At 41.3% G+C, this 71,017-nt stretch overlaps 4 protein-coding genes, 1 long non-coding RNA gene and 1 other non-coding gene across 12 annotated transcripts; 5 read left to right on the top strand and 1 right to left on the bottom strand.

Annotated features, from left to right (window-relative positions):
- The first annotated feature begins 1,241 nt into the window (after positions 1–1,241).
- Positions 1,242–7,797, top strand: vamp5 (vesicle-associated membrane protein 5). Of its 2 annotated transcripts, none has more exons than XM_034296201.1 (3): positions 1,242–1,418; positions 5,386–5,529; positions 6,294–7,797. In XM_034296201.1, the coding sequence occupies exons 1-3, from the start codon at positions 1,356–1,358 to the stop codon at positions 6,498–6,500; spliced, it is 414 nt and encodes a 137-aa protein (XP_034152092.1). In that variant the 5' UTR covers positions 1,242–1,355; the 3' UTR covers positions 6,501–7,797. The 2 variants fall into 2 exon arrangements, with proteins under 2 accessions (XP_034152092.1, XP_010901020.1); XM_010902718.5 differs by lacking the exon at positions 1,242–1,418 and adding an exon at positions 2,488–2,746.
- Positions 7,798–19,468: 11,671 nt separating this feature from the next.
- Positions 19,469–21,933, top strand: rnf181 (ring finger protein 181). 3 transcript variants are annotated; one of them, XM_010902722.1, is made up of 6 exons: positions 19,469–19,568; positions 19,832–19,934; positions 20,010–20,143; positions 20,400–20,515; positions 20,655–20,729; positions 21,121–21,933. In XM_010902722.1, exons 2-6 carry the CDS (start codon positions 19,849–19,851, stop codon positions 21,178–21,180), a joined length of 471 nt encoding a protein of 156 aa, XP_010901024.1. In that variant the 5' UTR covers positions 19,469–19,568; positions 19,832–19,848; the 3' UTR covers positions 21,181–21,933. The 3 variants fall into 3 exon arrangements, with proteins under 3 accessions (XP_010901024.1, XP_019907931.1, XP_034152356.1); XM_020052372.1 differs by having other exon boundaries at positions 20,655–20,815; positions 21,121–21,202; XM_034296465.1 differs by lacking the exon at positions 19,469–19,568 and having other exon boundaries at positions 20,060–20,143; positions 20,655–20,815; positions 21,121–21,202.
- A 3,805-nt stretch (positions 21,934–25,738) lies between these two features.
- On the bottom strand, positions 25,739–32,284 carry tmem150aa (transmembrane protein 150Aa). Of its 3 annotated transcripts, none has more exons than XM_010902720.3 (8): positions 32,151–32,284; positions 30,370–30,636; positions 30,216–30,263; positions 29,978–30,064; positions 29,287–29,354; positions 28,344–28,471; positions 27,105–27,282; positions 25,739–26,547 (listed from the first exon to the last, which is right to left on the bottom strand). In XM_010902720.3, exons 2-8 carry the CDS (start codon positions 30,432–30,434, stop codon positions 26,225–26,227), a joined length of 897 nt encoding a protein of 298 aa, XP_010901022.1. In that variant the 5' UTR covers positions 30,435–30,636; positions 32,151–32,284; the 3' UTR covers positions 25,739–26,224. The 3 variants fall into 3 exon arrangements, with proteins under 3 accessions (XP_010901022.1, XP_010901021.1, XP_010901023.1); XM_010902719.3 differs by having other exon boundaries at positions 30,370–30,632; XM_010902721.2 differs by having other exon boundaries at positions 30,370–30,489.
- Positions 32,285–36,449: 4,165 nt separating this feature from the next.
- On the top strand, positions 36,450–36,520 carry trnag-ccc. The gene has a single exon. It is a non-coding gene; the product is annotated as a tRNA-Gly (tRNA).
- A 382-nt stretch (positions 36,521–36,902) lies between these two features.
- On the top strand, positions 36,903–47,363 carry LOC105029393 (nucleolysin TIA-1). Of its 2 annotated transcripts, XM_010902723.5 has the most exons (12): positions 36,903–37,164; positions 37,998–38,094; positions 38,221–38,319; positions 40,848–40,902; positions 41,121–41,208; positions 41,373–41,448; positions 43,133–43,241; positions 43,431–43,526; positions 43,759–43,843; positions 43,941–44,082; positions 44,177–44,331; positions 46,082–47,363. In XM_010902723.5, the coding sequence occupies exons 1-12, from the start codon at positions 37,127–37,129 to the stop codon at positions 46,218–46,220; spliced, it is 1,179 nt and encodes a 392-aa protein (XP_010901025.1). In that variant the 5' UTR covers positions 36,903–37,126; the 3' UTR covers positions 46,221–47,363. The 2 variants fall into 2 exon arrangements, with proteins under 2 accessions (XP_010901025.1, XP_019907920.1); XM_020052361.3 differs by lacking the exon at positions 36,903–37,164 and having other exon boundaries at positions 38,221–38,314.
- Positions 47,364–52,171: 4,808 nt separating this feature from the next.
- Positions 52,172–53,518, top strand: LOC109616487. The gene is made up of 3 exons (XR_002197620.2): positions 52,172–52,291; positions 53,148–53,257; positions 53,450–53,518. It is a non-coding gene; the product is annotated as an uncharacterized LOC109616487 (long non-coding RNA).
- The last annotated feature ends 17,499 nt before the right edge of the window (positions 53,519–71,017 follow it).

The raw sequence follows: 71,017 nt of genomic DNA, 5'->3' as shown, positions 1-71,017 counted from the left end.
AGTAATCAGGGTACTGTTGGCTAGCACATGGAGGTCTGTGTGACCCTCCAAGGATATGCCTCCCCAGACCATCACTGACCCACCGCCAAACCAGTCATGTTGGATGATGTAGCAAGCAGTATAATGTTCACCATGGCGTCTCTAGACTCATTCACGTCTGTCACATGTGCTCAGTGTGAATCTGCTCTCATCTGTGAAGAGAACAGGGAAACAATGGCGGACCTGCTTAATATGGTGATCTTTGGCAAATGCCAATCAAACTGCATGGTGCAGGGTTGTGAGCACAGGTCCCACTAGAGGACGTCGGGCCCTCATGCCACCCTCATGGAGTCGGTTTCTGACAAATTGGTCAGAAACATGCACACCAGTAGCCCACTGGAGGTAATTTTGTTGTCACTTTCATTTGTACCAAAACAGGTGACATTGAATCACAATCGCTTATGTTTCCTAACTTAGCAGATTGATATCCCAGAAGTTTAATTAACTTGATGTTCTACTGTGATGATTACACGTTCCCTTAATTTTTTTGTGCAGTGTATTTTAATTTCCAGTGGACCTAAACAGTGTTCGCGCTATGCACTTTTATTTGCAATGAATAAATCTTAATTGCATCTGTAAATGTCCATCCATGTGTGGGATCTCACAGCACAGCTCTTACTAATTAGAACGGGTGAGGTTGCTTGGATCTGATCTACAATGTCATCACAATTTCTCAAGAGTACTGTATAATGGAGCACAGCCATTGGAAATCTGATGTTACGATGTTTCACAACAGCATATTTTGAATGAATAAACTAAGAGTCCATTTATAGGAAATTGTAGCCAGGCATTCTGTCTGGATTCTGATTGAAGGTCATGTGGTTGAGAGTGCACCATTCTCATTCCTCAATATTACACAATGATAGAGGGGGAGGGCAGACTGGACTCAATATGTCCTTTGTGTTAGTGTGGAGCGGACCTAGACATGGCTCATTGTTAACCAGGCCTGAGTGAGTCTGGTTAGCACCCCGCAACCTGACACAGCCTCACATGGTGGCTGTCATCTGCCCCCATTCAAAAAAGAACTGTCCACAAGGCAGTTTGGGTTATTGCCAGGTGGGCCAGTCCATCCTTAACCCAATTGAGCAGTCTAAATAATGTGTTTTGTGCAGAAGGATCATTAGTTGTTAAATAATGGGGGCCTCAAGGGGAAAAATTGGGCCGGGTTCTAGCAGATTTGTTTTGTCCCAGTTCATCCCTGCCCCCATCAGGGCCACAACATTGGGCATCCCAAAAAATCTAGCTGATTTTTTTTCATTGTGATCTAATTAAGCCGAGGCAGCTAAGCAACCAGGGTTACCGCTTACCTGTTAATCATGTTTATCTTAAAGTCAGTGCTGAAAGATGGTTGCGATACAGAGAGAATCCTGCCTTCCCAGGTAACTTATTTACAATTTCTTTATACGGTTAATGGAAATGTATGAGAACTTAATGGGGCTATTGGTTAGTTAGAACACAGAAGATTTTGTTTGACTTTACAATACATTACAAACTTAACAAGCATTCAGTACAGTGCTCTCTGACAAAAAGTGTGGTTTTAATTCACATGGGTCAAACAGTCTGGTTCTGGTTTAATTTCACAAAACCGTGACGGGAATGTTCGATATGCTGAAATAATAAGAGATGTGAATTCAGCCAAGGGGTCAAATTACACAGACTGGGCATTCCCTAGGAAAGGCAATGAGTTTGAGTTTGGTTTACTTCCTCTTTCAGGTAATTCACTTTCAGTTTCTTTATATTTGTGCCGTTGTGGTTTGTTTTCTGTTACCCTGCTCCTCCCTTCCTCTGTCTCAGAAGTCCCATTAGAAAGTTTCATATTAGGATTGTTGTCACAAGTGTAATACACGTTTCCATCAACAGGAGCACTTCAAGTGTTATGTCTTATAGATTTAGTGTTACATAGTAAGTACCTCAAAGATCAAACTCATCAGGTGGGCTCAGTTAAAACAGAATTGGAATACAATATTAACACAAAAAGCTTGATGCTAGAAGAACAATTCAGGGGGTTGCCTATACACCATGTTTTCAGACCCACAGAATACTGACCATTATTGACAATGAACAGACAAGGGCCCTATTGTTGGATTTTTGGAGCCTGGTGAACTGAGCCAAATGTAAAATATCAATCATCTAATTTTGTGCAGTTATTGTTTGAATCAACTATACTAAAACTTTCTGATTCTAATATGTTGGATGCTAGATCAAAAGGTTGAAATTGTCATATATTCTAGCTGTTATATGGCCAAAATGAAATAAAAAGGAAATGACAAAAGAAATGTGCATATATAATAACACTCTTATCAATAGCCTTTGTGTGAATTTTAAATGGTGGGAATGATTTTAGTGTTTTTCCTATCATATCTGTAGTCTGATCAAAAGCATTTAAATAGATTCACATTTGTGGCTGCGACGTCACGGTGTCTGTTCTGTTGACTTCCAGATTAGGGGTGGGTGTCACCCGATACGACAAGTAGACTTTAGTAAAAGTGAGAGTGCGAAGCAGAACGCATAGCCTAAAGAATATCAACTAAAAGAACGTAAGCAACGAACATCCAACTTCAAATGAGAGAAAGTGAAAATAAAATATTGTGACATCTGAGAATCTTCTTGGATTAACACAAACAAGTTTATACCACGATCACGTCTCAATGCATTGGATTCTGTGACCGTTTCAGACCGGAATAGAGATAGTGACATGAGAGCAATGGTAAGTTTAATTTAATTCCAGCAAAAAACAAGTAATAGTAAATCATATATTTATATGTTAATCATTTCAAATTTTGCGTCTGATCCTCTTAAATATAGACCGGAAAGTTTATTTTGCCACTGACAGTTTAGCATTCGGCTACAGGATAGCATGACATTTAATTCTGTTATAAATTTACTTCTCCATAATCATTGTACAGGCCTTTATGTTTAGTTTTGCACATTTTAAATGAGAGATAATACGCAATTAAATGTATTATCTGTGTAATATGTATGTATTTTTCGCACAACTATTCTCGCCCGAAACGTTCTTGCAATATCCTTTACAAACTTTGGGGTTGCCCCTTTTAAATGATTCAAGGAAATGTTCAAGGTATTTTAAACTATATGTAAAACCTACCCGCTCAAAAACCTACCCCAGATTAATCAGATTATTTTCATTTAAATAACCTCGTCCTGAATCTGTTAGGCACATCGTATTTGGGCAGAAGTGTCTACAAACAAGATGATCACTTAAACGAACGTTGAACTTTGCATATTGTTATATGCTACTTAGTCTTATCAACATCTGCAATGTCCATCAGCAGACTAAATCTTGTCCTTGGGGTGGAAACGTTATAAGCATCTTGTGGTTTTGTGATGGTGTCGGAGCAAAATGCCAGGTGCTCTCGTTAAGGCTTGAGGGAGGAAAGGAGGGAAGGAAGGAAGGGGCAGCAGTTCCTGTGCTTAGAGTGTCGCCAGTGGATTTTTAAACAGACTATTGTTCAGCTATTAAGACAACTCGGGGGCGAAAGAAAACCGTGCCATGCATAGGCCTATCCTCAAAGTTAATGCTTTAATCCAATTGAACTAAAGCAATACATATGTCAATTCACTAAATGACAGCTGTAATAATGAATAGCCTACTGAAAAATGTATTACAATTCAGATTGTATAACTTGTGATGCAGGCTAATTAATCGCCTCTCCTAACTTGTCATTGGGAAGGCATTGACCAATGTTCTGACGTAATATCACGTTCACCTGTGAGTATGGAAGGGTGTCAAATAAATTCAGCTACAGCGAAAAATTAAATCAGAATAGCTGATTAGGCTTGGCTACTTGTAATTTTCAGTCTTTTTGTTCCCTGTTGACATTAGAGCACTAGCAACCTTGAGTCCTGAAATGCCAGCCTGGTCTCAGGGGACTACGCCCTTCTAAGGGTTTTTTTCCTAGCCACTGAAATTCAACACTACTGTTGTTTGCTCCTTGGGGGTTAAGGCCGGATGTTTTGTAAAAGCACTCTGTGACAGATGTAAAAAGAGCTTTATAAATACATTTGATTGATTGATATGCAGACTATTTTACCTAAATCTTTGACAGACGAGTTCGTAACATTTACTACGTTAGGTAAAGTAACGTTAGAGTAATAATCCCAAAAAATAAACGGTAGGCCGTGTTTTGAACCCGGGTCCTTCGCAGACAGGTGCTCTACGCACTGCTCCAAACAGGACTTTTCTGTTTAAGGTGACAAGTAGTGGTGTTACAACATATGTTACAAGTGATTTTCTTTCTAATCCTAACCCAAATCTTAAAGGGAAACCTTTTTTCAGATTATCTAGCCAATCCTGGACTGTGGAGACATTATTGGAATTAATACAGTTAAGTTAGATAAGTTAGCCTCTCCTGGCTATAATGAAAATAAACGGGCAACGGATTTAGCGTGCAAAATTATATGATACATTCGGTTTTCCAAAATGGGAAGGACACAGTGTATTGATTTCGGTCTCTGTATGTTCTCCTGTAAAAATTGGGCCAAAATGAACCCTAGCCCTTAACCCCAGTGCTGTGATACCTAACCTTAACCCAAACCTTAACCTTAGCCCCATTGCTGTGATACCTAATGCTGACCTAACTGTAATGTTAAAATGTACCACTTCTGTGTTTTGTGCCAATTTGTAATGAATGATACATTTGTCAGGCATTGGTATCATATCATACTTTTTAATAGGGTTCAAAATTATAAATTTTTAATAGCTTTTGTAACATGTGTTACATTTTAGCCAATTCGTAATGTATTATATGTTGTGGTAGCGTGTTGTAATGTAACCTAACGTAACATTAGATATCATACGAAATCAGGTGCCATGGATTTACGTAAAATAGTCTGCGTAGTCCCCTGAGACCAGGTTGAGACCAGACTCACATTCCCTATGGGTAATTAAAGATCACGGACAGTTGGGACAGTATACATCAAGCTTTGTTCTAACTATTATTTATAGCAATACACCAAAACTACGGTATTGCGATTTGAGGGCCTCGGATATGATCTCGGAAATGTATTTAAAAATGTATACATACATTTATCTTTATTCAAAATACATTTCAGGTATCAAAATGTATTTCAACTTTTAATCTGTAATGTATTTAAAAATGTATAAATACATTTAACTTTATTCAAAATTCTTTTCAGCTATCAAAATATATTTCAGCTTTTATTCCGAAATGTATTTGAAAATGTATAAATACTTTTCAGTCTTGTCCAAATGTATTTCATGTCAAATACCGGTATATTGCGACACCCCTAGTTCAGAAATGCCTTTATTCAAATGAACTATTAATCAAATATACACAAAATCACAACATTTTGTTGTGTGCACAGGAGAATGGGAAGAACCGCCTGCAGCAGACCCAGGAGGAGGTAGAAGAGGTGAAGGTCATCATGCTTGAAAACCTCAACAAGGCTGATGAGAGGTCAGGCAGACTGGGAGAACTGGAGAACAGGGCCGATCAACTTCTAGAAAAGGTAATTGTTTGAAGTTTTTGGTTGTACCCAAATGGCACCTCATCCTCTGTAGTCTACTTTTGACTAGAGCACATATATTTCTGGTCAAAAGTAGTGGTCTATCTTGAATACAGGGAAAACTGACTTTTTGGGATGTCCCTGCAGTCAACTGCCCAGTGAGTCCTCAGAGAAATATGTGGATGTTGCAATGTAAGGACTTGGTTGGGAAGTGAGGTGGAGACGCTGTGACCTGGTTGGTTGACCCCAGGATGGACCAGGAAGGACATTCACCCTGTGGCATGTCCTGGACACCCTTCTTTATATACCAAGGGAGAACAGTGGGTTTCAATCATATTACAACAATAGGAAATACCTTTCTAAAAATATAATCGTAAACCACAATCAGGATGTAAATTGTACACCCCCCCCCACAACTCCACCTAAAGTATATTCATAGACACCAATATGACATGACATTCCTGGCTGTTCCCTGGACTCTTGGAACCATGGAACATGGTTTCCAAGAGCCTTTTGTGCTTATTATCTCTCTGAAAGGGAACTTGGATGATACCAACATGATAACATTCAATTAAAGACAACAGAGCTTTGGTCAGCCACAGTTCACTATAGGGAACAGGTGGCCATGTGCTACACAGCCATATTCTCTGAAGGCTGACTGGGTAACTCCCCACTTCTTCAAACTCTGACAGGTATACTTTGGAAAGAGTGTTGTTATTGGCATCATATAAAAATGTGATTAAAATGTGATTTTTCTTTGACTTCAGAGCAAGGCTTTCTCAAAGTCTGCTGGAAAAGTGAAACAACAGCGGTGCTGGGAACACATGAAGATCAAAGTGTTGCTGGTGGTTGTCGGGGTCGTCGTCATTGCAGCCATCTTCATTGGGATTATTGCCAGTGTAGCACATGGATCTGGCAACTCAAGCTCAGGCAGTCAAACTTCAAATTCAACTGGCCTCAATAAACCTCAATAAACTGTCCCCGTCATCAACACAAAGGACATTAGGAAATAAAAATTAATGACTGAGATTATTTCCTCCCAGGAAATAAGGAGTAAATCTGAGGTGAATAGATGAAACTACAGGTTTTAGAGTCTGGTTCAAAAGTTCTGTTTTGCAATCTGTGATACTTTAGGGTCTTTGCTCCAGTGACACAGGGCTTATTTACATTAGGATGCCCTTTCCTGAGACATATCAAAGAAGTCTTGAGACGCTACATTATGTTATTGTAACATTTAAATATTGATAGCTCAAGACACCACCAAGGTAGCGTGTGCCAAATTTTTGATCGATCCCTCCAGAGGTTTGTAAGTGTGAAGACAATTGTGTCGGAACTGTATCGTGTTTCTGTGCTGTGCGCACACATATTGTTCAGTTTTCCCGCGTTTTGCCCAAAACCTGCATAGTACATCTCGAACATGCCAGTGTAAATTCAAACGCTATGGAAATTATTATGCAATCTAAGATAAGTCTATCTAGTATTATATTATTTCTCTGGTAATGTAAACAAGCCCTCAATAGGTAAGGTTCATTGTGTTACCTTTTGAAAGTTTAATTTCTGTTATGACCCCCCCCCCCCCCCCCCCCCCCCCAAAAAGGCATTTAAACAATTATTTATATTTTTTGCAAGACAAAAACAATAGCTAGAACTGAATGAAATCTTCATGAAAGACATAAGGGTATGCATAGTTGATCTCTGCCTTCCTTCTCTGAAATGGATTGAAATTGTTAGCCTAAGTGCGTGCTCCAAGCCACATTCATCTCATTGGACAGTGTAAGCAAATGGACCAACTTCTTTTCCTGTGATGCAAACTCAAACAATTTCCTTAAAAATGTTATAGGGAAAGCAGTGCTTCTTTCGGTGTTTACATAGTTTGGCGCTGAAACCTCCTGTCGAGTATCAAGTAATGATAATGAAGTTAGCTAGCTAGAACAATAAGTAACCTAACAAAATGACGTTATGCATCTTTAAAATTGTCCAGTGCATTAATCGATAATTTTTGCACTGCATATAGGCCAATGCATTTTCCCTTCTATTTAGTACTGTTGAATGAAAATGTTGTATGTAAAACTTAGCCAAAGACCCTCCACATTGTTTAAGTGGAGGGTCAATGCATGTTGGCGCTATGGAGTTCAAGTCGTTTTCAGTCTGTACCCCCTTGATTTGCATCTCTCCCTCTTCACCTCCTTCCTATTCAGAATATCTCTTTCTCTAGAAATTGTTTAACAATATACTGTTACCATCATGCCCTTTTAAATGTAATTTTAACAATTAGTGATTGCCTTTTATTGACTGTGATAAGCATTCATTGTAATTAGATTGTACTAGATGTTATACTGAATCAAGCAATTTTGTAGGTAGTAACTGGAACAAAAAAGGAAATCCCTGCCAGCAATCACTCCACCAACCTAGCCAGTGCTGGGAGAGTAAGTACCCCCCTAATGGGACTCTGTCGCGGTAGCTGTGGCATAGGTTTGAAACTAAATGGTTTATGTTTATGTCAAAGTCTTTTTAGTTTATGAAACAGACCACATTGAGATTTTACTGGTTCACATTGTAGTAAACATATCATTTTATGTATCAACATCGCATCAATTCAGGCGATTTATCTCAATATGGATATTTTTTGTCCATACAGTCCAACTCTACTCTGTGTGTAGATTGTTTAATGAAATGGTACCATTGCTAACTCAGCTGCTTCCGGTTTCACTATTGACTTCAACTGGCCCTGCTTGTTCAGGCTCACTAGTTTCACATACATACTGAGATGTTCTTCTGCCTCATCCTAGGATTTGGTATTTTGATATTTTGTCAACTAATGTAAAACATTGGGCCTTTGGAATATATTTATAATTACTTGTTTTGTTACTTTGGCTGAACGGGGTCAAAGGGGTTTGTGTTACAAACATTGTGCTACAATTTCTCAAACCCACCAGCCATAATGTGACAAGACAGGCAAGGGAACTGAGATCTGGGAGGAGGCTGCCCTAAGAAGGGGTTAAGGCACACAGTGATGCTGCCCATTTGCCCCCATTATTTTCATTATTTTGTTATTTCCATTCTCAAAAGAAAATATAAGCACATGTAGGCCTACATCATTTTGTATTTAAAAAAGGTTGTATGTTTGAGGCTGGTTAGATTTTTGTGCTCAGTGCAGTGTGTATGTTGATGTGTCATTCATTAACCTGGAGGTAAGCAATGTGTCATTTAAAATGGTGCTGAAAAATAACATCATGTCTTCACTTTTGGGAGGTTTGCCCTTTTGGTGCCCTCTATTTGTTACACAATTAGATGTTCTTATATTTTAGCTACTGCTGTTTCGGACATAGGTAAAACTGTATTACACAACTCATTGTGAAATAAAAACAAATTGGTCAAAAGAACAAACAGTGTTTTCTGAATGTTAAAATACATCAATTGCAGTATTGGAAAAAGGGAATGTATTACATATTTTTAATATATAGTAAAGCAAGCAATTTTTTTTTTATTACTACACACCTGTGTAGAGTTACAGTTAAAGGGGCAGTAGGCCATAATTTATTCTCCAAGTGGAATTTAGAATGAATTGCACCCACAGCTGTTTGGATTCGAACCAACTTCCCCTTATAGACACTTGCTTTCACTTTTGGTCATCCAGCTTAAAAAAACTAAACAAATAAATCCTTCACACCGCCCTGGTTTCAACTGAGCACTTTTTCTTCAACATGACCAACAAAGGAAAGCGCAATATTTGACTGTCAAACTGGCGTATTCTATAATGGCCGCAGCTGCTAAGATACAACTGTTGTGGACACTCATGCTAATTTCCTCTATCCCTATTTTTTCTGTCCCACTCACATATGAGGATCAATCCCAAAATATCGATACTACAGATGTCTCGTCTTCAAAAATAAGCCTACTACGTCTCGTTTTTGAAGATTCTAGCATCAATGGGATAGATACCAGTTTTCGTTCCTCTCTTTTAGGTTGTACCCATTTCATCGGAGTAGAACGGTGCAAACAAGGTTCTGTTGTCTTGAGCACATCTTAAGTGGTTCTCCAGCTCCCCTGCAGTTGCTTGTGACTATGCATTCAAACAACAAACATAGGCGCCACAACGCACACACCCTGACTAACAGTGCCAACCGCCAATATGGACTGCATTCGTTGCATGCATGCATGCATGCAATGAACGAACAAGTAGCATTGTGTGGAGATATTTTATAGCTGTAAATTAAAACATCACAAACTGCGAGGTATGTAAGAAGGTTGTTTGGTACTGTGGCAAGACCACTAATTTGTTTAAACACATTGGGATAGAGAACTCTGAGCTGCAACAGAGAAGAAGGGAGGGAAATACCTCAGATTGACCCCCGACACAAAGACAGAGTTCACTGGCAGTGTTTTCAGAGAGGCAAGGAATATAAAGGTATTTATTGTAGTGAAATGTATATATTAGTCAAATCAGATCTTCAGCATTGGTTAATGTTACATTAATGTTACATACATTAATTACTAACTGTAATTGGTCACCGTAAGCTGTTACTTTATCAGATTTAACTGATTGAATATAGACTATATTCAGATATTCAAATAATATATTCAGCCAATTCTGAGCAGTCAATTTTTATGACATGCGGCATCATGTGACATCACACGACATCAACACAGTTGCATTAAGTAACATAAAAAGCAAAAAATAGAAAACAAATATATATATATACATTCACCTAAAGGATTATTAGGAACACCATACTAATACTGTGTTTGACCCCCTTTCGCCTTCAGAACTCCCTTAATTCTACATGGCATTGATTCAACAAGGTGCTGAAAGCATTCTCTAGAAATGTTGGCCCATATTGATAGGATAGCATCTTGCAGTTGATGGAGATTTGTGGGATGCACATCCCGAAGATGCTCTATTGGGTTGAGATCTGGTGACTGTGGGGGCCATTTCAGTACAATGAACTCATTGTCATGTTCAAGAAACCAATTTGAAATGATTCGAGCTTTGTGACATGGTGCATTATCCTGCTGGAAGTAGCCATCAGAGGATGGGTACATGGGGGTCATAAAGGGATGGACATGGTCAGAAACAATGAAGTGCATGCCCTGCGTGCCCTGCTGCTCCGGTAACGTCTTCCAGACCCCAGCAGTGTGAGCAGACCATAGCCTGGGTGACTGTAGTCTTTTATGATGTTCCGTGCTTTCCTCAGGCATCGTGTGTGGTAGATGGCTTGCATGGAGGGTGGATGGCAATCGATGATGTGGTCTGCTGACTTCACTACTCTCTGGAGGGACTTGCAATCAGCAGCGGAGCAGTTGCCGTACCAGGCAGTAATGCAGCCTGAAAGGATGCTCCCAATGGTGCACCTGTAAAAGTTGGTGAGAGGTTTTGCAGATATGCCAAACTTCTTGAGTCTTCTCAGGAAGTATAGGCGTTTATGGGCCGTTCCTACTGCCAAGTCCGGACCAGGTGAGGTCAGACAGTTTGAATGTTATCATTGGATTGAATGGGCATTATCAGTAGTTATCAGCCTCATAGATATGGTTCAGAAGGGGCCTGCTAGCCTACTGGTAGGCTCAGAAGGCTGTTATCATCCATTCGCATGGTTAATTTAGTATTTAGATAATTTAGTATTGACAAAATCATCACAGATTAAAGGCTCTCATTTTAATGGTCTTACCTGTAGACTTACCCTAACCCTAACCTTAAGCCATTTTAATGGTCTTACCTGTAGCAGCGACCTGAATTCGTCTGGGATTGGATCTGGAGTCTTCTCGTGTATTTATCCGTGATTTACCAAGCGAATGGATGATAACAGCCTTCTGAGACTACCAGTAGGCGTAGCAGGCCCCTTCTGACCCATATCTATGAGGCTGATAACCACTGATAACACCCATTCAATCCAATGATAACATTTGAACCTTGTGGTGAGGTCATCTTTGATGAATACACTGAGGAACTTGAAGTCGGAGACTCTCTCCACTTCAGCTCCATCAATGTGTATGGGGGCATGACCACCCTCTGCCGCTTCCTGAAGTCCATGATCGTCTCCTTAGTCTTGCAGACGTTGAGACAGGGGTTATTGTCCTGGCACCATGTTGTCAGTTCCCCTACCTCCTCTCTGTAAGCGGTCTCATTGCTGTTGGAGATGACACCCAGGATGGTGGGCATCATTGCTGTTTCTCCCTTTATAGTCTGTGATGTGTCGCAGTCTACACCACATGTGTCTCGGGTCACAGCCTGCGTCTCGGGTCCAACTCCCTGTAGTCTCTTTTTGCATCTCTGATGGCCATTCGTAGGTCATATCTGGACCTCCTCAAAGCCTCCAAGTCCCTTGAACTATAGGCAGATGACCGTACTCCGAGCTTAGCAAAGACATAACCATTAACTTGGAGATATATGCTGAGATACAGTCTGTGTATTCATCAATGTCCCCATTGGCTGCAACACAGAACACCTGTCAGTCTGTTGTTTCAAAGCAGTCCCGGAGAGTGGTAATAGATTCATCATTCCAGGGTTGAACTGGGGGAGGGGTTTGTAGCTGTTCCATATTTGTGAATAACAATGGTCAAGAGTCTGATCCCCTCAGGTAGGAAGGTTAAACTTTCCTCATATTTGCCCTATTAAAGTCGCCAACAACAATAAAATCTCCATCAGGGTGAGCAACCTCTAGTCCATGAATTACTCTGTATAGGTCCTCCAGTGTGCACATGTTTTACCCACCTGCGAGGATACTTATTTCACTCAATCAATTTATAAAACTTCTGACATGCGTTTCTCTGGATTTTGTTGTTGTTATTCTGTCTCTCACTGTTCAAATAAACCCATTAAAATTATAGACTGATAATTTCTTTGTCAGTGGGCAAACGTACAAAATCAGCAGGAGATCAAATATTTTTTTCACTTACTGTATGTAGACTGCTGTGATTATAATGGAGCTGAATTTCCGCGGAACGGCTGTACTTTTATAGTGATGAGCTCCAGGTCTGTTGAACAGTGGGTTGAAAGAACTGCAATATCTGAACCCCAGCGAGTTTACCATAATGCAGACCCCTCCGCCTTTACATTTACCTGATTGGGAAGTTCTGTCCTGCCGGTAAATGGAAAAACCAGCTGGGGTAATGGACGCGTCAGGCACCAATGAGTCTAGCCAGGTCTCAACATACTCTAGCACACTGCTCTCCCCTACATGAAAGTACATTAGCTGCTTTTAATAATAAAAAGTATCAGTATCAATACTGGCGATTCTGGCCCTGTATTCATTGTTATTGGATTGAACACATTTTTTGCAGTATTGCACACCCCTAGTACCTAACATCTTTCAGGCTGTGGCGAGGAGAAACAATATGGGACAGACCATTTGAGAAAGAGAGGGGGGTTTGTTCTCCAACATAAATAATGTATTAGAAGGCATGATTTAATTAGAGTATTATTTTGAGTAACACACTCAGCTGTGAAATGTTATTTCAGTTTGAATTTTCACAGGGCTCTATACCTTTTGGGACTATAGGCAGCTACCCACCCTGCCTTATGGTAGCGATCACTACTGGTGGTGTGTAGTTAAAAAGCTAATTGTGTAAAGCCAAACAAAATCTGCTATTTCTTCAGAGAAATTGGAAGCTGTCGTATAGTTTTGATGTTAGTGAACCGAATATAGTGTGTGCATCTGTGCATGTTATTGCACTTGAATTAGACAACATGATTTTTAAGCATAACTGCGGGAAGAAGGGATGCTGGGAGTTCTGTTGCTCCCTTTGACACAGCCTCAGCACTCCTGACGAGATGCTGGCAGTCTATTTGTCAGTTAACAACCCGTGAGTCATTTAGAGAAGCCCCTGACAGCCGTGTGCAATTCGGGGAGGGGTAGCCTACTTGGTCTTTTCGGCCAATGGGCATGCCTCATCCGCCTGTGATCGAGATTGATGTGCGTCAATATGGCCGACACGCATTTCCAGTGTGTTTGATTACAATTATATTCCACCATGTGATCAAACATTATCGGCACCTCAGGCTCAAAAGATATTGCTGCTGCACCATCACTGAATCTCAAATAGCATATCTATGCTATATAATAGGCTATGCCCCAAACCCATTACGCTGGATGGTCTACTATTTTTAAAGTATACGACCCGATCAGGGTTGCTGGATTTCATTGACAGTATGCTGACAAAACACCCGCGAATCCACAAAAATATAGCTCAAACGTAATTTTTACAATACAATCTGTATATCGACCCGCCCAAGCCCATTTCTCCCCACACACTGTCATTAAAAATAGCCCAATTGTTCAGGGAACATCCCCATCTGGCAACACTGATTCCAATGCAACAGTCTTCTCACCTGGAAAAAGTCAATTATCGTGACCCATATTAATAGTTATTGCATCAGTGTCATTCAGTAATTTAAGAAAAAGGAACGTTGTTGTGCTATGAAATGTAGCACATTAGCTAGGTTACCATTGTTAGTTATTTAGGCACAATTCAATATGTGCAATGGTATCTAGCTAGCTACCTTTGTTTTTAAATTTTTTATTGATAATAAACATAATACAATAAATAAACAAAACAAGAAAAAAATAAGTAAGTTAAATAAAATTGCCAGGGGAAGCAAAATAAAGATACAGAAAGAAAGTACAGAATAAAACAAAGGAAAGCAAGGGGGCTTATACTAATTCAATTTCACTTTCAAGGTCAATTACATTTGGTTTGGTGTTAGTGAATTTACATTTGTGAATATAAAACTTCAATAAATAAAATCAATAAATAATTCTCTTCTACATCACATTCAACATTAGTAAAACAAAAAATCACATTCCTATACAGTAGTTCAAAACCAGAATAAACATTGTCAATTACAAATCTACTGAAACCTTTCCACAGTTTCTTGGAGTAAGTACAGTACCAAAATACATGAGATATAGATTTGTTTTTGAGATCACAGAAAGTATACATAGTGTTAATATCATTTTTAAACTTTACCAGAAAATATTTAACAGGGTAATATCAATGCAAATTTTTGAAGGACATTTCTCGGACTATTCACCAACATATACTGGTGTGAAAGAGTCCACACCTTCTTCCAACATATATTCATGACATTAGCATTCCAGAAACTATATACAGTCGGTACCGCTAACAATTCCTTTAGAAATAATGAGCAAATATTTTTATTGATTTTGGACAATGCATTACTAAAAAAAAATTTTTTTTAGTAATACATTGCAGATACTGCAGACTCAAAAGAAAATAACAAGCTGAACATGTGAGTATATTTAAAAAGCATAATAACTACTGAAGGGATAGCATCAAAGACGATCGCAAATTGCTTAGGATTTACTGGAATGTTATAGCATTGAAGAAATTCATTATAACTGAACAATAAACTATTCTCCTTGAATAACTGTCCCATCAAAATAATGTAATATCTAAACCAGTATTTTTATACAAAATGTCCTTATCATTCCAAATAAAATATTTACTTGGCAAACAATTATGCTTGTACAGTGAGGAGAACAAGTATTTGATACACTGCCGATTTTGCTGGTTTTCCAACTTACAAAGCATGTAGTCTGTCATTTTTATCATAGGTACGCTTCAACTGTGAGTGATGGAATCTAAAACAAAAATCCAGAAAATCACATTGTATGATTTTTAAGTAATGAATTTGCATTTTATTGCTTGACATAAGTAAAAAGCAGAAAAGCAGAACTCAATATTTGGTACAGAAACCTTTGTTTGCATTTACAGAGATCATACGTTTCCTGTAGTTCTTGACCAGGTTTGCACACACTGCAGCAAGGGATTTTGGCCCACTCCTCCATACAAACCTTCTCCAGATCCTTAAGGTTTGGGGCTGTTGCTGGGCAATACAGACTTTCAGCTCCCTCCAAAGATTTTCTATTGGGTTCAGGTCTGGAGACTGGTTAGGCCACTCCAGGACCTTGAGATGCTTCTTACGGAGCCACTCCTTAGTTGCCCTTTCTGTGTGTTTCGGGTCGTTGTCATGCTGGAAGACCCAGCCACGACCCATCTTCAATGCTCTTACTGAGGGAAGGAGGTTGTTGGCCAAGATCTCGCGATACATGGCCCCATTCATCCTCCCCTCAATACATTGCAGTAGTACTGTCCACTTTTCAGAAAAGCATCCTCAAAGAATGATGTTTCCACCTCCATGCTTCATGGTTGGGATGGTGTTCTTGGGGTTGTACTCATCCTTCTTCCTCCAAACACGGCGAGTGGAGTGTAGACCAAAAAGCTCTATTTTTGTCTCATCCGACCACATGACCGCCTCCCATTCCTCCTCTGGATCATCCAGATGGTCATTGGCAAACTTCAGATGGGCCTGGACATGCGCTGGCTTGAGCAGGGGGACCTTGCTTGTGCAGCAGGATTTTAATCCTGTTACTAATCCTGTTACTAATGGTTTTCTTTGAGACTGTGGTCCCAGCTCTCTTCAGGTCATTGACCAGGTCCTGCCGTGTAGTTCTGGGCTGATCCCTCACCTTCCTCATGATCATTGATGCCCCACGAGGTGAGATCTTGCATGGAGGGAGATTGACCGTCATCTTGAACGTCTTCCATTTTCTAATAATTCCGCCAACAGTTGTTGCCTTCTCACCAAGCCGCTTGCCTATTGTCCTGTAGCCCATCCCAGCCTTGTGCAGGTCTACAATTTTATCCCTGATGTCCTTACACAGCTTTCTGGTCTTGGCCATTGTGGAGAGGTTGGAGTCTGTTTGATTGAGTGTGTGAACAGGTGTCTTTTATACAGGTTAATGAGTTCAAACAGACGCAGTTAATACAGGTAATGAGTGGAAAACAGGAGGGCTTCTTAAAGAAAAACTAACAGGTCTGTGAGAGCCGGAATTCTTACTTGTTGGTAGATGATCAAATACTTATGTCATGCAATAAAATGCAACTTAATTATTTAAAAATCATACAATGTGATTTTCTGGATTTTTGTTTTAAATTCCCTCCCTCACAGTTGAAAAGCACCTATGATAAAAATGACAGACCTCTACATGCTTTGTAAGTAGGAAAACCTGCAAAATCGTCAGTGTATCAAATATTTGTTCTCCCCACTGTATATCAAGGGCCAAGTAAGAACTACCTGTTTATGAAAATTTGATAAGGCAGCAGGAATTGTATCTATCTATAGTTGCATAAAAGTAAGAACTTAAGACCCCCTATGTGTGAAAAGACATGCTGTTCCAAATTTAATCAGGGTTTTTTAGATAGTGCTTGATCCAATTAATCTTTAAAGTGTTGTTTAAGGTATTGAAATCTAGGAAATTAAGTCCGCCTTTTTCAATTCTATTCATCACAGTCAACTTCTTAACATAATGGCTCTTAGTTTTCTATAGAATGTTAAATATCATTTTGTCAATGTTTTTAATCGTCCTTTGGTCTACGTAAGGAAATGGCAGCATAAGTAAGTCTAGAAATACTCTCTGCTTTGTATAACAAGGTTCTGCCCCTCAACAATAAGTCCCTCAAGAGCCATTGATTAAGTTTTTTCTGAGTTTTCTCTATAATAGGAATGATATTCAAAGATTCTCTTGTTTTCTGATCCTTGGTTACAGAAATACGCAAGTACGTAACGTGTCTTTAATAGGGATAATACCAGTTGAGGATAAGTCCGACCTCTTCACTGCCATAAGTTCACATTTATTAACATTCAGACAAAGACCAGGTGCCTTAGAAAATGCCCTGATAACCATACAAAAGCTTTTGTCTTTTAGGAAAAGCATAGTGTCATCTGCTAATTGACAAATAATAATTTCTCACTCTGAGATTACAATTCCCTTTAAATTACTTACTCTAATGTGACAAGTCAGAAGCTGGGTTGTGAGAAGGAACATGTAAGGCGATATTGGGCAGCCTTGGTGAGGTTCCATACTTTAACCTTATCAAACTACTTCCTTTGCATACAATGTCTTAATAGTTCTACAAAAAAAACTCCCTAAAACTAAATTTCTCAAGTGCATTAAATATAAACTCATGTTCCACTGTATCAAAAGCCTTATAAAAGTGTGTTGTTAGAGATGTGTCTATTTCACATAAACCCAGATTGTATTTCATCTATAATTTTTTCCAAAGTAGATTCTAACCTAGCTTTTTTAGCTTTTAAGCAGCTTGTAATCACCATTCAAAAGACTAATTGGACGCCAATTTTCTATGAGCAATACATCTTTTCTGGGTTTGGGAATGAGTGTGATTAACTTTCACAAGCAATACTTTTTACGAAAATCTCTGATAAAAATGTAACTAATTGATCACCAAAAGATTTATAGAATTCTGAAATAAGTCCATCCACCCCAGGAAATTTGTAATTTTAAGGCAATCAAATGAACATTCAATATCCTCTAAATTTAAAGGACTATTACAGAACTTTTTGTCAGCCAAGTCAATTTGTGTAACAGAATCAAGGGAGTGTAAAAAGAAGTCTGCCCTTTCTTTTCAGTAACATACATTTTTAACATAGATTTTTATAAAAATTGGCAAAAAGGAAGCTATCGCTTTTGAATAATCAGTTATAGTATCATTATTTTTTAAGTGATGGATAGTATTAATCTTGGAGTGAAATTGTTCTAACCTAAAGAAATATGCAGAATTCTGTTCACCTTGTTCAATCCATATTTTCCTGGATCTAATAAAGGCACCCTCAGCTTTACGCTTATAAATACGTTTCAGTTTATATTAGGACTCATATAGGGTTTCTTTGTCTTCTAAAGAGAGGATATCAGAACTTTTTAAAGAGAGAGAAGTAATAGTAGAGATGACCCTTTCTTCTTCCAAGCGTACCACTGTACTTCCTAAAATATTTTACTACTTCAAATTTCATTAGCTCCCAATTAACACCAAATGTATTTTCTGACTGAGCCTTAGTTCAGTAATCCAAAATTAGTTTCTTAACAACTAGCTTATTTTTTAAGATAGACCTGTTAAGTTTCCAATATGAAAGATTTAAGTTACAGTGACGGGTTTGAAAAAAAGAGACTTTGTGGTCTGTTAAAGGAGTTGCCGAAATACTGATATTTATATTTATCTTCCAGATTTTGTGAAACCAAACAATAATCAATTCTAGATTGTTTTGATCTAGTAGTATTAGACCAAGTGTATGCTCTATCAGATGGGAATTTCTTTCTTCAGATATCAATCAAATCAAAGTCTTGCATGAGGAGTCGTAAATTATCACCAAGTTTACCCTGTTGCATGGGGGGCAATCTATCAATACAGTTATCCAGAGCATCATTAAGGTATCCTCCTATCAAAATATGGGCTCTGGGAAACTTTGATTTCCAGTCACTAATGATTCTTTCAATCAAATCAAGTAATCAAGTATTTTTCAATTACCTGGCAAATATAGTGCCCTTCTGTACCACTTTCAGTGTATAAAATATGCCCTGTAAAGTTATGTTGTAGAATACAAACGCCAGGTTGGTTTTGCACTGCCTAGCAAACAAAAACAAAGCTTTACGCTTCACATTGGCCCTCAATCCCCTGACATTAAGAGAACAATTTGAAAAACACTACCTTTGTTCAAGGTTTGCTTTGGCAGAGATGCAATTTTGATTATGTCCCAATACTGACGTACTAGCTTGCTAAACAAGTCATTTTTGAAAGAGATTTTTGTATTTATGTACACCTGAAATTTGTTTAAAACAATCAAGCCCTGAAACTTACTGCTGCCAAGGAATCGTACAACCTGATCAAAGATATGTAGAATACCTCATATGCTCTTTTGATAGTGCTTTTGTTTTAGCAATTTTATCCCCCCCATTTGTATATTTTGTGCCTAGTTATGTGAAAGCTTATCTGTAGAGTTTGAATGACGTTTATGTCTGTACATTTTGGAACGTTTGTAAAATAAATAAATAACAGAAAATAAGAAATAGCTTACTACATAATAAACAAGGAGGCTGGGCTTTAAAAGGGACATACGTCATCTGAGGGTGTATCGTCATAGCCGGTAGAATGACAGTGCCTGTGTAACCGGAAGCTAGCTGCCAAGCTGGATGCTGCTTAGTTCAGGGTATGAAAAAAACACAGGAAATGTAAGTTATCTGTTCTCTAACTTTACATTTGATTTCTTGGTATACTAACAATTATTTCTAATCGAGAATTTGCTTAAAACTGCTCGATCAGAGGTTGAGCCAATGGTTTCCTTTAAAGCTAACTTGCTACATATTGTCGAAACAAATTGACAAAGCTTGTGATTTGAGTTTTATTTTGCTCAGTCATATAGTCATGTTATTAGCTGCTTTATGGGTAACGAGCAGTTTAAGTGAAATGGTTTCACTGTTGTTGATCCACACAGACTTTTAAACTGTGAAGATGGCTTCCTATTTTGATGAACACGACTGTGAACCAACGAATCCCGAAGAACAGTACCGTCAGAATGCACTACTCGAACTGGCTCGGTGAGAACCAAAAAGCTAAGGACACAGTCCAATCTGTATATTGTGTTAGTACTGAAGTGTTTATCTATTATTTAGGTCTCTGATGCAGGGTCTGGACATTGATTCAGGAGCGTTTGACCTTTCAGACTGGGACCAGCGGCTTCCTCCCCCAGCTGCTAAAACAGCAGTCCAAACCCTACCTGTGGTTATTATAGCCCCAGAACAAGTAGGTGAGTACTGCTTCCCTTATATAAACATGTCTTCTCTAAGGAATTAACTGTGAAAAATATTAAGGGATTATATGCAACTAGCTACAGTACCTCCATAAAATGGACAGCAAGAGTTGTATGTGGTAACCCATTTGAGTTAAATTATTTGATTGTATTCACCAGTATTTAAGTGTTTCACCAACGTAATTGTGTGTATTCTACTTTCTGAGGATGTTTTGGAGTCTGTAATTGAACCCTCTCTCTGCCCATTTTCTAGACAAAGGGCTGAAGTGCCCTGTGTGTCTGCTGGAGTTTGAGGAGCAGGAGACAGTGCGGGAGATGCCCTGCAAACACCTCTTTCACTCTGGTTGCATCCTGCCCTGGTTAGGGAAGGTATGGGCCTAGCCAATGAATCGACTAACACAAATCAATACCACACATGTTGTTTTTATATTGTGTACTATTTAACTGAGCACATTGCAATATATAGCCCTTCAAGTGTCCCTCTAACCCATCCTGTCTAACATTACAGACCAATTCTTGTCCGTTATGCCGCCTTGAGTTACCCACTGACAATCCAGAGTATGAGGATTTTAAGAAGGACAAGGTGGGTGAGGAACTTGGTCTTCAGTTGGGGCATCAAAATCCAAATTATCGTATGAAAATTACTTCTACTTAATTTCTCTTTTAGAGGTAAGACTTTATGCGTTCCAGGTGGTGTCTTGTGCAGCAGCCTGTGGCCTACACATTGAACTGTACACTAAAAAGGAAGGTTATTGGGACATCCTTCAGTGGTTCTTCAGATTGAAACTGTTGGGGAACCGATATTTAATCTTTACAGGGAACCCTTAATATGTTTTTTCAAATAACTTTTTGAATAACCTTCTTGCATTTATCTTTTGAGGTGGTAAAGGACTCCTCAAGTGACTAACAAGGAATAGGTATTTGGTCACAGATGGTCGGCATCTGCCTGTTACTAAAAAAGGTATTTGTTACAGGAGAGGAGAAAACAGCGGGAACACAGACTGGAAGATCTACATGGAGCCATGTACACATAACGGCTCAGAGCACACATCTTATTGACTATTTCACATTTCTTGTTGTGTTGCAATAGAATTGAGAATTGATCACAGCTGAGATGATATTGTTTTATGTTTTATTGTGGGTATTGTAAATACATCGGTTTTAAATACAAAATTGTAAAAAGACCTGTTTTGTGATACAAATACATTATGGATAGTCACTTATACAATTAAAGGAATATTGAGGCAGTTTAGTCAGTGTTCTACATTCCCTGCCTTATGTTTATGGTATCTCTTCATCTGCCCCAATATGGAAACTGAATTGAGTGGAATACTGTTGTTCAGGCCTTATATTCATTAAGACATATGCAATCTGTTTGTACATTTTAATATTAACTCATGTTTAATTTACCACACCTACCAGAATGGTCGAGAACTCAGCACAGACAAAGTCCCATGGGTGATTGCAAATCATGTCTAGCATTCATTTGTTGGTATGGCTGGCATTACTGAGTAGTGTTTTGTTTGTTAGGGGCTGTTTGTCAGACAAGTTAAGCCTAGTCTGTGGCAAAAAAATTCCAATGGAGACTTTCTATTGACCTGGATTTTTAGTCAACATCTATCAGTGCAGGCCTGGGACCAGTCCATGTAGAAATAGAAATGTTAGGGTTTTGGGGTAAAACATCAGGGTAAAGAGCAATTTGAAACAAAGCTGCAGTGACAGAAATACAAAATCAGAAAGCAGTCATATTTTTTCATAATGCAATAAAGAGCTGTGAGTCAACTTAATGCAATATTGATTACAATTATTGTTTCAGGGCTGATTACTGCCAAGCTAACAGATTTAATAGGATGCAGCTCAGTCTGTCTGGTCAGTTATGTCAAAACAAATCAACAGCTTGCATAGTAAAATCATCTATCAAATTTTTGCACAAAAATAAACAATACAAATAGGATTAGCATATAATTCATTCATTTTATTTAATATTTTAATACAAATCTGACAAAAGATCATGGCTAAATCATAGATAAATCATACACATTTACAGGAATAATTAATAATAGTAAAAAGAAATATTCTCTGTAATGCTTTCTTTGATTTTGGAGGGGTTAATTGACTTCCATCCATTATACAGGGGAATTGAATAAAATGCCCATTTTACATAGTTTACAAATATAAAACGGCTATTACATCTTTCAAGACATTTGATCTGCATTGCTATTATTCAGAATTCAAGACATCTATCATCTGCTGAAGGAATTGGTATTCTCTCACACAAAACACACAAAGAGAACATGTAAAAAAGTCCATACTTTTCAAGAAATAAAAAACAATCATAAGTACAGAAATGTGATTTAATCATGTTTTGGCCTTTTCCACTGTAAAAGATACACAAATGTTAAAAAATAATAGCCTAGTTCCAATGCTGTCTAGGTACATTTTCGTCAAAGCTGCCGGTTGAACTCTTAACCTTGATATGAAAACTGAATTACAGTCATCAGAGAAAGTTTCTGGAAATTAAATATTTAAATACTTTTTGGCAGGTACAGGTGAGGGGGTAAAATGTCAAAATATCAGCGTAAACATACAGAGGAGCAGAAAAATGTTAGTGTCAGAAACTCTTCTGTGGAGCCTGGCTGTTATGTAGCAACAGAGCCAAACCATTAAATTCCTGTCTAGATTCCTAGCTCTTTTTGGCAAGAGGAATATGAAATATCTAAACATCTGCTCTGCTTATGTCTTGGAAAAACATGAAATCCACTCGCAATCACAGAGGTAGCTGACATAAAGAAAACTAGAAAATACAGTTTAAACATTCTAAAGAGAAACCACTCAGTGATTGTATTGTACATCTGAAAATTAACCAGGAACCCAACAGCCATAAAGAAAAGACTAATTGATATCATAGATTCCTAACGTTAAGTGCCTACAGGGGTAACCTCAGTGATTTCAAAGCCCATTTCAGCATGTTATTGAGGCCCCCCAAGCTCCCAAAATCAATGACCTGCTAGTTTCTTTTATCACAGAAAATATTTTTTCCATGAAAAAAAGATTTAAAAATACTTTATTACAGGCTGTAGTCGTTTTCAAAACACGTGGGTTACAAATCAGTCAGTGGGGGCCCCTGAAGAGCTTGAGGCCATTCAAATTGAAACTCAAATATAGTAGGGTTAGTTCCTGGGGCCTACTACAGAAGCATGGCCTACAAACTGCTGACTTGCATTTGATAACTCCATTTGGAGAAATCATTGGCCTCAAGATGGCGCTGGTGGGTTAAAAAAAATGATTTTTTCACTTGACACTATGTAACCTGGGGCATTATTGGTTGCTAGTCATAAAATGTTGTTTTTCCTTTCTAAACCAGTTAATTACATTTATAGATGTTTGGCAATGATCGACAATTTCATAAATCATTCACTGGTCTACATACCATCATACATCTATTTCAGTAACAATTTTGCACAACATTGCCCAGACAGTACATGCATCCAGCATCTCAACTCTGAACAATGAATATCCTTATGCATTTCTACATTAGAAGTATGACCAAAAATGACAACATAAAATCTTTTGACACATCAGTCTGTCGTCATTATCAAGTTAACAGCAAAGGTCTTTACAGGCATCCTCTTTAGTCCATACCATTGATTATACATCTGGGCTTATATTCATTAACATCTCAGAGCAGGAGAGCTGATGTAGAATCCCTTTTACATCAACTGCATTTTTTTCCATTTACAATGCTTCCTGAGGGCACAGCCAGACTGAGACCGTGATTTTATACATTCTAACTGGGTTTCCATGCCTAATCACTGAGTCTGGCCATGGCCTGAGGAGCTTCATACGTTGGTGGACAGCAGAAACAGAGACACGTCTTTATCCAGAACATTTTATCAAATTAAAATTAAGCAGCATGTGCATGGACCAATTAGAAATAAGCAGCCTTCTGAAGAAAAGGCTCCGGTCAAACTGGGAAATTGATTTAAGGACTAAACATTTACTTTTCTCCAGAGAAAAAGTTTAAAAAAAAAAAATGAACTTACAAAAATGCTATACATTTAGCATAGGTTTTTGTACATAACTGACCAAAATGCACCCTTTCTAATTTGCTTTCTGTTCTCAATGACCCATTGTGGCTGCCACCTTACTACATTTTTTTATTTAATGTTTGAACAGATCATTGTGATAAAAGGCAGAACTTAAGTTACATGGACAAGGGGCACTAAAAAGCAATCCCTATCTGAGATGTCTTTTCTATACAAGCTGTGCTCTCAACACATACAGCATCTTCCCTGGCGCATTACTAACAGGCTTGAAGAGAAGTCTTTTGCAGCAGACTCTATTGCCCTCAGTATTCAAATAAGGCTTCCAAGGAACCAGCCTGGAATCCAAAAAATAGATGCACCTAGTGGATTAGTTAGTCACATTTGCACCTTTATAAATGGATTGTTGCCTACAGGTTAACCTGTTAATAACCATACATTCCATTATTTGTACTATGACAGATCAGAAACAGAGCAATGTGTTAAAAACAAGTCCTCAGACAACCTTGCTAAAAGGCAGCACTCCGACCGCTCTGGAGTGTACTTTGCTTTGGCAGATGAAATAGCCATTATTGCACCAAAAAAGATGGTAAACAATAAGGTGACCTCATACAAAAAACATAATAAGCCATTCAACAAGCGGGTAACAGTTGAGGTACATTTTGTGGCAAAATGAAGAGGAAATATAAAACAAGTCAAGTAAGAGTGAGACACAGATGTTGCCACAGTAACAGGTGTTTTTTTTGTCTTGAATGTTCTTGAAGCAGATTTGTCAGCAAGGCAGATATCAAATGGTTCTCAATGTTGAGGACAGATTTTATATTTCTAACACGTTGCATGCTTTAAGACATTTTGATCAGGGTTTATGCTTTTCCCTAACCTAAGCCCTAATTCTTCACCTAATCCGTAGCCATATAAAATGCTTTCAAATCCAGAGTTGGAACATAAGCTTCAGCATTGAGTTGACCAATGATCCTTTCTGCCTTGACAAAAAAGGCCAACAAGTGAAAAGCCCGACAGGTTTGTGAGTCTTCCCAGCTCACATTATATTAGCTGGTAAGATGTATATAGCAATCTTTCTAGGGAATAACTAATGTAATGGCTAATAATACAGAGATATCTTTTTAAACCATAACAAAACATAAAGCCATTCATGTCGCTTGCCCTCTTGAGGCAGCGATTCAAGACATTGGGCAGATATTGTGCACAAAATGAGTGAATTTTCTTATCAAATAAGGTTGCCGATTTCACTAATCATTTTAAACTTAATTTATACTCAATAAAAAGGCGTGTGCGTACAACCTGTCATGTAATTAACGGTAGACTATTGTTCCACTTCTCAAACATTCAATATTCTCTACTACGATGCTTCAACATTGGCAGAGTATACACAGAAGAAACGACTCAAACCAAGTCTGATCAACCCAACAACAGTCTACTGTGTCATTCATAGTGTGGCATGCAGTTGAATGGCATGAGGACCAGGCTGAATGAGCCACACCACCCGTCGTTGCCATGTTGAGGAAGTCTGTGGAAAATCTGGAAAAAAAGCAACACTGTGTTGCCATAAAAAGAAAATCTTCCTTTATTGGTCTGCCATCCCAATGTGACAAGGATCAACACTGCCAAAAGCTTCAGTTGCCGGTCGTACAACACTGACCCTCGAGAAAGAAGCTATCATGGTGTCAGTGTACAGGGATGCCCGTAGGCCAGCAGCCATCTTGGAAACATTCCCAGCACCACCGCTCACATCCTGCCACATATTTTTCCTTCCTGTAAATCGTTTCTTCCTGCTGCTGAAGCACAGGAAATTAGACCGTAGTGGAGAAACGGACGGCTTATTACAACATAAAAACCCTATACAGCAATACCAACCCGGTAACCCGATGACCCGGTGTCACTCATATCTTGTGATTTCCAATGCCTTGTCTTTCCTCCTCCCCCGGCTGGCCAGTACTATCCTTCGCCCTGACATCTGCTGCCTGTGTGGTGATTCCCCTCTGCAGCAGCAAGGTGACCTGTGACCCCTGCAGAGCTACAACATGGCTATGCTCTCTGGGGTGCAGTTGAGATGGGTGGATGTGCTGCTTCCTCCAGGGGATTTCAGGCCCTTGGCTCCCATGCCCCCTCCTATGCTGCCCCCCATGGACAGTGCCATGGCCCCGGCCCCACCGCCCATCATAACCCCTGAGTGGTGGTGGGTCTGCTGCAGGCCGACCATCATGGTTTCATTGGTGACCGTGCCAAACTCATAGGTGAAGGTGCCATAATAGACCAGGATGTCCACTGTGAAGACCCACTCGCAGATGGCCGCCGCATGCTGGAGAACAAAGCTCTCATGGATAAAGAAGATACCGCCTGGGGAAAATGGAGTTAAGGACATGCAACAACGGAGGAAGAAGAGCCAAATCAACACATCTATGGTTAATCCCAAATGGCCCTCTCTTCCTTTTATAGTGTACTGCTACAAAGGGAATGGGAGGCATCCAAGATGCAATATATGCTATGGTCAATAATGAACAGGAGACAGTTCATATAGTTCAGTATTGTTGCTGGAATAATTAAAGCAGAGATACTTTGATCCTGTATGATTTTTAATCCATGAATTGCTCATTATATGCCTGAGCCTACCATGCTGATAGTTGGGGGGGGGAGCATTTCAAAATATTCAGCACTTGCAGGAAAACAATCAGCACTCTGAAGATTTTATACTACAGATAGTCATTCATCATTTCCTGAATTATGGTCACAATGCAACACGCTTTATAGTTGGAAAGCACTGGCCAAAACAGTTTGAGACTGATGACTTCACACTGATGATGTCATCTCTCACATAACTGATCAGTAATTGATTACATATTTCCCAGCCCCTCAACCTCTTAATTCCACCAATCCCTGCGAGTCAGGAAGGATACTGAGGACCAGTGAGATAAGGGCTCCGCCGGCCAGGGCCACACGGACGTGTGCCATCCAGTAATCAAGGGCGGTGACGGCCAACCGGTAGGTGAGTACACACTGCAGGCACACGAAGAGCAGACCGGCGGGGAAGGTCACGCCAGCGCCAACGTAGTGGAGAGACTTAGCATGGTCAACCTGTCCAAGGTGGGGAACACTTACTTATTTAATGGAAAACATACATTTAACAACAACAAAAAAGTCACTATGAATTCAAATTGTCGACAGTCCCTTTGAACCTCCACAAATGAGAAGGCCATTCAAATCCGGCCCCACCATTTGTTTTTAAACTATGGAGACATGCTAGAATACACAGGGAATCAGTACAAATATTCTAAGATATAGCCACCACTTAATAATAAATACGGTAAAGAGGTTAAGATAGCTCGTTGGGGAAAGATGCTGTGGGGGAAACGTGAACCTCTCCATTGACCCCCAGCAAAATCAGACAACATTTAGGCTACTGCTCATATATGTATCTGACACTTTGTTGAGGTAATAGTATGAGTATGATGCTTGTATGGAAATCAACCCCAACAGACAGCTTCGGATAGTTTTGAGTGAGGAACCACAGTGCAGATCACTGCACCTCCCCCCCCCCCCCCTTTCCAAAAAAGTTGAAAAGGAAAGCTTTGAGTGAGGAACAGAAGCGTTCAATTTGAAGTGGTCTCTTAATTTTAACCCCTCTGTTCCTCACTTAAAACCTTCCCTTTTGACTTTTTTGGAAAGGAAAGGAAAAGGTGCTGTGGTCTCTTCATTTATTCTGGAGCTGCATGTTCATGTCAGTCAACACTGCATTACAGCTAAAAAAATACTTTACTACACCACTGATTTCTTTACACTAACAATGCTACAAGCTGATTCAAATTCTGTGTAGCCGTTTCCATTCAATTCTGAAAGGGACTCTTTTCTAAAGGTTAAGCAGCAAAAACAACCAAACATATCCAAATATGGCTTATGTAATTCCACTGCGGGCCTGCTTTAATAAAGACATCACCAAGGATTTCTATAAACTTTGTTAGATCAGAGGTTTTGACAGTGCGCCGGAGGCAGCGCCCCCTCAGCATTCTACAGAGTTCCAATAACCTCTTAACCGCATCTACAGTTGCTCCAAACAACAGTGTCCTGTAGCATTGCATTTGGGACTCCATAGGCAGGTCTCCATAGAAAGGGAGTTGTGTGTGGAAGAGAAGAGTCACCTGGAAGTTTCCCACCATGACCAGTCCTATAGCGTTGGTGCAGCCAGACACCAGGGCGCTGGTGTTAATCCAACAACCGTGGCTGTGCTCAATCACCTGGGCATAGCGTAAAAGGCACACCATCACCACTGAAGAGACCAGAAGAGAGATAGACACACAGAGGGAGACAGGGACAAATAGAAGGGATAAAGTGATGGGGACAAACCCCAAAAAGTAAAGAAAGGAGCACAGGGAAATGGAGGCAGAGGAGTGATTGGTGGAAAATAAGACAGAAAAGGAAGTCATTGAAGAAGGTCATGGATTAAGGGGGGGGGGGGGGGGGGGGCATATCCATTAATAATTGCAGAGCCTATTCAAAGCCCTTCACAAGTGGTGCTGACTAGTGGCTAACATAGAAAATGCACAGCAGCATGCAGAGAAAATGCACACAAGATCAGCTATTAAGGAAATTCTGTGCACATTTTACTTTTGTTTTAGTTCAAATGAACTCTGCACCCTACTGACTACTGTGCAGATAAGGTTTGGTGAAGACATGATTGAGAGACCTACAGATAGAATATCTTTTATAGGTATTTTCAGATCATTAACACCATTAATAAACAAACAAATTGTTTTACAAACCATTAGGAATCTAGCTGCAAAACTTCATGGTTAAACCTAGAGCACTCAGAGCTTAAAGGGATAGTTCAACCAAATAACAAAAGTACATATTGCTTTCTCTACCCTGAAAGCAGTCTATGGACATAACCTTTGCAGTATTTCCAAATACATTTGCGTCAAAACTCCAATTCAACCAACTAGCCATTTTTCACAAATCCCATTCAAGTCACATTACCAATATTATATTTTTATTCAGACATTCTGTCCATTTTTGACTACTGCCCTTATGTGCCCTATATAGGGAACAGGGTGTCATATGTGATGAGGAAGAGGATGTACTCACCCATGAAGGCTCCGACATTCCCAATCAAACTGAACAGGCAGCTCTCAGGGGGGAAGGATCCACACTTACTATAGGAGACCGAAGAGGGAGGCAAGGGGAAGAAACTAGAGATCACATCAAACAAATGAGGAACCTACTCACTGGCCTTCATTTATGTAGTGGAACTGCCTAGGCCCATCCTGCATATGTCCATCAGCCAGGATTCAAATGTTATGAAAAGGAAAGCAAACCACTGGTCTGGTTACAGGGATATGTCTTTACAGACGAATGCATAATTCAGTCATTTTTTATTAATAAACCTCACAGTCTACCATTCCATCTTTGTATTTTGAGGTGCTGTTTTTTTGAGAGAATCTATTGTTAAACCTCAGTTAACTTTACAGGCTTCCTACCGGAGAGTATCGCTAAAGCACAATGAGATCAGGAAATCATGGCTAATGATGCCTCCCTGCTACCCAGGTTATGCCAATTTGCATTGGATCAGATGGATGGGAGGCAAAAAATAATTTAGAATAAAACAAATACTAGGCAAAAACTAGGCAATTTTCAGAACAATTTGATGTGATTAAAATCCTTTTTTATTTTTTTTCCTCACAAAAACATCCCTCTAAATACAAAAAAAAAATGTATTCCAACAAATGTTGACCAAAAACTGAGACAGATAGAAATCCATTAGAAATGAATTAGAGACCTGATGAGGGGGATGTCCTGTAAGGTGCAGCAAGTCTTTGGGAAACCTGGTCTTGCCATCTCCTCTGTACATGTCAAATTGTAGGTCCTGTACAAACGACAAAAAGGTTAACTCTTTTCTTCAGTCAGATGACAGTAGTAACAAGTCAATGTGGGTAGGCAATAGGCTGAATCCAATGTGAGTCTTTATTACTGGCACAATGTTTTAATCAAAATCATTCTGAAGCATATTCACTCACCAGTTCTCCACTGGACAGACATGATGATTCATCACCGCCATGGCATAGCTGTGGGGGGGAAACCATTATCATGAAACAGCCTAAATGATGAACGTTTCTCTCAGTCACTTTCCGATACACTCCTGGTAATTCAGCCAAATGTTTGATAACTTACACTATCCATATGCCTGTGATGGAAAAGGCTGAAAGGCTGACAGGCAAGACGATCCAGGCAGTCATTGGGCTGGCAGTGTGCTGGCTTTGTCCAAAGCATGAGGGAGAGGAGGGCTTCAGGCTGGAGAAGACAGCGAGACAATGAGGGGACTGGTGGGGACACTAACTGGCAGGGAGGACACACGTGGGAGCGGGGGGGGGGGGCATGGGAGGAGGACAGGGTGATGGCACACCACTTCTGTTATTCCACTCTGTGTTCAGCAGCTGTCTGGCACAGAGGAGGACAGGAGTTGCAGAAATGGCCAAATGTAAGGTGAAGGGAGTCCCAGGAAGAAGATATAGGGGGAGTAAAGAAGAGATAAAGATTAAACATGAGTTCAGTAATGTAGCTAAGGTGACTAGGAAATTCCTGAGAAGAAACAATAAGAAAAGCAATTGTCAGCAAGGTAGGCAGGCAATCTATCAGCTCGTCATTGGTAAAAATGACATTGTTGACGCCAGTTTATTCACTGTCCAAAAGCAGAGGCCATCAAAAGCTGTTTCAATGTGCAGTTTAGAACTCAGACTCTTTGCTCAGACTACTGTGAACTAAGCACAACCTTTTCCATGCAAATGCCTAGAACTCAATCTAAAACAAACTCAATCCATATTGAGAAAAAAAAAAACTGGTTAAAAGGTTAGGTTTGATTCAGATCAGTACTGACTATGTTATCATGCAATGGGGGGGGGGGGGGGGGGGGTACTGTGAAAACATGTGACAAATGAGACTATTGTTTCCTGATAAACTTACAACAAAAGGTTCACAATACTAAGCCAGAATAGACCCATTTCTTATCTAGACTGGATACATGTCCCAATGGCATTTGCCATCTACTCAACTGAAGAATTACAATTTCTAACTACCCACTCTGTTACTTATGCTTATTACTTTGTACCATCAGAGGTCTCTCTATAGGTAACGATAGCCAACGTAGCAAGAACATTTGTCCACCTGCAGAAAGCTTTTTAACATCAGCTGACTAAATACAAAAAGTGGATGATCACTTTGTTCTACTATATCTGGCTTGTGTGTATGATCAGATCATCACCATAAACGGATAATCAGAACACCGGCTGTTTCAGCTAACCAGTTTGCCAAAGAAAGCAAACGTTGAGGTTAAGCATTTCACCCCATACGGAAGTGTCTGGGAACGAAATTAAGTAAACGTTAACAACATCGCTAGCTCGCAAACATATTGTGTATGTTGTAACGTTGCATGTTAGCAGTAGCTTGCCAACGAATTTCATTAGGTAGGTATCCAACACTGCTGCTAATAATTTAGCGTACAGTAGCTAACTAACGATAAATAAAAAATGCTTGAGGCTCGGAAGTACGGTAACGACGTTACAGTACAGGTCAACTGAGCTGTGTTCACTGACGACCAGATTGTTTACACTGCTGTCATGTTTGCTAATGTTAACGACATATATTAACAAATGTTTCTACTTTCCCAAACAGTAATTACCGAGCTAGCCATAGCGGCTATGTGGTTTTCCACACAGTAATTACCTAGCTAGGGATAGAGGCTAGGTGGTTTTCCACCCAGCTGACTGGCTGGCCACGGGTTGACAACTGAACAAAAGAGCTAATTTCAACAACCCTAAGCTATTAAATGCTAACCAGCTAGCTAATGTTAGCTTTAGCTTCCAAAACGAACGGTACTTCTAACACATGCGCGTCCGTTTAACGTCCACACAACATTATACCGATAATTAATATAATACAAATATGTATTTACATACCACAGACACTGCTATTCCCACCACGACACGACTCAACAACCTTGATATCCCTTAAAAACTCTCTTTCGGGCCCCACACGATTGTGCGTGCCGCACCGACACTGTAACTGTAGTTTTCTTTCCGAGTTAATTGGATTGAGGGCAACAGTGTGATGGACTACATTACCCATGAATACATTTAATAGATAAGGCCGAGCCAGGAAGACTTTGCCAAAATCTGGCTAATGAAAAGTTTATTTTCCTAAACATCTGAAGTACATGTACACCGGACACCACAGCTTTGACCACTGGACCAACATATACCACATAATCTTTAATTTTTAAATTCACAGCATAGTATTTGGCTGCATATGTGAGCAAAATGGGTGTCCTGTAGAGGCCTGATTTATGAAAACCACTTTCAGATTGGAGACTAAGGATCATGTTTATTATCTTGAAATGTACAGACAGAAAGTGGGAAATGTGTGATCACATGAGATTTGTGTGTGTGTGTGTGTGTGCGTTAATGTTGTTTTTCAAAAGTCACATTGTTGCATTTATCTTTTTATACCCCCTCTTGTCAGTTCCCAAAATATTATGTCTTCTGCTGATGCTACAATTTATAAAAAAAAGTAATGACCATGAAAATTAGATAGAATACTATGCTGTCATGGCAACCATAGTTCTAGGTCAAAGTTAAAAGATCTTCTGATCTAAGCTACCACTTGTTTCTGTTCTGCCCCAAATGGAAGGACCAAAAGAGACAAAAGGAACTTCACCTGGGAGCTATCTGTAGCTGTGCCATAATGAATGTTTGATGTTCATAATGAAAATAATACCAAAATCATAATGAAGATAATCAAGGTATTACATTACCAGCACATGTAGGATCTAGATTTGTGGTCATTGTTTTGTTACCTGGACCAACTGACAGAGGGGTATGGAAAGGATCAGAACTGTTTCGAGAGGAACCTGGACTTTGTGATGGGAGAAGCACCCTGTCTTCCTGCCCTGAGCTCCATCTATCTGCAGAAAGGGTCAGGTGAGATGGACTGAAAACAAACAAATTAACTTGGTATGACTGTGATGTGTTTTTCCCACCTACCAATCTTAGGATGAATGAAACTCTCTGGAGAAGATTGTCAGCTAAATGTGTAGAATACAGTCCGTGTATGGGTTGACTACACACACATGTTCCTTGTGGCATCTCCTGTTTACTAATATCAATATTTACTAATACCAAATATGTGTTACAGATTGTAGTTGTTTTTGCTGAATCTCTTATGTCAGTGAGAACATTACATGTTATAAAAAGAAAAACATGTAATGTTTTCACACACTGGGAGTGTGTGGAATTAGTTTTTGCAGGCCTGGAAGAGCTTCCCCTTCTGCCTATCAGTCTGGCTAAAGACATGAAACAGAGCTGTCAAGTATGCATTGTCAAGTATGCAAGTATGCATTGAAGGTTGGTTCTCTTCAAAATATGTTCATGTTAGGTAAGCCAACAGTATTTTCCTCTTTTACAAGGACGGAGGAGATAGTTGAGATGCCAGGATGAAGAAGAAGAGGAAAACTTGACCGTACCCTCTTGTCAATTCCCCACCTTTAATACTGCAGGTGAAATCTTAAATATGTTTTGGTTCTGTCCTTTAGACTTGATGGTGTTGTAAAATGTTCACCTTTGTGTTTTAGCAACTATACCATAATTGTGATTTATTTTTTAAGGAAAAAAATAAGTTACCCTGTTTTCTACCCAGGGAAGATACAGTGATACAGTGATACAGTGGGGAGATACAATGGGGAGAACAAGTATTTGATACACTGCCGATTTAGCAGGTTTTCCTACTTACAAAGCATGTAGAGGTCTGTCATTTTTATCATAGGTACTCTTCAACTGTGAGAGACGTAAACTAAAACAAAAATCCAGAAAATCACATTGTATGATTTTTAAATAATTAATTTGCAGTCTATTGCATGACATACGTATTTGATCACCTACCAACCAGTAAGAATTCCGGCTCTCACAGACCTGTTAGTCACAGACCACTCATTATCTGTATTAACTGCACCTGATTGAACTTGTTACCAGTATAAAAGACGCCTGTCCACACACTCAGTCAAACAGACTCCAACCTCTCCACAATGGCCAAGACCAGAGAGCTGTGTAAGGAATTTTATCAGGAATAAAATTGTAGACCTGCACAAGGCTGGGATGGGCTACAGGACAATAGGCCAGCAGCTTGGTGAGAAGGCAACAACTGTTGGCGCAATTATTAGAAAATGGAAGAGGTTCAAGATGATGGTCAATCTCCTGGGGCTCCATGCAAGATCTCACCTCGTGGGGCATCAATGATCATGAGGAAGGTGAGGGATCAGCCCAGAACTACACAGCAGGACCTGGTCAATGACCTGAAGAGAGCTGGGACCACAGTCTCAAAGAAAACCATTAATAACACACTACGCCGTCATGGATTAAAATCCTTTGGTTTTGCTCTAGGACACCAACATGCTGATCTTTATGGTACGGGTAATTGTACAGTATGCTGTGTGAAAATGGAGAAAACCAAAGGATTTTAATCAATTTTTTTACCAAAAATAAAGTAAGAATGAATACTTTTTCTCCAGCTAATGGATTCAAAATAGGCATAGCAGTAAAATTTGACAACATTTTTTTCAGTCATTTTATGAAAAACCAATGATGAGTTTGCATAACATTGGCTGTAGTTGTCCTTGTCACGGTTGGAAATCCAAAGGTTTAGCCACCGTTGGCCCAATTATTATTATGCAAAGATCACCAGTATGCATTAATATCAAAGTCGATACAGAACGATTGGCCAGCTTAGTAGTGTAAGTCAGAACTATTAACTTACATTGTCAACAGTTTTCCCTTTTGACAATTAAGTCAATTGGACAGTAGATAATGAACCGGACAGATCACATGGATAACAAACACTTAAAACAAAAACAGCTGAATGCAATAGGCCTATGGTATAAACATAAATACAATCTTGAGATATCCAGCTCAATTTCAGGCTGATCATACAAGATTGAGTGCCAAAGCCCAAAACAGGGTCAATCTAATGTAATCTTGACATTTTTGTAGAGGTTTGAGATAAGAGGTTCAAAGAGGGTAGGCTGAGCACCTCAACATCCTCTGAGGTCTTCTTGGACCAGCTCCTGGGAGGGTAAGGGAGAAGAGACAGAAACAATAGCTTACATTTTCACGTTTCCTTTTGACTGACAATAAGGAGAGTAAAGAGAGTGATTTATGCTGTCCACATCCCTCACTGTCCTCACTTAAGGAGAGGTGTGTGTGGGAGACGGAGGGGCATTTACATTTTCTCAATGCATGGGAAACCTGTCTGTGCGTGTAAAAAGAACAAATTCTGTTTGGCTTTATGAAAAAGGGTGAAACAGGCCATCAAAACTGGACTGCACAATAGACTGTACCCATGTGCAGGCCAGTCCCCATCTGGACCTGTGGAGGCAGACTATGTAAATCGGATATCTTTCCATAGCCTAAACGTACAGGCATCTACTCGGGGCCTCTGTCCATACAGTGTCAGGCAGAATAGTAGTAATTGGATTTGGATGAAATGTGCACATCTGTGAAAATAGATCAAATAAGTTTGGAAGTCAACAGTTCTTTGGTTTTGAATCCCGGTTACCTGGCGCTTGTTCACAGACATTTCTAATGGTCTGCCAAGCAAAGTATCAGATGATCTGCAATGGAATTTGCCTGATATCTAATATCGAAGCTGTGGCCACATTGTTTTTTGGCCATTGAGTTGGCTCCTGTTAAGACGTAACCACCGAGAATGAATATAGGCCAAGGGTTACTCGGTCAGAAAGGCTTCAATCTTCACCGAATTAGGCTAATTAACAGTAAATGCATTATGGTTATGTAAGTTACCCTGCAACATAATTTTGATTGTTCATAAATCTGATATCATATAAAATAATATATAGCCAGTCCTATTATTACTTATTTAGTGATCTGAATGTTTATTTATTAAAAAGTATAAAGTAAACAATAAGTAGACTAGTATGATTTACGCATTTAATTTGTCTGCAATTTCTTTGCCAAGCTATCTCCCTCGCCTTGTCAATTGCGGCAGTATTGCACTTTTTGGTGATGACTCCTTAAAAATCTACTTAAGTGGAAGTTGGCAATCATTCAAACTGAGTTTTTTCAATTAAGCTCGGATTTCATTAGCGGCGTTGATAGAAAATCCCAGAATCATTGAATGAACAAAAAACGTAAACTCTAAGAAAGACTGATGAACTGCTAAATCTGCTTAAATGACCGCAGTAGTCATCTGCGCCGCTGGTGTAGTGGTATCATGCAAGATTCCCATTCTTGCGACCCGGGTTCGATTCCCGGGCGGCGCACGTATTTTGTGATTGCTTCAGGTGTATCGAGTTCAAATTTTTAAGCATGCAACTGTGAACTTGTGAATTTAATGATTATATATCCTCACAAGTGTTGAGAGAGAACATGAGAGAGAACCAAAGGACGAAAAGAGATCTGTATATGCGTTGTTAACTATATTTCTCCTACTGCTACGTAATTGCAGTTCGAACAATAAGGTTGCATGTTGTCTGTTATTTTTTGTTAATGAAAAGCTTGGCTACGTCACATGCAAGGTCATTATTGTAAAATGTTACTAGTAGATCTGTTTTTAAATATTACTATTATTCATGCCTTTACTGACGCCTGGTGCTGAAAAGTACACATTGTATGTGGGAGCATTCATTGCGCATGCGGCTGTGCACATCCGCTCTGATTTTCCGCCATCTTCCTCTTCGTAGTGTACCCATTGTTCATACAAGCTAATCACAGCTGGTTTGCATGGTCAACAATTGAGTTGATTGTTGCACCTTTTTAAATCTTCATTAACAGTATACAAAAGCCACATATTTAGAAATTAGAACGTGCGTGTAAATTCCTCTATATACAAGGACAACACTCTGTGTGCAACCTACGAAAGCAGCAGCATGATGATGATGATGGACGACGAGCAGCCCAAAACCCTGTAAGTAGCCAACGCGTGCTAGCCAGCTAAATATTTATTAAAATTGTGTTATTTTTAAGCGTTGTAAAACGTCAGAAACCTTATGGCTCAAACCAAAACATCCAGCTTATGGCTCGAACTTTCTAAGAACCCAGCTACCTAACTCATACTAGCTCGCGTTAGCTAGCTAGTTTACATTACTGTAGGTATCCACAAAGACATTAGTTGGTTAGGTAGCCTTTCTTGCTGGTAGTAGTCTATACATATCTTTGTAATTAGTTCGATTTTGGGTAACCGATGGAAATCAATTGGCAGTGACATAACTGTAGTAAGGGTTCACATATCCATGGCATTGTATTGCAGGAAGTCTAGTTAATTTACCGGCGTGTCAACGCAGCAAGAACTTGAAACCCAATTGTACAGTACATGATAGAGATTCTGACGTATACACAAATTTTGCTCAACGCATTTGTCGATTCGTATATTAGGTAATTATTGTATTTATTTTTATTGGAAAAATAAAATGGTAGAATAAGAGTTAAATAGATACTTTACAGCTTCAGAATTCACATTCCAAGTCGAGAGGCCTAAGCGTCATACATGCATGCCTTTCTCCGGGAGGATAGCCACGTCAACTAGTCTGACGGAACACGTTTTTTCCGCCGTTTTGTTGGACCGCTAAAAGTACCTTTCAAAGGGGATGCTTTAAACGCCCTTGTTATAACGTTAAATAACTGTAAATGCTTAGTCTTATCGATTTGTAACGTAAGTCGTTGTACAGCAGTGCCACCAAAGGCTGGTTAGAACACGTTGTTACTTCCTGCTCAAGAATTTGCTTTTCCATTCTTTTCCAGGTATGTTGGGAACCTGTCCAGGGATGTCACTGAGCCCCTCATCCTACAGGTTTTCACACAGATCGGCCCTTGCAAGAGCTGTAAAATGATTGTTGATGTGAGTACACCTGGGCCCAAGAGTTTGAGCTTTGTATAATATTAACACCACTTGGTGATGGTGACTGCCTGAACATCTGGCTGTTTTTGACTGACTAAACTTATTGTACTGCTTGTTGTGTTACAGACTGCAGGCAATGACCCATACTGCTTTGTGGAGTTCTATGAACACAGACATGCTGCTGCTTCACTGGCTGCAATGAATGGGCGTAAGATTATGGGTAAGGTAAGCTATCGTATCTACAGGGTGAGTTGGGATGGGTTTGTATTGGGTGCAGCGGTTTGACCAACCAGTAGGCCTAAACTATGCGTGAGCTAGACAGTCAGCAGAAATATTACAACGTGAAATGACAAACTCATTAATTGAATTGTAAAATCGCAATGGCCCTATCCAGCCGCTAAGTACATAGACTCACCGAGTCAATTGGATTAATAGTGTTGTGAAAGTAATTGCCCCCTGTCTGATTTTTGTTTTCGACTGTCACACTGAATTTGGTTAGGTCTTATTGTTTGTAGTAGTGTATAGAGGGCGTCTGAAATTACATCTGATTGGTGATTCTTTCAATTAGTTTCATGTTTGCAAGATATTCAAACATGCAATCACCAGGTGTAAAACTGTTATCCGAAGGAAAGGGATAATTAGGTTCAGCGGTTGGAGTCATGTTGTTAACTACCATGCCTGTTTTAGGACAGCCCGAAGTCTGCATGAGATTAATGTAGCTTGCACAACGGTTCCAGGAGTGGCCATCGTGCCAAAATCTCAAGAACAGGGTGTAAAATCATCCAGAAACAATCAATGATCTGCAGGCCCCACTCACCTCTTTTCAGATCAGTGTTCATGACTGCTGTTTGAAAGAGACTTGACAGAGCTTGGTATTCTGTTGTAACCTACATAAAAAATAATCATATCAGTTATGCGTTTCCTGTTAAAAACAAATAGCCTAGGCCACATTTCATCTTAATTGATTTGGCAAATTCTGCCTGAAGTCTTAACCTATTGGCAAAAATATTTTGTAAACCTTGACTTACGGACTTTTGTTTTCAAGCATTACGAAGAATATATAATATCCTTGGCACTTGTTTAATCTTAAGATCAGCAGGCAAAAGATCCTAAAATTGACTCTTCGGTTGTTTTGTTTTTTTAAGCATTAAGCCTGCTTGAATAGCCTCTTAGTTTGTAAACTTATTGTTAAATTTTTATTGTAAATGCACCAGATTGTAACTTATTCTGAAGTTGAGACAACCCAGCAATGAGTCACACATTTGTTTCCATTTATTGAAAGCACAGCTGTGGGTAGAGCTAAAAGCCTGTTGTGCAATTCACTGGCATAAACATAGGCAATATTAGAACTAGTCTAATGTTTCACTTGTCATGGTAACATTTACTACATGTGTAGCCTTTGCTTAAGCCAGGAGTGATATCTGGGAACGCACCAGGTTTGTATAATGTCCTATTTGACTAGTCAATCTTGTATTTTTCTTGCACACGCTCATTTACTACTTTAAAAAACAACAACTTTCTGAAATGGGCCACTTAGGCCAATAAGGTAAATCGATGGTTGATCACGAAAGCATGTTGACATTTCATGCTGCTTGTTGCTCTATGCCCTACAATCTATGTTGTTCTCTTGCATTAGGGATAACACCATGGCATACCATGGTCTTGTACATGCAGGCAATGGCAAATATGGGGTAGGGCATTTAAAGTGTTGCGGTGTGTGTGTGTGTGGTCGGTCGGTCATGGTATTCTGCAAGCAAATGTCAAGACATCAGTCTGTAAGCCGAAGTGCATGTAGGTCAGGCCGCTAGAAAATTGATCCACACCAGAAAGATTCAGTAACAATCTGATGCAAAATAGGTAGTGTCATGTTTTACCTGCTTTTCATGAGGTTTGTGTTTTGGTATAGGCCTGTGAATATGATGAATAGCATTCATTTACAATTCAGCTAATATTGCATTTTGGTTTAACTGAACTTTGTCAAAAATGCAAACATAAATGATAATCAGACGGGGCAAATACTTTTATATTTTATTGAACTGTAGGTATGACCTCACTATAGGCTTGACCACCTAAGTCTTGTTCAAATGCTGACCAGGCATGTCCGTTTATGATGTGCATGAGGATCTTACTGCTCTAAATCTAGAGTAGGATAGTAGCTTTGTATGTCTGTCTTTGTGACTGACTGATTATAGCCTGCAGTTGAAAATGTTAGTGACCTCTCGCTGTTCTTTTACGAAACCAATCCTTATACTTATGCCTTTGAAGCCAACTTTTCAAGGGAAATGGGCCCTGATCCTGAGCCATAGGCTACACTCTTAATGCGTGTGCTTAATCCCCCCCCCCACCACCAAACTAAAACAATTGCTGTACCTTTTCCAGACCCATAACTTCACAAATATAGGTCCTAACCTCAGCAGAAATATATTCAGTGCAAATTATTTTATCCTCAACAGGTAATGAAGGACCGTTTCAGGAGTAATACAAGTTGATAATGTCACTGGTTTGTAAGTCCTTTGTTACTTGGACCTTTTACTCAGTAGTTTGTTCCAGTTGTTTATGGAGTGCTCAGGTATTCCCTGTTCTTTTTCTCTGCTCATCACTGCATCCAGAGATTCACACTGTGTTTGGTCAGATGGCTCATTTCTTTCACACCCTAAAGTACCACAAACTGAGGTTGTAAATTAGGCCACTATATCTAAATGATGTACACATACCCCACCTGGCCTGTTTTCTCTCTTCCCATCTGTCTTTAGGAGGTTAAAGTCAACTGGGCCACAACACCAAGCAGTCAGAAAAAAGACACAAGCAGTAAGTGTTACGGTTATGACAGTCATGGAATGTTACTGTAATTTTGCCTGAACTAGTAAGTGCCTAATTGTCTGTTATGTGGAAAACATTAGTACAGTTTCCTTTGAGAACACGGTCTTCCACGCCATACATACAGATACAATTATCTATAAAACTTCACAATGTGTCGCATCCAGCAGTGAGTTACAGATGTTTTGTTTTTTGCTGTCTTCCAACAGATCATTTTCATGTCTTTGTTGGAGACCTTAGTCCTGAAATCACCACAGAAGATGTCAAAGCTGCCTTCGGTCCATTTGGGAGGATATCGTAAGTAGCTAAACATTAATGGTTATGTGCTCTCTTAACATTAGTCATTCTTGAGTCAGTAAAACATTTAATAGGTTAATATGTCCTAAAGAGTAATTTGCCTATGTCAGTTTATTTAAAAATGACACCTTGCTGGTATTGAGTAAATGGTATGTTTTCTTCAGTGATGCTCGTGTGGTCAAAGATATGGCAACAGGGAAGTCTAAAGGCTATGGCTTTGTCTCTTTCTTCAACAAATGGGTAAGTGTTGTTTGATGGAATAACTAAGAGAGGGATTAAGTCATAACCAAATTTGCTCCTGCTTACAGTGGGTATCCAAAGTCACCACCCTGTTTCAGAATGTTCACATTTTGTTGCCTTATAGCCTAAAATTAAAACACATAACCAGCTTTATTTACACATCGTAATGAACAATATCGGGGGGGGGGGGGCTGTGCTCTGCTCTATGGATATGTGAACACCCTCCTTATTTAATACTTGATGAATTTCAGCCATTAGTTATGGACAGCTGTGATTTACTGTTGGCATGGTGTTCTTTCGGTGGAAAGATGTATTGGGTTTTTGCCAGACAAAGCTCCGACTAGATTTGATGTTGCCATTTTTTAGGGCTGTTTTCTTTTCTTGCCACCCTCCCATAGAGGCCCGATTTGTGGAGCGCTTCAAAGTTTCCATTGGCTTCTTGGTACTTTCAAAATATAGTGACTCTGATCACTCCTCCTTGCCTGGTCATGCAGTTTGGACGGAGGGGTAGTGGTCTACAATTTCCACTTATAAATGGTCTTAACTGTGGTCCAAGGAATAGAAAAAGTATTCAAAATATTTTTATATTAATCCCCACAACTTCCTTTTATCTTTTGAAATTACCTTTCCACCCATGATGGATTCTTTGCTTTGAATTGCAATACTAAGAGTCCTCTGTATAACAGCTTTTATTTTGAACAAATCTAAGTCACCACAATTTTTACTCTGTAAATAAAGGGTAAATGAAGTCTTATGTTTTCGTTTCATGCTGTAAGGCAACAGAAAGTGTCACCACCCCCTTTGAAATTATTCATTCTACACCAGGGGTGTCAAACCGGTTCCACGGAGGGCAGAGTGTCTGCAGGTTTTCACTCACCTTGTACTTAACTTAATTAGGTCACTAATTGGTTAGTGTCGACCCTCACCTGGTTGTTTAGGTCTGAACTGGGAACCAATTTAAAGGGAAAGACCTGCAGACACTGCCCTCTGTGGAACCGGTTTGACACCCCTATTCTACACCCACTATATGTACTCATTATAGGATGAGGCAATAGAACGATTTCCTGCTATGAGAATAGTTTGGAAGTTGCTAGGTAGTGAATCCTGCCTTGTAGTTGAAGAAAAGGGCATTCTCAATTAATTGTTATGGTACAAAGCAGCCTTGTATAACCATCAATCTAGTGGCATTTTATTAAGCAAACTCTGAATTCAAATTTTTCTAATCTTGATTAAGCATCCAGTTATATTTGTCTATTTAAAATGTGGGGTTCTGCAGATGTAACGGAGAATTGGACGAATCTTCGATTTTGTCGGCTCTCTTGGCCTTCCTGCCCCTATCAGAGGGCAGCTCCCGCTCAACCCAGTCAAAGCTTTTTTCCATACTTGTACCAAGACTGTGTGGAACCAAGCGTGTCCTTGGACACCGTCTCTGCCCATATTCCAGAACCTTACAGAGAGTGTCTTAAGAACTTCAAAACTGTTGCGTTCTTGAAAGAATGGGTGCAGTCTATTCTAGTTTTTACTTCAGTCTAGCACTCCTAACATATTGCAACAGAATCGTATGCTGTGCCAAATATTATTTTAATGATAATGTCTGCATATTGAATTTATTAAATTGAGAACATGGTTATTTGAGTCTGTGGGTGGGTCATGTGGACATTTAGTTGTCTTTTCCTCCTCACAGGATGCAGAGAACGCCATTCAGCAAATGGGTGGCCAGTGGCTTGGTGGCCGACAGATCAGGACCAACTGGGCCACAAGAAAGCCCCCAGCCCCTAAAACCACTTATGAAAGTGAGTCCATGCAAGAGTGATTGGTTACCAGTGACCTGCCGTTCAGCAGATTTTCTTCACCATTTTAATCTTCACCCATTCTTTATCACTGGCGAGAGCAATGTTCATACACTTGTGTTCAGTTTAGCTCCTAAGATCCTGTTATTTCTGTGGTGTATATTTATCCATCCCCATTCCTGTTTCAAATAGCAAATACCAAACACCTGTCCTTTGATGAGGTTGTGAACCAGTCTAGTCCCAATAACTGCACTGTGTACTGTGGAGGAGTCAGCACAGGTCTAACAGGTCAGTAGTTGTCTTATTGTATTGGGAGGGGGAAATGATGACTTAAACTGATTTTACCAGTTAAGTTGACAGAGGAGACATTCCCATTTACTGCAAAGACTCTGGCGCAACCCTTTTGGATACTGTCTACAGGTGCTCTAAACACCAAGCCACCTGCTGCACCTGTTGTTGAAGTGGTGGCTTTCTAGTTCAGGTTTCCTGGGTGTATGTGACATGTCTTCCTTTTGTCTAGAACAACTGATGCGGCAGACCTTCTCTCCCTTTGGGCAAATCATGGAAATACGGGTTTTCCCAGACAAAGGATACTCTTTTGTGAGGTATGTCACAAGATAAAATGTTATACCTGACAAACACTTGGTATCGTTGGAATCTGTTTCCCCTACCCCTGTCATTTGACTTGTGTCCTGTGTTCAGGTTCAACTCTCATGAGGGTGCTGCCCATGCCATTGTGTCTGTGAATGGGACTTCAATAGAGGGCCATATGGTGAAGTGTTACTGGGGTAAAGAGACCCCTGACATGATGAGCCCTATGCAGCAGGTTCAGCAAGTGTCCCAGGTATGGAACCACATCCAGAGGCTTCTCTTCATTGACATCATAAGGCATGCGCGCACACTCTTGAATGCTCACTCTGGTCCTTTCTCCTTGACAGCAAAACAAAGTGGGCTTTGCCGCCCAGCCCTATGGCCAATATGCCCAGTGGTATGGCAGTGCCCAGCAGCTTGGCCAGTACGTCCCTAATGGGTGGCAGGTACCCACCTATGGGGTTTACGGCCAGGCCCAGGCCTGGAACCAGCAGGGGTTTAAGTAAGTACATAAGGACATCTGCAGGGCTCTCCTCTCCTCCAGCAACCAGGGCTTGCATCTATGTGTCTGTGTACTTGGCTGGGCTTCCTGAGGAACTCTTGACTCCAGCCCAGCTGCCTGCAGCTCTGGCCTGGGGAAGGATGGGGCCATAGATGTCCTCCAACCTCCACCACCATATCCAGTTTCGAAGGACCAAACTACATACAAATCAGGATTTTTTTTAGATGAGATAACAACAGCAATTTCATCAATTGTTCCTTTATTTTTCTAAAGAGCACCAATGACGGTTCGTTTTGGCTTTTCAAAATGGCTGTGATTCTGCGTATAATTTGAACTTGTCCACTTGATAAACTACATAGTCCTAGACAACCATGAGACTGGGATGGTTGAATACAGAAAAGGGGACTTGCTGCCCTGTCCTTAGAAGTGTCTTCCAGCGCTTAGGGATACTTTATTGTGCATGTCACGTCCACAAACATTGAGTTCCATGTCATTGCTCTTGTTACTTCATGCACGCCTTCTTTTTGCTCACTGAATATATTTTCCTTAAATTGAATATCCTTTTTCTCCTGATGAAAGGGCATTGCTACTTGAAATGGGATGTTGTATGAATGTTAGTAGATTATAGCTACATTTAAATCATTATACATTTTCTTGTCTCAACTGGATAAAATGGGGTTTGGCAGCGGCATTAGATAATAATCCGGTTTCAACTGCTTTTATAGCAGAATACATATTCTGTACCAAAGCTGTAATATGTTCTTTCAAATGTAGTGAACTAAAGAATGCAGTAACTTGGGAAAGTGTTTTTCAAATGTGAAATTGTTTTGGAAGTAGTGTATACAGATTACAAATTTGACTAGTGTATTTGCATTTAAATGTACAATATGTATATAGGACAAAACAGGTTAGCCAATTCTGATTTATATAATAGTTTTTTTGACAAGTCTCATCCAATCTTCTCATGTCTTGATTGGTCAAAAGAACAGTCATAATTATACTGCTTGGTCAAAACCGACTTTAAACATAAAGTCCTGTTGATTTATCTTTGTGATACATCAAATTACCTTTTCTATGAAAGTCAATAAAAATCTAGGTCTATTTTTGAAATATAGTTGAAGTCCTAAAATGTCAGCCTGTTTTTTTTTTTTTTTTTTTTCTTCCTAAGGTTGTAACATACTCCGGTGTTATGTCCCTTTCTGTGTGTCTGTTAACAATAGGCCATATGCTGATTATGGTTTTTAATTTGCAATGGTACTGGTTTCAGGAAAGTGTAATTTAAATGTAAATGCAGCCACCCTCCACCACACTTCGCACCATCGATCAGTTTCAGAAGCTCTGGCTGACGTCAAGGAGTCATAGATGTAATTTTTTTTTTATATAAAGCTAGTACACAGGATCATTGTTTACCATTCACTCTAGGCTTTGTCTGCATGCCCATTCCCACAAATCATCCACTCAATCTGTTGCTGTTCAATGTCAGATCCGTTGTCTTTCCCTACCTAATTTTGTGCTTATCCTTTGACACCCTGACCCCCTTTATCTTTCACAATCTGCTCAGCTGGCTGTTGTTCCCTCTTTGGTTTGTCCCTCAAATGGAATCCTATTCCCTTTATCACTTACCAGAGCCGCTTGACAAACGTAGTGCACTTAAAGGGGGAAAAGGATGCCATTTGACACACAACCTGTCTAGCCGCTGTCTCCTCCTTTTCTAACCTGCTGGTGTTTTGTCTCTTTCCCCTGTTTGCAGTCAATTACCGGCCAGTGCTGGGTGGACAGGCGTGAGTGCCCTCAGTAACGGTGGGGTTATGGAAGCTACACAGGGATTGAATGGGAGTATGCTAGCAAACCAGGCTGGTATGGGAGCCACAGGATACCCCACACACTGATGGGGAGGGGGGGGGTAGTCAACTCTACTGGAGCACCACAGGGATCTATGTTTAATCCCCTCCATTGTGGCAGAGTAAGGCTTGTTGTTACATGGCATTTGAAGGGGTAGTTCACCTCTACTAGAGACCATGAAGCTGATTTCATGCAAGGCTAAGGGGAACAATGGAAGACTGGAAGAAACTACGGCAGTATAGTGCTGCCCTTAGAGTAGACTGAACTTCTTGGGCAAGGTGGTACCATTTTAAATTAACTGTAAAATAATGTAACTGTTAAGGAGACACTTGGATTTGCACCTTGGTTGGTTTAGCGTCTCAAGCTGCTACCATATTCATAATGACTTGAACAGTCAACATGAATTGGTTGTGTTTTGGATGCAATGAATCATGTAAAAAGTTTTTTTTTTCTGGACATTTGTCTTTATTCTGTCTTGGGTAATGAATATCTGTTGTTTTCAATAAAAACTATTGCAGGGATCGATGCCACTGCTTTTCATTCTGTATGCACAGTATTCTTGTGTATTTTTACAAATTTGATTTTGAAGGTGTTTTTTGCATTCCACTTTTCAACATTATTTTGGATGGCCTCTAATTTTGTTTTGTGTAAATAACCATACTATTGATTTCAAACTGTGTAAAGGTAAATGCTAATGTTCACTATGGGAGCTTGCTTGCTTTCTATGTTGTTTTTTTTTGATAACTGAAGAAAATAAACATTGTAAGTAGCAACACTATCAAATACATATCTATGGGAATCGGCACACTGATACTTGTACTTCCGGGTAGGGAAAAGACAGCATTGCTATGCAGTGCATAAAAATGTTGAATAGTTATTCTGTGCATAAATTGAGTTTTTTGCCATTTTCTATGAAGTGAGATCAGTATTTTTTATTGGAAAAAATTTGAATTGATCAGAAATGTGCACTGTTGCCTCTTGGACACAAAGATGGACTTGACACATTGTGTTGCCTTACAGAGTTGGTTGCTTTAAACAGACAAAGATTTTCTGATTAGGCAGTGCCTATGGACATTTTTTTGACTATGGTTTTAAAGTGTTAACCTCTGGGGTTTGATAATGTTTCTGCTACTATAGTAACCAATGTGTACTTGCTTTGTCAAATAAAATGCTGATGTGCATAAACCCTTTCATGTGTCGTGTGTAGTTTAGTGGAGATTGGAAATCTAACCGTACATTAAGCAGTAAACAGTGTTATAGAGAAAAAAACTACTTGAAATATTTATAGTCTTGGTGACAGTAAAACAATTGGTTGTCAAAGACTAAAGGAACTGAGAACTAAATTATTTTAAAGGGGGGATTCAGGTTTTCTCAGTTTGCTTGATTCTCTTTTGAAATTATTTTTACTTCCATAAAATGCCCTTGAACTGACTCTTAAGGTGCTGTATGTTTTCTCTGTTAAGACTGGTATGGGGAGGTGTTTTCAAAAGAGGGTCCATACATACAATATTTATTTGCACACAACCCACCTTGTTTCTGAATTGGGCAATCAGTACAGCATCATTGCTGCTCTTGTCTGCTTAGTGCCTGTGAAAAGGCATTACCTAATGGGTTCCCTCTGCTGGTAAGCTGCTAAGGAAATACTCAACCTTAAGCGTCAAGGAGAATTCAAAAAATCTAAGGGACCATGTCTTGTAAAAACAGCAGGGTTGGTATAAAACATTTCATTAGCCTTGCATTTCACTTAGAGCATGAATGATTAATATTATTTAGTGTATGCCACCACCATGAAAAACTTGCTAATAAGCATATTAGACTGACTGCTAACAGGTCATCAAATTATGGGGGATTGTTTGAGTTGCTTCCTGTACTGTCTGGTCATGTGAGAAACAAAAAAATATTACAGGAGAGTCACAAATCTACAAATCACAATACATCATACGTCAATATTGTTTGTAGATCAGTAACATTTACACATACATTACGGTTATGATACTCTCAAACACTGGATCTGACTAGGGATGGGCATTCCGAATCACTAAAATTAACGGAATCATTTAGTTCAGGTCTTTGAAAAGATTCGGATCATTTGAATCGCTGAATCATTTAATTAATATTTTTGTCTAAGCTCTTATTCCATTTCACGGTGGGACCTTGTTGTTTACTATAATAGCAGTAAACACCCCCGCCCCCCAATATATTTTCACAGTGAATTTCTTTTTTTCGTCACATGTTCCATCGCATCTTAAACCTCTTACAAATTGTATAGAAATAGCATTAAATCGTGTTCATTTCGCAGGATGTTCGGTAGAGTCTGATGCTTTGAAAGTAACTCGCTCATTTGGAGCGCCCTCTCTTCTGTAAACGGTAGCTAACGTCTCCCTACCATTGGCCACCCCCATTATCGGCCGTTTCTGGTCATTATCGGCCGTTTCTAGATGACTTCGTACGAGGTTTTTTGGAAGAGGTATTGACGATCAAACTCGGAATATCAAACATAATTGGACGACACAGTCAATCAATCACCCATGTGTGCTGTTAACTTCGGTGTGCAGTTTAATATTGCTCTTGATTTAGAAAATCATGGATGGGGGGGCAAAGCCTCGTTCTATCAAAATAAGGTTATTTTTTTATCACAGTTGGCTAAAAGTATACCTGTCTCATGGTTTGTGTTAGACACTGATCTAATATGACTTAAATTATATCTAAATACAGAAATTAAAGTCTACTCTGTCTTCATCCATCCAACACCAATAAAAGTAACAAAAATAGCTGTACTACGTAGCCAAAATACTTTTGTCAACTATAGTTTACAAACCTGATTCCAAAAAAGTTGGGACACTGTACAAATTGTGAGTAAAAAAGGAATGGAATAATTTACAAATCTCATAAACGTATATTTAATTCACAATAGAATATAGATAACATATTGAATGTTGAAAGTGAGACATTTTGTAATGTCATGCCAAATATTGGCTCATTTTGGATTTCATGAGAGTTACACATTCCAAAAAAGTTGGGACAGGTAGCAATAAGAGGCCGGAAAAGTTAAATGTACAGATAAGGAACAGCTGGAGGACCAATTTGCAACTTATTTTGTCAATTGGCAACATATTGGGTATAAAAAGAGCCTCTCAGAGTGGCAGTGTCTCTCAGAAGTCAAGATGGGCAGAGGATTACCAATTCCCCCAATGCTGCGGCGAAAAATAGTGGAGCAATATCAGAAAGGAGTGTCTCAGAGAGAATCTGGAACAATCTCTGTGTAAGGGTCAAGGCCGGAAAACCATATTGGATGCCCGTGATCTTCGGGCCCTCAGATGGCACTGCATCACATATAGGAATGATACTGTAATGGAAATCACAACATGGGCTCAGGAATACTTCCAGAAAACATTGTCGGTGAACACAATCCACCGTGCCATTCGCCGTTGCCGGCTAAAACTCTATAGGTCTAAAAAGAAGCCGTATCTAAACAGGATCCAGAAGCGCAGGCGTTTTCTCTGGGCCAAGGATCATTTAAAATGGACTGTTGCAAAGTGGAAAAGTGTTCTGTGGTCAGACAAATCAAAATTTGAAGTTCATTTTGGAAAACTGGGACCATGTCATCCGGACTAAAGAGGACAAGGACAACCCAAGTTGTTATCAGCACTCAGTTCAGAAGCCTGCATCTCTGATGGTATGGGGTTGCATGAGTGCGTTTGGCATTGGCAGCCTACACATCTGGAAAGGCACCATCAATGCTGGCAGTTATATCCAAGTTCTAGAACAACATATGCTCCCATCCAGACGTTGTCTCTTTCAGGGAAGACCTTGCATTTTCCAACATGACAATGCCAGACCACATACTGCATCAATTACAATGTCATGGCTGCATAGAAGGATCCCGGTACTGAAATGGCCAGCCTGCAATCCAGATCTTTCACCCATAGAAAACATTTGGCGCATCATAAAGAGGAAAGTGCGACAAAGAAGACCTAAGACAGTTGAGCAACTAGAAGCCTGTATTAGACAAGAATGGGACAACATTCCTATTCATAAACTTGAGCAACTTGTCTCCTCAGTCCCCAGACGTTTGCAGTCTGTTATAAATTCTAATTTATTTTTACTTGTATTACAAATGACAGATCTTAGTCTAAGATCTGAAGTGTCTACTAGAAAGTTATAGCTAGCTTTCTTGCCTTCCGGTAAAGAAAATCACTGATATTACATGGCACCTGGTCTGTCACGCAATTCGTATTTCACAACCTGCACTTTGCAATAGTTCTTGTGGCACTACTGAGTTTGGCAGGCAATAATATGGTCTTTATCTTAATTTGACTCTATAGTTGCAATAGGAGCACAATGTAAATATAATTTATAAAATTAAATAAACATTTCAGAGCAATGATGGCTGAATTATTATCCTTACACTTTAGAATACACGTCGAATAAAAAAATGGGAGATAAAAACCTAATCAGTTATATATATGACTAAGAATAAAACATTTTCTAATTCAATCTTTGCTTCAGTCAAGTTATTATCTAGTATGTGGAACTATTGGCATTTTATCCTATATGTAAATATCTGATTGATTGATATGCCTAATATGATTGCCTACCCAGCCCTGGACACTGCCCCTGTACCTGTCACTGTTTTTATACTGGTTCCATTCTCCTCCTGCTCTTCTTTCTCTTACTGCTCTCCTTCCTCCTGCTCCTCCTCCTTCTCTCCCTCCTCATCAATATGACTGCAGGGGTCATCCTCAACCTGTCCCTCTCCATTACTGACCTTAACAGCTAATATACATACAGAGATACAGAGATTCCTTGCTTATAGAAGGATGTTGTCTGTGTGTGGTGACACACTGCAAACTGCTGTTTATAATATATAATATATCTCTAAATATGTAAGGGCTACATGGCTATAACATGATAACAGCAAATGTTTATTACATGGCTACATACCAAATAAATCAATAATTTGACACACAGTATTGATTTAAAAAGGAGTTTATTGTTTTAAAAAACGATTGTATTGCTTCCGCTAATAGTTCTGAAAATAGTTCTGTCTCTACGGTCAGAATCCTGCGTGTCCATGGCAACGCTCTTCTTTGAGCGGACTGTTATCAAGCAATAGCAGACCTCATTCATGGCACGAAACTAATACAATCGTTTTTATAGCAAACCGCCTCGCTCTACATTATCCATTATATAATATATATGCCTATATTTAAATGCAAATATAAATAATTTCAGTGTATAATAAACACATCAGTAATCGTGCACCTGTCCTGTCCACGCTGCTGGGTCCTCCTTCCTCATCTGTAACGTTACCTCCTGCCACAGCACCCTTTTCACGGAAAAGGTCTGTTAATTTGGCGCATTTAGCTGCCTCTTGTGCCAAAACAATTTTCTTTTTCATTCTTATTTTTTCGGCCCCACCCATTTCTTTCTCTTCTTTCCTTCATTCCACAATTTTTTAACGACCGTGTCTGTTGCATTCATACAAATCCAAACCTGACTGAAAGTAAACTCTTTTTTCGGCGCCTTAAGTTTGAGCCAATCGGATGTCAGGAAAAACGAGGATTAGTCCAATTTAGGAGGGGCCGCTTGTATCGGCCCTCAAGATTGAAAGTATTGGTTTGGCCCGGTCTGAAACCCACAAACACAGACATAGCGTTCCGCTGCAGCTGAACGGTCGTCCAGGCCGGCCGCGTATGAAAGAAAAAAATAAATAAAAACGTACTGACCACCGGCCGGTTCGGCCTGAAATGGACCGGCCGTTCGGGATTTTTCCCGGTATTCCCGATGGCCAATCCGCCCCTGATACTTACATCAGCACTACAGGCCAACTGTCCACAGTTAGAGAATCTACAGCTCAAGGCTAGTTTGTTTTTCTTAGAGCATTAGTTTGCACTTGGAGCTTAGAAAAGTAACATGTCTCCACAGTGGCTAGCAGTTACTGGCTAGCTTCCACTACAGATTGTACACAGCTGGGCCACCAACACAGGGAGGGAGACACACTGACAAGAGGACAGGAAGGGATGAAGAATGTGTAGATGCATAAAGCAGCAGCCTGCCTCATCCCCTGTGACAGGTTTACTCATGACTAGCACAAGGACACTGGCAATCTCATGAGGTAGGATGGGCGTACACACACACACACACACACACAGATGTTTTTGGAGTACTGCTATAGTATCTGGATAATGCGTTTGAAATGCTTGGTGGTGTATGTGATGTTTAATTTATTTCAGTGGAAGAGGAAATTTCTCATTGTAACCAGCACTCTACTTCGGGTTATTAATATACCTACCAGAATGTTGAAACAGTACAGGAGCTATATAATTCCTGTTTATTGATCATAGTTTACCTATGCTGCTCATTTTTTGACTAATAAGCATGCACTGATAAAAGAACAAATGTACAAGTACCATTGATTGATTGAAAACTTAACTGAGCATGATACTCTGAGAGAAGTGAAGGAAGCAAAGGACATTCTGTTGCATAACAATGGCAAAGCAACCTAATGGCTCCAACAGCTGACAAATCTGCCTTTTGACACTAACTGTTGAACTGTTGGCCAATATAAATTAAAATAAAAAAAGTTGTTTGGTTAATTTTCTGTGCAGACTTTGATTTGATTGACGAAGTGTTATGGCTCCACATCCTTTGCTGTATTGAAGTTTGAAAGCCATAACAAAAAGTTAAATGGATAAATGTAAATATTTGAAGAGTGAAACTCTGTAAGTCTTGATTGCTTCACTATCAGCAGTAGTTTGGGGACATTTAGTTTAAACAATAAGTGTATATTGTAATTTCTAGATAGGTAACATGATAATTTCATATGTAGTACAGCAGTCTTTTGGAAGGTTTTGCGGGAGACATGTGGTCCCTAGTCAGGAGCTCTAACTACCTTACCACAGAACATTTGATCAAATAAGGGCATTGGTCCTTTGTGCCCAGTGAATTTCAGTTGCCGTTTTGTTTTACAGCACGATGGAGACAAGTGGCAGAACCTGTACAGAGAGGGCATCTATAATGAGATCCAAACAGAGTACCTGTCTACCTCCTTCGCAGGGATGTCCTTCGCTCAGGACAGCAAGTCAGTTTGTCAGCCAGCAAGCTCATGTGGAGACATGGCTCCAAAAAGACATGAGTGTTCACATGCTGGAGCTTTTACACAAACCAACATGATATCTCACTGTCTCTGTATGCCTATCTATCGCTGTCTCACTGTCTCTGTTTCATTCTTTCTTTGTGTCTCTGTCTCTGCATGTGTTTGTGTATGTGTCAGGCTGTGCTTCCTGAAGCTTGGACTGTTGTTGATTGGGATTGAGTACCAGAGTAGTGACCAGGAGTTAAGGTAGGCTACAGCAGCAGTATAATGGTAGGTAGTGGTAGTTAGTGGTAGGTAGTAGTAGTGACTTGTGGTTGTAGCAACAGCGGTGTAGACATTTGTTTTAAGGTAGATTAAATTCTACATATTTCATTCTAAATACCAGGCTTTTGTGGGTGGGCTACTGCAAGCCTGTTCACTGTGTTTTGTTGTTTGTCAGTGGGTGGGTGAATCCTCCAAGTCACATCAAAATAAAGCAGTGGATTCTTGGTTTCCTCATAGCGAGGAATGCCAGCAAAGCAAGAAGGTACACTATCACTGGTTCCAACGGTACTGTGTGACTTTAACATTGTCTCGTTGGCTAGTACCTTGACTTAAAGTACTTATGAAGATCACGTGTGTGTGTGTCAGGGTCAGTATGTACTGGTCTGTGTGTCACAGTGACATCAAGGATTTGTCCAAGATAAAACCCTGTAGGTGCACAGAGCAGAAAGAAGGTAAGGCAACAAAACTATGACCATGACAAGTCTATTACACTCCAAGGCCTTTTAGTACTAAGCTCTGTCTTAATAGAAGCGACGCAAAACTTGACATGTGCAGATAAGGTGCAGTCCCTTTCTCCTCCACTAGGTGGAGTTATCATCCTTCATATTTCTCCTTCAGGCACAAATACAAAAAATAAATGGTTCGTTTGTGACCGGTTTGGTTCCTAGTGAATACCCCAGGCTTTTCCTTGGGACAGTTGAGTTGGGCTCGTTTTAATAGAAAGCACAAAACACTGTTTTGTAGGCTTCATTAAATCTTTTTTACTCATTGTAGAGAAACTCAGAATAGCAGTGTCTATGAGCCTGTCTGTCACCTAGGAGATTCTCTCACCTGTTTTTTGCATATGTGGGTCATCTGTGTGTGTCTCCCATTAGTGTCATGTCAACCCTCCACCATGAGTCTAGGCTTCAGACGTCCATCGCTGGGAGTTCTGCCCTTCAGGTGACAAATCACAGCTTTCCTCACAGGAATTGGTTTGTTATGAACATACTGAAACAAATACTTAATTTACCATTCAGCATGATATATCTAACAGTTCCCACATGCACGCATGCACACACGCGCGCGCACACACACACACACACTTACTGTCATTAGTAGAGGCTGCCTGGTGCAGGCAGGAGGACAGGCTAGGTCCTGGACAGCTGAGCACTGTGGAATACCAGGCTGGGATTGACAGTCTGATTAATGGTCCGGCTCGGCCCATTCTGGGCATTAATATTGGGAGAGGCTGTCAGAGAGGAGAGCACTGTCAGGAGATGAGTTAGTGAGCAGATAACAGCTGAAATAAATCATAGTGCCCAGCACTCTCTTTCTCACCATCTCTCCTTCCTCTCTATGTCCCTCACTTTCTTTTTCTTACTGTTTGTCATTCCTCTCTCCTCCTCATCCCTCTCTACATTCTCTCCTTTGTGTCTCTGTGATTCCGCTACCCGGATGTGTGTGTTGTAAGCAGGGAACCTGTGTGTGTCCTCTCTGCTGTAGCCTAGAGGGAAAGGCTGTCCGGGAGAGGGAGTGCGTGTGGGAGCAGCAGCAGGTGGGTCAGACGGAAGGAGGTGAGGCTGGACTCTACAGGTCTCTTCCACTGGTGCCCTCCTGTCTCCCTTCAGGCCGTCTCACTGGTAAGACTGACTGGCTGGTTGACTGGGACACGGACATTGGCCAGGTCACTCTGGTACTGAGTAGCCACTACATACCAGTTATGATTATCAGTAGCCACCAACTCCCAGGCCCGTCCAGCCTAGCCAATCAAACACTGGGCCAAAACAAGTAACAATAAACGATGGGTGAAACACTGGACATCAACGTGTGCATGTGTTTGTTGCTTTCCATTTCCATGCAAAGCGGCATTGGCTCTTTTTGCTGACCCGTGTGTGTGTGTCCTCCTCAGACCAGAGTGCCAGTGCAGTGGTGCACGTGGTGGTGTGTGTGTTTGGGGACAGCCCGCTTGGACTTGGGGACTTCATGATGCATTTGCGGGCCAGCAGTCCGACCACCACAGAGCTGAGGACAGTGGTCTTCCTGGGATACCTATTCTACTTCAGCAAAGAGTGGCCCAACATACAATATTTCCCCAACATCTACTTCCTGTCTGTGAGCTGGGTCTCCTACCCTGTTAGGACGCTCTTTTCCAGTATCAAGGGATGGGCTCAATTCAGCTGTCAATTCTGGAAATTCTCTTTTAATTAATGGATCTGAAAACTATAATTGAGCCCAACCTTGTCTCGGAGGCCTTACAATCCTAACTAGGGAGCTCAAAGCTGACAGAATGTAGTCCCAAACTACTCTACTTGGATGACCTTGCTCTCCCCAGGGTTCCCCTCTGTGTGGGGCGGACCTTCGTGCCGTGAGTGTGGCGCGCTGTGTCATGGTGGGTGTGGCGCGCTGTGTCATGGTGAGTGTGGCGCGCTGTGCCATGGTGAGTGTGGCGCGCTGTGCCATGGTGAGTGTGGCGCGCTGTGCCATGGTGAGTGTGGCGCGCTGTGTCATGGTGAGTGTGGCACGCTGTGCCATGGTGAGTGTGGCGCGCTGTGTCATGGTGAGTGTGGTGTGCTGTGCCATGGTGAAGGTGGAGCGCTGTGTCATGGTGAGTGTGGTGCGCTGTGTCATGGTGAGTGTGGCGCGCTGTGCCATGGTGAGTGTGGCGCGCTGTGTCATGGTGGGTGTGGCGCGCTGTGTCATGGTGAGTGTGGCGCGCTGTGTCATGGTGAGTGAGGTGCACTGTGCCATGGTGAAGGTGGAGCTCTGTGCAATGGTGAAGGTGGAGCGCTGTGCCATGGTGAAGGTGGAGCTCTGTGCAATGGTGAAGGTGGAGCGCTGTGCCATGGTGAAGGTGGAGCTCTGTGCAATGGTGAAGGTGGAGCGCTGTGCCATGGTGAGTGTGGTGTGCTGTGCCATGGTGAGTGTGGTGTGCTGTGCCATGGTGAGTGTGGTGCGCTGCGCCATGGTGAGGGTGGAGCGCTGTGCCATGGTGAGTGTGGCGCGCTGTGCCATGGTGGGTGTGGCGCGCTGTGTCATGGTGAGGGTGGTGCTCAGCTCTCTGTTCAGCTCCAGTGACTCCGAGCCCCCCATGCAGGACAAGGAGACCATTCTCCTCTGTGTCACCCTTCACCACATTCCCTTCAGGCCCGAAGCAGGCCCACACAACACACCCAGCTAGTCCCCCAGCTAGTCCCCCAGCTAGTCTCCCAGCTAGTCTCCCAGCCAGTCCCCCAGCCAGTCCGCCAGCCAGTCCGCCAGCCAGTCCGCCGGCCTCCGCTACAGACAGCCTGTGCCAGAACAAGACATAAGTCATGGGTTTGGTCATAGGCGCGGTCCAAGCAACGGTCAGTGAGAGTGGGTGGTAATGTTACCTTGCTGTTGGTCGGCTGCTTTAATATTAAGTTAGTTGGCTGGGCAGGACGCTGGACAGTCGTTAGGAGAAGACTGTGTTGGAGGGGAGAAAGTGTGTATATCTGCATGTCTATTTTGTCTGTGAGTGTGTTTTGTTGATATTGTCCGTGGTGAGGGAGACAAAATGCAGAAGCTGACAGACAGTCCTGAAGGCTCAGCAGATGTGTGTGTGAATTCATGTGTGCATGTGTATAAACACCTGCATGTCTGAGCAAACGGTGTGTATGAATGGAGTATGAATGGTGTATGAACTCAGTATGAACAGTGTGTATGAATGCAGTATGAATGGTGTATGAACTCAGTATGAACAGTGGGTATGAACTTCTACATGTGTGTGAACTGTTCTGGGTGTGTTTGTATACATGCGACAGCCTGCTGCAGGGGCTGACAGAAAATAAACATGTTCCAGTAATGAACCTTGACAGGCTCAATGTGCCGCCAACACCAGAATGTGCTAATGACACAATTAATCCACAATTAAGGCATGCTGTCTCACTGGAGCCATACAGTGTCTTGACAGACGGCCCGTGTTGCCTACCATTGACAGAGTGTGTGTTAATGTTGAGCTCCTCTTTATAGGGGGACATTGGTGCATGTCCCAGTAATTCACACTAATACCTCTGATGTTTACATGTTTCGTGACACAATCAGTGTTATGCCAATGACGTTATGCAAATGCATTTGGGATTCCCATCCTGTTTTACCTACTGACTTTATGAGCCAACATGCTGCCCAGTTGGTGGGCTGATTATCTAGACAGACAGGTGTGAAACAGCCAGACAGGACTGGTGTGAGAAACTGTCAGGTATGAAACTGACAGGCGTGATTCACAAGACAGACAGGAATGAAACAGCCAGACAGGATTAAAACAAACAGGTGTGATTCATAGACAGACAGATGTCATTTACAAACAGACAGGTGTGACACAGACAGACAGGACTGATGTGAGAAACAGGTATAAAACACCAATAGGTGTGCTAGATAAGTCAGACACAAGTGGGAGGTGGTGGTGGTACCAATCAACTGAATTTGAATCTTTGTGGTTCACTTCAATGTAAATGACACTCAGAACCATCAACAGATTCCAGAGACGTCCAAAGCGCCACACATGTAGATACAACCACTGGTATTGTGGCAATGTTGTCTGAACACCAAACTACTCTTAGTTACAGTGCAATTTCGCTAGGGTTCGACTGCATAAGAATGTCTGCTAAAACGAGTAAAAATATAAACATTATTTGGATTTGTGTCTCACTGGCTAGACTTGTGTAGTTGTAGCATATGCCAATCTAACAGTGTGCCACTTGTTGTGTTGTGCAGAGATCCCTGTGGTTCCTGAGAAGGCAGAGGTCACCCCTGCTCACAGCACAGCACCCCTGTCCCTCTGTTGGTCGAGCTGGGTATTGTACATATTTCACTCCCTGGCGCTGTGTTGCTTCCAAACAGGGATTGCAACATTTTCTCAGGAAATTCCTGGTTAGGTCACATAGTCCAGGATAACATGGTCAGAATAACTAAAGAAAATCCAGTACTGTATGGTTATAGGTGGATGATGACAGTTAATCTAACACAGTACTGTAATCCCTGTCATATATGTTTAACCAAAAACTATTTCACCAACAGGAAACTGTTACTGCATATTGACCTCTACTTTGACTGGGATCTACTCAAAACCACCATAGCAATGCACCATAGCAAGTGTTTATTTACAATATGAACCTTATGCCGACACACTTCTATTGCCGAAGTGAAAGCAATAGGACATTTGTTTTACTTGATGCAGAGTGCCAGTGTTCAGTATTGGGAGATGTGGTGAAAAATGTTGTGTTTTTTCTATAATATCTGCTCAACATCTGCCTGGCAAAGTTCTGGTACGTAAGAAGGCATGCAGTTTCGTGTTTTTTTCTTCACTCTTACTACAGAATTCTATTTCTCAGCCTTACTGTCTATGTCTCAACAGATGGTACTGATATTCTGTTTGAACTTTGGCTCTATCCTGACCCATATCATTCTCTCTGCTGAGTGAGTTTCATCATGATATCATATTGATGGGATCAAAACAACAAAGGTCAAAGACAGACATGAAAACGAACAACAATTTTTCCTCTCCTCTCCCAGCCCAAAAGAGTATTGCATGATAGAATACAGCAAAGGTTTCCTCATTGATTTGAGCTTAAACATCTGCCATCTTCAATATTCTGGGCTCAGGGTGAGGCAGTTAGCCAATAGGACACATACAAAATGAGGTCACACATCTCTGGTTTAGCGGTATGCATGTCTCAGTGTTCCCTTTGTGTCATTGTCCAACAGTTTATAGTGGCCCAGGATAAGCTGACATTTTGGGTTGACTTCAGGTCCCTAGTGGACTTTACCATCACTCATTTGTTTGCTTCGTTGCTTTTTCACTGCAGTAAGAAGAAATCCACACCGCCCCAGCCCTAGTACACACCATTTATGTATTAAGTAGGTATTTGTGTTAACATGCAGGTGTACCAAATAAAGTGGACACTTTTATCTGGCCATTTTGTATTACATCATGTTTGAGGTTTTGTGTGGATATCAGAACATTTAGCTGCTGCTTTTGTCAAAAGATAATGGGCATCCAACTGAAATCCTAAAGACAGACAGATATACATGCACACACACACGCACACACACACACACAGTACACAACTTCTTCTGCTACCCACTGTGCCATGTCATTTCTAAGATGGTATTATTGACTCAAATGAATGAAATGACTCGAAAGAATCAACTTGACAACATCCGAGTCTAGAAAAAGTTGTAAAAACGCTAGTAAAACAGAGAACACAAATGGTTAATGCTATGTACATTTTGTGAAAAATACTATACAATTATATTGAATATTACATCTTTAGTTAGTACCCAGTAACATTTATGTCTGGAAAAAAACATACTTACAGAGCTTTTCCATAACTCCACCCAAGTTCCTTCAGTTGTCTTCTGATTGTGATAACAGTGATGTTGATGTTATATCTTGATTACAGCAGATCCTTGATCTCCTGAGTGGACCGCTCGTCATTTTCACTCAAATCAATGGCTTGGTGTTGCTGAAAACAGTAAAACAATAAATCCCTACAGTTTAGACGTTACATTTTGCCAAAGATATTTGTTAATTATAATAAGGCTATAACAGTAGCATAGGACTGTAGCCAACTGTACCTGGTCATTTTGCTGGGCTTCCGTGTTTGGCGTTTGACTGGAGTGTGATGATAGTGTTGTTGAATAGTAGGATCCTTTACCGTAATTCCCATGTCTAACAGTATTTTTTAAATGGCTTTAATAATTCTTCCGTTCCTCCTCTAAGCCTTTATCTGTTCACTTAACTCAATTGAAATCAAGGTCATGGTGCCAAGTAGCAAAAGTGCAATGTTTAAGATTGTGAAAGTCTGGCTGAGGGGAATAATGTATTTATGGCATACTCAAACCTTTGACCCCTCCCCTTCTGCCCCTAAACCCCACCTCAACACAATTTAATTCATAAAGGGGGTGTTTGAGTGGGATCATTTTACAACAAGACTAGAGAGAACGGACATGGATAAAGTTTTCAGGCTTGCATCTTTCTATGGAAAAAACTGAAATGGAGGTGCAAAATACAAATGTGCTTTTGTCCTTCTGCATGTGATCAATATTGATCAACAATGTCGTCAACAGTACATGGCTTCATTCTCATTGTTAAGTTAATTTGCATTTATCCAAAAAAGGCATGATCTTTTTTCTTGGTGTGTGGCCAATTAAGAGTGATTAGCGCCTTGGACATATTGCATACAGTTCAGTGGGTCTAGACAAATAGCCAGAACTATGTTCAAGACAGTTTATGTTGGCTGGCAAATGCGGGCTTTTTGCGGGAATCAGGTGTAGTTATCCAGCAGATGAAAATATCAACGACCAAAATATCCAGTGGGAAATAAGCCAAATGAAAAAATAAATAGATTAATAGCATACTAAATTGCCTGTTATTAAATTGAGCTGTCGCTTGCTCTAACAGTAAGACATTCCTGAGTGTTTGGTCATGTGTATATAAATATTTTATTTTTACAAACATTTTTATTGATCTGATCAGATCCTGATATAGACCCTGATGTATTCATCTGTAATTCTGATCATGCATTAAAGTCTGAAAAAAACATGATATTGTTGATTAAAAAAGGCAAATATTTTGGGTTCTCTGTGTGTCATTCAAGCAGCAGATCTACTTTGCACTGTTACCTGCGCATTTTGTGTGAGCAGGCCGAGAGAGAATGGGTGCCCCGATATGGGTGCCCCAATAACTAGTCACCTTCACTGCCCCAAAGTAGCACTAATTCTTTTTACAGGGTGATAATACTTTCAAGTTAAGTTAATAACTTCTATATTTTGTTGATGCTGGCATTTGGGTATCTGTATAAGAACTTTGTGACAACTGCTGACGTAAATAGGCTTCATAACATGTTGACATTGTGATTAATTTATAAAATTCATTAGACACAGATCCTATATTTCAGTCATATTCTGTAGACATTTTTAACTAAACCAGAGTGACTTACAGGAGCCATTACAATGGAGTGCTTTGTTCAAGGGCAAATCGACAGAGTTTTCAACTTGTCTCCTCTAAGAGATTTGAACCAGCAATGTTTCAGTTACTGACCCAACACTAACTGCTAGGCTATCGACTGCCTTTTGCTAAGGATTGAATGTGTTTCAAACGGCTAAACCTTTGGAGCTCTGGTCGATAATAGTGCACTCGTCCCTGAAAGGCTAAATTCATTCAAACCTGTGTTGCAGTGTTTACACACTTAAGTCCAATGGTCAGTTCAACTAACTGCCTAGACTTAAGTATTGTATAAAAACCTACAACTACGACCATGGTGACCCCCCATCATGTATGCTTTCACTTCGGCAATAGAAGTGTGTCGGCATAAGGTTCATATTGTAAATAAACACTTGCTATGGTGCATTGCTATGGTGGTTTTGAGTAGATCCCAGTCAAAGTAGAGGTCAATATGCAGTAACAGTTTCCTGTTGGTGTAATAGTTTTTGGTTAAACATATATGACAGGGATTACAGTACTGTGTTAGATTAACTGTCATCATCCACCTATAACCATACAGTACTGGATTTTCTTTAGTTATTCTGACCATGTTATCCTGGACTATGTGACCTAACCAGGAATTTCCTGAGAAAATGTTGCAATCCCTGTTTGGAAGCAACACAGCGCCAGGGAGTGAAATATGTACAATACCCAGCTCGACCAACAGAGGGACAGGGGTGCTGTGCTGTGAGCAGGGGTGACCTCTGCCTTCTCAGGTACCACAGGGATCTCTGCACAACACAACAAGTGGCACACTGTTAGATTGGCATATGCTACAACTACACAAGTCTAGCCAGTGAGACACAAATCCAAATAATGTTTATATGTTTACTCGTTTTAGCAGACATTCTTACGCAGTCGAACCCTAGCGAAATTGCCCTGTAACTCAGAGTAGTTTGGTGTTCAGACAACATTGCCACAATACCAGTGGTTGTATCTACATGTGTGGCGCTTTGGACGTCTCTGGAATCTGTTGATGGTTCTGAGTGTCATTTACATTGAAGTGAACCACAAAGATTCAAATTCAGTTGATTGGTACCACCACCACCTCCCACTTGTGTCTGACTTATCTAGCACACCTATTGGTGTTTTATACCTGTTTCTCACATCAGTCCTGTCTGTCTGTGTCACACCTGTCTGTTTGTGAATGACATCTGTCTGTCTATGAATCACACCTGTTTGTTTAAATCCTGTCTGGCTGTTTCATTCCTGTCTGTCTTGTGAATCACGCCTGTCAGTTTCATACCTGACTGTTTCTCACACCAGTCCTGTCTGGCTGTTTCACACCTGTCTGTCTAGATAATCAGCCCACCAACTGGGCAGCATGTTGGCTCATAAAGTCAGTAGGTAAAACCGTCAACAGGATGGGAATCCCAAATGCATTTGCATAACGTCATTGGCATAACACTGATTGTGTCACGAAACATGTAAACATCAGAGGTATTAGTGTGAATTACTGGGACATGCACCAATGTCCCCCTATAAAGAGGAGCTCAACATTAACAAACACTCTGTCAATGGTAGGCAACATGGGCCGTCTGTCCAGACACTGTATGGCTCCAGTGAGACAGCATGCCTTAATTGTGGATTAATTGTGTCATTAGCACATTCTGGTGTTGGCGGCACATTGAGCCTGTCAAGGTTCATTACTGGAACATGTTTATTTTCTGTCAGCCCCTGCAGCAGGCTGTCGCATGTATACAAACACACCCAGAACAGTTCACACACATGTAGAAGTTCATACCCACTGTTCATACTGAGTTCATACACCATTCATACTGCATTCATACACACTGTTCATACTGAGTTCATACACCATTCATATTCCGTTCATACACACCGTTTGCTCAGACATGCAGGCGTTTATACACATGCACACATGAATTCACACACCTCTGCTGAGCCTTCAGGACTGTCTGTCAGCTTCTGCATTATGTCTCCCTCACCACGGACAATATCAACACACACAAACACACTCACAGAAAGGATAACACACACACAGTCATCAGAGACAATATCAACACACACACAAACACACTCACAGACAATATAGACATGCAGACATACACACTTTCTCCCCTCCAACACAGTCTTCTCCTAACGACTGTCCAGCGTCCTGCCCAGCCCACTAACTTAATATTAAAGCAGCCGACCAACAGCAAGGTAACATTACCACCCACTCTCACTGACCGTTGCTTAGACCGCGCCTATGACCAAACCCATGACTTATGTCTTGTTCTGGCACAGGCTGTCCGTAGCGGAGGCTGGCGGACTGGCTGGGGGACTGGCTGGGAGACTAGCTGGGAGACTGGCTGGGAGACTAGCTGGGGGACTGGCTGGGTGTGTTGCGTGGGCCTGCTTCAGGCCTGAAGGGAATGTAGTGAAGGTTGACACAGAGGAGAATGGTCTCCTTGTCTGGCATGCTGGGCAGAGAGCTGAGCACCACCTTCACCATGGCACAGAGCGCCACCCTTAATTAAAAGAGAATTTCCAGAATTGACAGCTCAATTGAGCCCATCCCTTGCTACTGGAACAGAGCGTCCTAACAGGGTAGAAAACCCAGTAGATGTTGGGGAAGTATAGTATGTTGGGCCACTCTTTGCTGAAGTAGAATAGGTCTCCCAGGAAGACCACTGTCCTCAGCTCAGACTGCTGGCCCACAAATGCATCATGAAGTCCCCAAGGCCAAGCGGGCTGGAGTCCCTGTCCCCAAACACACACACACCACCATGTGGTCCTGCAGGATCACTGTACTGGCACTCTGGTCTGAGGAGGACACACACACACACACACGGGTCACCAAAAAGAGCCAATGCCGCTTTGCCTGGAAATGGAAATGGAAAGCAACAAACACATGCACACGTTGATGTCCAGTGTTTCACCCATCGTTTATTGTTACTTGTTTTGGCCCAGTGTTTGATTGGCTAGGCTGGACGGGCCTGGGAGTTGGTGGCTACTGATAATCATAACTGGTATGTAGTGGCTACTCAGTACCAGAGTGACCTGGCCAATGTCCGTGTCCCAGTCAACCAGCCAGTCAGTCTTACCAGTGAGACGGCCTGAAGGGAGACAGGAGGGCACCAGTGGAAGAGACCTGTAGAGTCCAGCCTCACCTCCTTCCGTCTGACCCACCTGCTGCTGCTCCCACACGCACTCCCTCTCCCGGACAGCCTTTCCCTCTAGGCTACAGCAGAGAGGACACACACAGGTTCCCTGCTTACAACACACACATCCGGGTAGTGGAATCACAGAGACACAAAGGAGAGAATGTAGAGAGGGATGAGGAGGAGAGAGGAATGACAAACAGTAAGAAAAAGAAAGTGAGGGACATAGAGAGGAAGGAGAGATGGTGAGAAAGAGAGTGCTGGGCACTATGATTTATTTCAGCTGTTATCTGCTCACTAACTCATCTCCTGACAGTGCTCTCCTCTCTGACAGCCTCTCCCAATATTAATGCCCAGAATGGGCCGAGCCGGACCATTAATCAGACTGTCAATCCCAGCCTGGTATTCCACAGTGCTCAGCTGTCCAGGACCTAGCCTGTCCTCCTGCCTGCACCAGGCAGCCTCTACTAATGACAGTAGGTGTGTGTGTGTGCGCGCGTGTGTGCATGCGTGCATGTGGGAACTGTTAGATATATCATGCTGAATGGTAAATTAAGTATTTGTTTCAGTATGTTCATAACAAACCAATTCCTGTGAGGAAAGCTGTGATTTGTCACCTGAAGGGCAGAACTCCCAGCGATGGACATCTGAAGCCTAGACTCATGGTGGAGGGTTGACATGACACTAATGGGAGACCTATACAGATGAGAAACACACAGATGACCCACATATGCAAAAAACAGGTGAGAGAATCTCCTAGGTGACAGACAGGCTCATAGACACAGCTATTCTGAGTTTCTCTACCATGAGTAAAAAAAGTTTAATGAAGCCTACAAGACAGTGTTTGTGCTTTCTACTAAAACAAGCCCAACTCAACTGTCCTGAGGAAAAGCCTGGGGTATTCACTAGGAACCAAACAAACCATTTATTTTTTTGTATTTGTGCCTGAAGGAGAAACATGAAGGATGAGATCTCCACCTAGTGGAGGAGAAAGGGACTGCATCTTATCTGCACGTGTCAAGTTTTACGTAGCTTCTTTTCAGACAGAGCTTAGTATTGGCTCATTAGGTAGTTCCTTGACTTAAAGTACTTATGAAGATCACGTGTGTGTGTGTGTGTGTATGTGTCAGGGTCAGTATGTACCTTTTAGTACTAGTGGCTACAAAATATAGGATAAAATGTCATTTGAAATAAGCTGAAAACAATCGTTCAAAATGTTACTCATGTTTTCTTGCCTCTGAGTTTAGGGATGTACCATTTGTGTTTATTCAACTGCAGATGAACACCGGGAGAAGAGTGCATACCCCTACCAGGCCCTTAGGCTCTCACTGACATTTAGAATGTGGATGTTCCAGAGATAACCGCTATCTTCTTAAGAAGAGCAAGCTACACAATCAACTTTGGTTTTCGCTAATGTAGTGAGTTGGGTGATTTGCAAGAGAAAAAAGTAAATACTTCAGATGTTTAGAATTACTGTCAATTAAATACATCACCAACAGTCTGCTCATAAAACAGGAATTGTTTCTGAGAATTGCGCCAGAGTGCAGCATTATCTTGAAAATGTTGCTTGCATCAAGGATGATAACATCAGTGCAATTCCAGAGATCACGGCATGGATCTCTGACATGGACAATCCCAACACCTGGGTAAGGGCGCGGTGAGAGGATGACCAATGATGGCTGTAATTGTGGTCAGCTCTGCAGGTGAATTTGAGCATGTATTGATGCTTTACAGATAGATCATACATCACAACTATTGTTTGCATTCGGCTGTTGACATTTGACAATTTGTCTTCTGATGACAAGCCGCTCGTCTGACTGTCATTTACAGTCCTGACACATGAATGCTTCCTATTGTTTGTATAAATCAGCGTGCAAACATAGCAGAAAATAGGAGTTCTATCTCATTTCCTACACTGTGCTGCATGTGACGTGGTCTAAGGGCGTCGATGTGTGCACGTTTGGGTTTGTGTGTCTGTGGTGGAGTTCCTGTCAGTGTCTGTCAGCGCGGGGAGGCTAAGCACTGACAGGTGTCACCCCATCCATCACCTGTCAGCGTGGCCTGTCGGCCCAGGAGGAGGAGGAGGATGAAAGGAGATGATGAAGGACATCAGTCGTCTGCCGCTCAGCTTAGCCTGACCCACTTTACGGGCTCATATATGTACACACACACCTGTCTATATGAAAACACACACACACTCTCTCCAGAAAAGTTGAAGTGTATGTAGGACAAAGGCTGCCTCGGGCTAACTCCAAATTACCATTGAGTATAGCATTGCAAATGAAAATCCCTCCATCTGACTTGACTCATCACACATCACCACCAGAAGATATTGTGGGTCCTATTGATCAAAGAGTAGATGTTCAAATCTCTCCTCCACCCCAACAGAATCATAGTGGCGGGGATCCCTTGCCAAGCCAACCCCAGCTCTTCTGAACATGTGTTCATGTACTTTGTCACTCAGAAAAATGAGATGTGCAAATCCATTCCAGAAAAGGGATATTTCTGACAGCGTTTCATGCTTCAGTTTGTCCTCTTCACTTTGCCCTTGATGAGCTGTTGACAGTTTTATGGCTGTACTGTGCTGAAAAAAAGAGAGGGAGACTGAGGGAGAGGATGGGGAGGAGTGCTGGGTGCTGATTAAAGGGGGATGGAGAGTGGTCGTCTGATGACAACACAGCCGCTGTGCCCAGAACACGCTCACCAGAAACCTTGACACACACTGCTCAGCCATACCACAACAGCCGCGGTCCCGTTTAGGCCACGACCAAGGACCATGTGGATAACAATGGTTGAATGAGTGTGTATAACAGGAATATGTGTTTAAGTCTGAGCAGCGGCTTGTGAGTGTGTATAGTTTATTTGGACTTGCAGTTTTGTAGGAGTGTGTGCATGTTGAATGTACATGTGTCTTGGGTGGTAAATGTACCTGTCTTGTATGTAGTGTAAGTATAGCAGATATCCCATTGAAGAGTGTGTGTGTGTGTGTGTGTGTGTGTCTTTCTGTCCCTGGGCCTCAGTAGCTCTGCCACTCAGGGTGACATACATTGGGCTGACAGCACCCACTTACACGTGTCACTCGACATTACCCACACACACACACACACACGGCAATGAGGGAGTGTAGAACCAGAGAGGAGCCGGCTTCTTGCTGCTGCTTTCCCCTGCTTCCCTCCTGCACACAAGATGTCCCCACCTCGTCCCCTACTTTCAGTTTCCAACCTTCAGTTCACAGTAACAACATCGCTAAAGCAGCCAGAAGGACATAGTGTCTCTGCAACAGAAAACCACAATGTTTTCCCGGACGCTCTGGCGTTTTTGGCATTATCCGCCATAGGGTCCATTGGCACCAGCCTTGATATTTGCTGTTGTCTACTGGATCTGTATGTGTTTATTAGGAGGTTCTGTGTCAACATTATCTGCCTTTTCTGTGGTATGTGCTGCCGCTGTGTGTGGAGCAGTCGGAGCTCTGATCTCCAGTGGGATTATGGCAATTAAGCCTACGTGTCACTACATGCCCAGTCAGTCTGCCAGTGGCGCCAGTTGGCCTCCTCTACCCCCTTTGCCCTGTCCTATCCTGTCAGTCAGCCCCTATCAGGGGACGGGATCAGCCCTCTCAGCTCAGTTTCCTACTGCTGTGCTGAGTGACACAACAAAAAACATTCAAACAAAGTGAACATAGGCACGTAACTCACAGAATCTCTCTGTATGCAATTATGTATGTCTCACTCAATTACTTGGACACATTTTATGTGTATTCACTCACGCGCGCACACACACGCACACACATTTCTTTTACTGTCTTTGTGGGGACCCACAAACAATTTTCTGATACGTTTTTCCTATCTGTAACTATTAACCTAATACAAACCTTAGGTTTAAGCCAAGCTGAAATGCTGACCCCATATTTTAACCCTATCAGCAATTACTGTCACTTTAAATGTAACACCAAGTTTAAAATAACCTTTTTCCTCATGGGGACTGACAAAATGACCCCACAAGGGAGGAATGTTCCTTGTTTTACTCTTCCTACACAGACACGCAAGCCAGTGCCTCAACAGTGTGTGGCAGTGTCTGTGGTGGTGTTGGGGTGTCTGTGGCGGTGTCTGTGGTGGTGTCTGTGGCGGTGTCTGTGGTGGTGTCTGTGGCGGTGTCTGTGGCAGTGTCTGTGGTGGTGTGTGTGGCGGTGTCTGTGGCGGTATGTGTTGGGGTGTCTGTGGCGGTATGTGTTGGGGTGTTTGTGGCGGTGTCTGTGGTGGTATCTGTGGCGGTGTCTGTGGCAGTATGTGTTGGGGTGTCTGTGGCGGTATGTGTTGGGGTGTCTGTGGCGGTGTCTGTGGTGGTGTCTGTGGCGGTGTCTGTGGTGGTGTGTGTTGGGGTGTGTGTTGGGGTGTCTGTGGCAGTGTCTATGGCGGTGTCTGTGGCGGTGTCTGTGGCGATGTCTGTTGTGGTGTGTGTTGGGGTGTCTGTGGCGGTGTCTGTGGCGGTGTCTGTGGCGATGTCTGTGGTGGTGTGTGTTGGGGTGTGTGTTGGGGTGTCTGTGGCAGTGTCTGTGGCGGTGTCTGTGGCAGTGTCTGTGGTGGTGTGTGTGGCGGTGTCTGTGGCGGTATGTGTTGGGGTGTCTGTGGCGGTATGTGTTGGGGTGTCTGTGGCAGTGTCTGTGGTGGTGTCTGTGGTGGTGTCTGTGGCGCTATGTGTTGGGGTGTCTGTGGTGGTGTCTGTGACGGTGTCTGTGGCGGTATGTGTTGGGGTGTCTGTGGCGGTGTCTGTGGTGGTGTCTGTGGCGGTGTCTGTGGTGGTGTGTGTTGGGGTGTCTGTGGCAGTGTCTGTGGCGGTGTCTGTGGCAGTGTCTGTGGCGATGTCTGTGGTGGTGTGTCTTGGGGTGTCTGTGGCGGTGTCTGTGGCGATGTCTGTGGTGGTGTGTGTTGGGGTGTCTGTGGCGGTGTCTGTGGCGATGTCTGTGGTGGTGTGTGTTGGGGTGTCTGTGGCAGTGTCTGTGGCGGTGTCTGTGGTGGTGTCTGTGGCGGTGTCTGTTGGGGTGTCTGTGGCGGTGTCTGTGTTGGGGTGTGTTGGGGTGTGTGAGGCCAAGCAGAGTGATGGCCAGCTGGATGTGGAGAGGAATAGAGAGATGAGAGGACTGGCTGCCTGTGGTTTGTGGATACATCCCAAATGGCACACTATTCCTGATATATAGTTCACTACCGTTGACCAGAGCCCAGAAGAAGTTGTCACTCATTGGAGAATAGGGTACCATTTGGAATGTGACTTGTCTGTCATTGCAGAAGGCATGATGCCCAGGCAGTCAGGACAGGAGGCCACTGAGTCAAGCACTCTGTCAACAGGGAATGAAGCCACACATCCAGACACACTTAACAATTACCACCACACGGACTCACTGTGAGATACAAGCAATGTGGCATGTTTGAAATAAATGTCTGCCAGATAATACGATTTAACTTTCTCATGCACACACATACATGAGTTTGCATTCATGAGTTTGCATACATGAGTCAAGGCCAAAGCAGCGGGCGGACTATGCTCCTTGTCTGCGGCCAATGGCTGCCTCGATGTGATGCTGATGAGGAAGTGTCAATGTCTACACAGACCGTGGTGATATTTAAATCCTACTTCATTGTACATTTGAGGCGTGGATTAAAATATAAAAAATGTATAAGGTTGATATTTTCTCACCCCAAAATGGGGGGGAAACAAGAAAGAGGGGAGCTAAATGAGTGTGTAGGACAGATACTGTATTACACACAGAGCTCGCCCACAGGAAGTCTCATGCAAACACACCTCTCAATCGCTCACACACACATACCTCTCCCTCTTTCACACACAGAGACAGACACAGGCCAGGAGGAAGAGTAGGAAGGACACATGAAAGAGAGACCATACTGTAGCTATGTGAATGAAGGCTTTGTGCAGCATCTGTGGCAGTCACTCATTCCTCCTGTGCCTTTGTGTCTCTTAGTCTTTAAAGTTCCCTCTCAAGTTTAGCCTTGTGCCCATGGCCATAGCACTACAGACAGACCCCATCGGACACAAAGATCTATTTCAGAGGGGAGGCGCTTTGCATGCAATATAAACTTTAGCTCAAGAGGCTTGCTTTTCTTTTGGTGCAGTTGAATACACAGAGTGTAGTATTTTAGTATTCATGCCCTTTCTTGTCCTGGGTTGTGGTACTGGGTTCTGATTGATTATCAAGGCCTTGATCATCCCTGCAACCCTCTGAGTCATTGCTGAGCCTGGCAGAAGTGCATTAGGAAGGTGACTGATGAGAAAGTGTGTGATGTGTACGTCTATGAGCAAAGCCTATTTGTATTTCTGTGACAGTCAGTCTGAATCAGCAGGAAAAAGAAAATACTTTTTCAGAGGCAATTTCATCTGCTA

The sequence above is a fragment of the Esox lucius genome, chromosome 13, assembly GCF_011004845.1.
Source record: "Esox lucius isolate fEsoLuc1 chromosome 13, fEsoLuc1.pri, whole genome shotgun sequence".
NCBI classification, from domain to species: Eukaryota; Metazoa; Chordata; class Actinopteri; order Esociformes; family Esocidae; genus Esox; species Esox lucius.
This window is presented reverse-complemented; position numbering and strand designations above follow the sequence as displayed.

Coding starts and splice junctions, on each gene's coding strand:
- LOC105029393 (XM_010902723.5), top strand. CDS start 37,127: ATGATGATGATGATGGACGACGAGCAGCCCAAAACCCT. Junction 38,320..40,847: donor GGCGTAAGATTATGGGTAAG/GTAAGCTATCGT, acceptor ATCTGTCTTTAG/GAGGTTAAAGTCAACTGGGC. Junction 44,332..46,081: donor TGGAACCAGCAGGGGTTTAA/GTAAGTACATAA, acceptor CCCTGTTTGCAG/TCAATTACCGGCCAGTGCTG.
- tmem150aa (XM_010902720.3), bottom strand. CDS start 30,434: ATGACTGCCTGGATCGTCTTGCCTGTCAGCCTTTCAGCCTTTTCCATC. Junction 29,355..29,977: donor CAGGACATCCCCCTCATCAG/GTCTCTAATTCA, acceptor GGTCTCCTATAG/TAAGTGTGGATCCTTCCCCC. Junction 27,283..28,343: donor TCATGGTGGGAAACTTCCAG/GTGACTCTTCTC, acceptor CACCTTGGACAG/GTTGACCATGCTAAGTCTCT.
- vamp5 (XM_034296201.1), top strand. CDS start 1,356: ATGTTTATCTTAAAGTCAGTGCTGAAAGATGGTTGCGATACAGAGAGA. Junction 1,419..5,385: donor AGAGAATCCTGCCTTCCCAG/GTAACTTATTTA, acceptor TTGTGTGCACAG/GAGAATGGGAAGAACCGCCT. Junction 5,530..6,293: donor CCGATCAACTTCTAGAAAAG/GTAATTGTTTGA, acceptor CTTTGACTTCAG/AGCAAGGCTTTCTCAAAGTC.
- rnf181 (XM_020052372.1), top strand. CDS start 19,849: ATGGCTTCCTATTTTGATGAACACGACTGTGAACCAACGAATCCCGAA. Junction 19,935..20,009: donor GCACTACTCGAACTGGCTCG/GTGAGAACCAAA, acceptor TCTATTATTTAG/GTCTCTGATGCAGGGTCTGG. Junction 20,516..20,654: donor TCCTGCCCTGGTTAGGGAAG/GTATGGGCCTAG, acceptor CTAACATTACAG/ACCAATTCTTGTCCGTTATG.